This window comes from Durio zibethinus, chromosome 9 (genome assembly GCF_047325235.1).
Source record: "Durio zibethinus cultivar Kanyao isolate XHJ-2024 chromosome 9, ASM4732523v1, whole genome shotgun sequence".
NCBI classification, from domain to species: Eukaryota; Viridiplantae; Streptophyta; class Magnoliopsida; order Malvales; family Malvaceae; genus Durio; species Durio zibethinus.
This window is the reverse complement of record NC_143170.1, coordinates 24,615,431-24,687,519: the sequence shown is the minus strand read 5'-3', so window position 1 is coordinate 24,687,519 and position 72,089 is coordinate 24,615,431. Positions and strand designations below refer to the sequence as shown.

Below are 72,089 nucleotides of genomic sequence, written 5' to 3'. Positions count from 1 at the left end.
CCAAATATAATATAAAATGAGTATTATCTTATCATATCAATCATCTTATATATCAAATATAACCTAAAAATATTTAATATTGAGTTTTTTTTTCTTTTTTCTAATTTTTTATCATATCTAATCAAGTTTAATACATATTTTGATGCATTCCAAGGGTTCAACGTGTTCGTGCTTCATAAACCATAACCTTTTTTAAGCACATTTTCAAACCCACAATTAATTAAGAGTAATTAGTTATATAAGCAAGTTAGTCATTCTCAAAATAAAACTGTTAGTTGCATAAAAAAAAAAAAAACCTTAGCCAAACTTTGCTGAAGCAAGTTCACTTAGCACTTGGTGCCTGAACCTATCTTAGGCATAGTAAAAAGTAGATATGACAATTTAAAATATTATATGGTAATACGACATTAATATAATATGAATATAGAATATGAAGGTGATACAATTTAAAATTTTAGCAAAAATTATATACAGATCTAACAAAATTTTAATAATATATTTCTTATTTTTTATCGACACGAATTGTGTCATGTAATTTCGTATAAAATATGATACAAATATCAAATTTTAATATTTTACATAATATAAATATATGAATCACCAAATCTATTTAAAAAAAAACTTTTAAATGGTGTTTAGTTTGAGAAAATCCATAAATTTTTCTCTGAAATCTAGATGGTGGATATTTGATTTTCACGTTTAGTTCAGAGTAATCCTATTACGGGAGAAAGTGACAAATTTCTAACTGAACCCAAAATCCCAAAATAAGAAATCCACCTCTCTTTATGGTATTCTAGGATTTCGAAAGAGAAAATTACCTTATTTTTAAATTTAACCTGAATAAAAAATTATGAAATAGCCGTTACCGTTTTGAAAAGCATGTCTAGAAGTGAATAGAACTTAATTATAAGTTTTTGTACAAAAAAATTTTTATATCGCAATCAAGGCGCTTGGCATGAAAAAACGCCTTAAATAATCTTTTTTTTTAATTTTTTTAAATAGATTATTTAAGTTGTTTCTGTATAGAAAATGCCTTATTGTGTTTTTCATACACAAATACCTTAAATAATTTTTTTATATTTTAGGATTTAGGGTTAAGGGTTAATTTTTTTATAAAATGATTATTTAAGGTGTTTCTGTATAGAAAACGCCTTAAATAATCTTTTTATACTTTTATAAATAGATTATTTAAGGCATTTATGTACAAAAAACTTCTTAAATAATCCTTTATAATTTATAAAAGGATTATTTAAGGTATTTTCTATACAAAATGCCTTAAATAATCGTTTTATATTTTAGGGTATAGGATTAATATTTTTATAAAAGAATTATTTAAGATATTTTTTGTACAGAAACGTCATAAATAATCTTTTTATATTTTTATAAATAGATTTTTTAAAGCATTTTTCATACAAAAATACCTTAAATAATCCTTTTGTATCTTAGGGTTTAAGGTTTAAAAAAATATAAAAGGATTATATACAAAAAATCCTTAAATAATTCTTTTATATTTTATAAATAGATTATTTAAAGCATTTCTGTACAAAAAAATGCCTTAAATAATCTTTTTATTTTTATAAAAATATTGTTTAAGCCATTTTCTATATAAAAGTATTATTTAAGGTGTTTTATGTACAAAAAGCCTTAAATAATCATTTTATATTTTTATAAATAGATTATTTAAGTCCTTTTATATTTTAGGGTTTAAGGTTTAAGATTAATATTTTTATAAAAGAATTATTTAAGGCATATTCTGTACAAAAATGCCTTAAATAATCTTTTTATATTTTAAAAGATAATTATTAAATGATCCATAATATAAATAAATAAAATAATTATTTAAGACATTTCTATACAAAAAATACCTTAAATAATCATTTTATATGCACATAAAAGGATTATTTAACAATCCTTTTATAAATAAATTAAAAGAACATTTTTAAATTTTTTCCATGAGATAAAAAAATGGCAAATGCATTAATTGATCTTTTATTCTAACAATTTTTCCTTTCAACTTTTGTTACTCAAAAAAATGCCAAATTCCTTAATTCATAATATTTTATTAATAAAAATAACAATCAAATAAAAATGTCTTATTTTGCTACTAAGGGCATTATTTGTCGTTTGGGTATTTATTATTAATAAAACAAAATGAAAAGTTACCATTATATATGTTAAGGAGATTATAATAATTGTACAAGAATTAAAATATGTGGATTTCCTTCAACTAAATGAATGAATCTGAATACAAAATGTCTTGAAAATCTCAGGTATTGTATTTTTTCAAAAATCATATTTTCTCTCGAAATATAAGATTTTATGAACCAAGCACCCTTTTAATGGATTCATTACAAATGCATATCAAAGTAATAAGATTTTTTGCTAAGCCAGTTTGGTAAGGCACAAGTGGCGTGGGGGCAACTATATTGGTTTAAGTAAATCTTGTGACAATTAAAGGGAAGGAAGATGAAAACGTGTGGGAAATAAATGGGTTAGATAACGATGGTTATGCTGCTCGAAGGTTCTCTCGTCTGTTTGTAAAACCATTGACAAAAACAAGTCTATGTATTTATTTAAGCTAAAATAATTAAAAACTTTTTTTGAATTTTTTCATATTATTTAGGTAAATTTATATATTTTTATTACACCCAAATAAATCTTTGAACTTTAATTTACATTCAAATAAGTTTTTGACTTTTAATTTGTATCTAAATAAGTCTTTAATATAAATTAATCTTTTATTTGAAATAATAAGTTATTTGATACTAATAAAAAAACAAAAATTTATTTACATATAATAAAAATATATAAACTTATTTAAAAAATAAAATAATTTAAAAACTTTTTTCATATTTTAACTATTTATTTATTACTTGGCCCAAACCCTTTATATCCAAAACCAAAATGGCAAGTGCAATTGTACCATGCATTTGTAATCTTTTTACAATATTTTTATTTTTATTCATATTATTTAAAATTTAATTTTTAAATCCATAATTTTTTATAAATATTTCGAATTCATTAGTTCTATTCATGCATTTGTAATCTTTTTACAATATTTTATTTTTATTCACATTATTTAAAATTTAACTTTTAAATCCATAATCTTTTATAAATATTTCAAATTCATTAGCTCTATTCATCGTTATTAAAATTTGATAAATCCTATAAATATCAATAAAGTCCCTATGGATGTCTATATGAAAAGAAAAAATTTAGTGAATAAACACTTTGATGTTCACGTGACAAAAAGGTGTTACACGTTTGATTTTTGGATTGAGATTTATGAAGATGTCTATGTGACTTTGAACACATATTTCTTTGATTTTTAACAATGATTGAAAAAGTAGATGAATTTAAAATATTTTTTAAAAAATAAAAAATAAAATATTGCAAAAAAAATCGCCAACTATTTTTGTTCCCCCTCGGTCTCAAACAAATAACTTTAATGTTTAGGTATAAAAAAACTCCTAAACAAAATTTAATAATTATTTAAATTTTTATCATTTTATTGAAATCAATTTAATTATCAAATATTTATTTTCATTCTATTGAATCATTAAATATTTATTTTCACCCAATTGAATTTTTAAACATTTATTTTTACTTAATTAAACCTTCGATTAAATGAAAATGAATGTCCACAATTAAACAATTTTCGTTTAATAATGGCTTAATTAATAAAAATAAATATTTGAATGCTCAATTGGATGTAATAAAATGACAAAAGTTTATATAGTTATTTATTTTTAATTCATGGGTTTTTTTTTTCTATACTTATGCCTAATATTAATATTAGTATATGACACCTTAACTTAGTGGCAAAAAAAAAGTTCTAGAATATTGAAATTCTAAATTGAGCTCCCATTATTTGTAGGTTTGATTGTTTAATTATTTTTTAATTTATTAATTAATTATTCAATAATTTATAAACATAATAATTGATTATAATTGTAATTTTTCTTATATTTGCAATTTTTTAAAAAACTAATAGTCTTTAATATCATATTAGTAGACAATTGTTTTTATTATTTTATGTTACATAATATACACTTATACATGAAAACTATCGTTAAGTTTTTTTAAAATTGTCTAAGTTACAAACATATCATTAAAAATACCATTTTGTCCCTTAGATAAATAAAAATAATCTAAAAACATAAATTATAATTATTTACAATTAAAATATAAAAAATATTTGAAAGGGTAAAAACATAACCAAAAAAAAAAAAAGATTTAGAAAAAACATAGTGACAAAAAGACAATTTTTGAGATGTCTTTCTAGGGTTTTGAGATTAAAAAAATAGAAAAAAAAAAAAAAAAGGAATAAGCAATTCATAAGCATCCAGAAAAGAGAATCACAAAAAAAAAAAAAGAGGAAACAGAGTTCTGAAAAGGTTTCGAACTTAGTTTTTCTTAGGATTTTTTTGGATCATGTAGATGGCAACAACAGTAACAAACAATCAACAACCCGACACGGAAGAACATAATATCAATCAACACAATTATACACAATAATAAACAATAACGTATGCAATTAACAACAACAACAAAAAAAGGTAGAAAAGAAATATGGATTTTTCCTTTGAGATTTACGAAGACTTGAGACTTGTTGATTAAGGAAAGGAGAATGAGAGGAAGGAATTTTCTGGAAGCTAAGATTTTTTCTGGCAGCAAAAATAAAAAGAAAAGATGGCGACATTTTTTAAACAAAAACTTAGATCTTGGGTTTTTTGTGAAAATTTTCAAAAATCTAATTTAGGCAAAGGAATGAAGTAGCTAAGAGGATTTGAAAAAGGTAGCCTGTGATGGAGGAGATGGCGGACAAAGGTGGTTTTTTTGTTTGGGATACTCTTGAAAAAGAAAAAATTGTAGAGATAAAGGAGAGGAATTTGATACAGAGAGAGCAAAGGGAAGTGAATAATGAAAAATATGACTCTATTTTGGAATTCTATCCAAGGCCAAAACGTTACCGTTTTGATATGTAGGGAAAAAAATCAGATGACCCGCTCCAGCAGCCAGACCTCATCCTAGTGGCCTATAACCCACTTGATTTGAACCAAGGTCAACTGAATTTCATCAACAACTTCATATTTGATTTTTTTTTTTTTATATTGGGTTAAAGCATAATTTTAATAATATATAATAAAAATATTTTATTTATACTATTATTTTATGATATCAAAAGAATAAATGAACTATTAAATTAATATGCTTAATTGAGATTAAATAATGTATTAAAAATATTTTTTATTTTATACATAAAAAACTCATCGTACAAGAAATAATATAATGCATGAAAACTATATTCATACTTAATTTTTTTAACTTAAAATTTGAAAGATGGATTGAAAACCAACTCTTTGATAGATATATTTATCATTAAATAAATATATATATATATAAATACTTATCTCCTCTTTTACTTTCATTTTCTAAAAATAAATTTTTGAGAAATTTAATTAATTATTTCAATTAAAAGATGAAAAATATAAGTATTTTTAAAAATTAAAAATATTTAAATAATTTTTTTTATCTTGAGAAACACGGGTAATATCAATGTTATTAATTTTGTTTCAATATCAATTGTACTGGGTGACATATGCTTTAGTTATACAAAAAGATAATACATTTAAGTGTAGGTTTTTTACCGCATTTGGTATTAAGTAATATCGATTGTTTTGATAAAATTCGGTGAATTAACTTGTTTCAACCGATACATGAATGTGATATATATTTTATAATTATTTATTTATTTTTTATTATTTAATTATTTTTAATCTAATAAAAATAAAATTAATGATCAAAATAACCCTTAAAGGATGTTTAGTTCACGAAATTTTAGAGTTTTAGAGGAAAAATGACACCTAGGAAAGTATTGATTATTGGCAAAGAGTGATTTTATTGATATGAGAATGTTATATTCTTATATTCGGTTTGAAAGAAAGTCAGATTACTTAATAAATTTTTTTACAATAGTATCCTTCATTGTATGTCAAATACTTTGTTTTTTGTTAAATATAACGTAGTATTTGATCAACAAAATTTGAATTCAAATATAATTTTTTATTAAAAAATTTTAAATAATAAAATATAATAAAAAAATTATGTTAATTTAATAAAAACGTCATGATTACCTTAAAAAAATAAAAATTAAACAAATATGACGTTTCTCAAAACCAAAACGTAGTATTTAATATAAATATGATATTTTCATCTTAAAAAATATTGTATGTAAGAAACAATTAAAAAATTTAAAAGTATAAACATAATGTTTATGTAATATAAATGTCGTATTTGCCTAACAAATCAAGAACCTATAAAGAGATATTGATCCCAAGGGCTTTTATGTGGGATCCCAAACATATATTGATTTTATTACATTAAATGCAAGTTCCCAAAAGGCCATTTAATGCAAAGAGATATTTGTCTAAAATGACATTTAAATGCGATTTTATTACATTATATTGCTACTTTTTATGTGGCATGAAACACTCTTTTCTATCAAATGTTGTGATGATACTCTAGCTAGTGCTTTAGCCACTGTATTTGTTGATAACAACTACAACGTTTTGTTCATGAAAAACATTATTGTTGTATTAAAAAAATTTTAAAAAAAAATTAATCAACTATTTCTGCATTTGGTTCCCTAAAAATGTCGTATTTGTTGATAGCAACTATGATGTTTTGTTCATGAAAAATGTCATTGTTGTATTAAAAATTTTCAAAAAAATTTAATCAACAATTACTTTGTTTAGTTCCCTAAAAACTTCATATTTGACACTAAAAAAAATATTACTCAAATACTACTTTAAGTTATCTTAAAATGAAGTATTTGTGTTATTTATTTTTCAATACTACGTTTGTAAATAAAAAACCAAAATTATGTTTCTTTCACACGTTGATTTTCAAAACAGTAAAATAAAATGAAATAATTTTTTATTCAAGTCAAATATGTTCAAAAAATAATTTTCCCTCTGAAATCTTAGAAAACTATAAGAAGAATTAAGTTTTTAATTCTGAGACATTTTGGTGCTATTATGAATCTAAGATTACCTCATAAATTAAATACCCATAAACAAAATGTGAAAATCACATTCTCACAAGAAAAATTATGAGAAAAAATCTCATATTCTCCCAACCCAAACGCTCATTTAAAAGTTTGGTTTCTTTATTTTTTTTAAGTAATTTGATTTCTATTACACTTTATTTTTTTAAATCAAAATTTATAAGTATTTTAATTTCTTTTAAAAAAGTTTTTCTACTCTCTCTAAAATTTAACAATCTTAAAACCAAAGTTGATTTTTTCTTTACCTCTTTGTTTTTTTTCTTAATATATTTTCACATGAAAAAAGAAATACTCATTTAAATATCAAGATAAATTGATGATATTATTTTTTATATTTTTAAATTTATTTATTTGGTTTTTAAAGATATTGCATATTTATTTGACAAATTATTAGTAGTATTACTATGTACAAATCTATATATATTTATAAATGTATTTATATTAAACCCAAAAATCTTAAATAATATATTAAAATAATTGATCTCAATTGTAAACACACATTTTGTCCAAAGTTTTTTCAAGATCAAAAATGAAATTTCAGCTTAGAATTGGGCCCGATTAGAAGCTTCGAACTAATTGGACCCAATAGAAAATTTTTAATTTTAATTTGATTTTTTTTGTTTTTGATTAATTTTACTTGTTTTAGAAAGTAATAAAGGAATGAAGGATTGTGATTTCAGATTTGATTATGCATGAATCAAATAAAATCATACACTTAATCGTAGAACAAAATCATGACCCTTTCTAGAATTAAAGAGATTTAATCTCTATAAAACAGGGAAATCACACAGACACGAAAAACACAGCAATTAAGACAAAAAAACACAAAGGAATTGAGTTAGACTTGACTCTAGCTCCATTTCCTAACTAGCTCACTAATACTCAAGTGCCTGATGCCATTGTGAACTACCTAGTTTCAGCCATCAAACCCGAAAACACCCACACCTAGCAGCCAATACAAACTCCAACCATAATAAAAAAAAAGGGAATCAAGAATCAAGAGGCAATCATCAAATTCCAACACCAACGTGCAGAGAAGCAAATAAAGAGGCCAAAATAGAAGCCAATTAGCAATTTAGCAAAGAAGGCAACAATTAGCAGCAAAATCGAGCACTAAGTGGTCTCAAGTTTCCATCGCAACAAACCAACGGAGACTAATCTTTCCACACCTGCACCAAGTCTGCAAAAAGCATCAAACTATAGCAATTCAAAGCCAATTGGCATACATCATCAAGTAATCAAGAACAAAGGCAAGCAACTTTCAATAAGCAACAATCCTAGTTTTTAAAAGCAATTTACAGAAATACAAGACAGACAATTGAACTCAGTAAAGACATAACTAATAATGTATGAAGGCAAAAATGAGAGACAAGTGATTAAATTTCCAACCAACCTACACAATCAAGTACAACCCAGAGCAAACTTTATCAAACCCAAAAGCAAACAACACAGGCAATCAAAAAATCAACAAACAAAAATAAAAAAACTCATTCGAGAAAAAGAAGGCTATCAGTGACAAATAGCTGAGTGTCCGGGGTGTTTGACAGTGCACAGCACTAGTAGAGGTTGTCCAAAGTCTAAAATTTTGAGAGGTTGTCTGAAGAAGCTTGACGGAGAGAATTAGGGTCTCAATCAGTAAAGAAAAAAAGAAAAAATCACTGAAAGCTTTTTGGGTTTCTGACAAAGACTAGTGATGGTTACTGATGACAGTAAAAAAAGGATAGATGGTTAGCAAAGGTAGTCACTAGAGACCCACAATGGCAACTTGTGACAGCCAGCCAACTTTTGGGATCTTGATTTAGGATGTGAAGAGAAGAACAAAAAATGAAAAAAAAAAAGGAAAGGGACAACATTTTGATGAATTTTTTGGGAGATTCAATTACAAAATTAAGACAAATCATAAGAGAATTTTCGGATTTGCAAAAAGGTTTAAATTTTTAGATTTTAAAGGGCTGTGGGCTTTTTGGCTTGTTATTCTGGTTGGTGAAGAAGAGAAAGGAAAGAGGTGGATAGTGGTTAAGAAGGACCTACGGTAGTGAATGGAAACATAGTCAGCAATGAGCTTTGAATACAACTATTTTTTTGATGGGATTTATCATCTGGTAAGGAAAAAAAGAGAGGCAGGAGATTAAAAATGAAGGCTAAATAATAGGTTTTAATGTTCATATAAACCGATGCCATTAGGGCTGAAGAAGTGCTGCTGATCATTACTTGCTTAGGACCCAGGTACGACCCAGGCTTTTGAATCGCTCTAAGCTAGTTGTAAGCTGCTGAGCCAAGCCAATCTTTTAAGCTACCCTAGCTCAGCCGTTGCAGCCAACTTTTGTACTTGAAGCAAAGACGCACCCTCAAGCCGAATCGAGTCGTATTTGGTAATTTTTTTTCATATTTAAATACAATATATTTCTGTTTATTCATCTTTTTACAAATTTAAAAAATATTTTTTTTAAAAAATAAAATAAAATAAATTATCAATCCTACCAAATTATTGAAAGATTTAAATTGTGAATTAAGTCTTACTAAACTAATGAAGAACTTAATGAATTTTCTTAAAAAATATTTTTAAAAATTTTTACCAACAGATTAAAAGATAATTTTTGATAAAAAATCTTATGATATTTTTGAAAATAATTTTTTTTAAATAGGCTTTGAATCTCTTATGATAAAATTACTAAAAGTGTTGCAAATAATAATCTTTATGTAAATTCTTAGGTGAGAGAATATTTTCTAAATTTTACCAACATATTGAAGAATTTGAATGAGAATTTTTTGAAACTAAGGTTCTAAACTTTATTTTCATAAATAAAATTTTTTACAAGAAAATCAAATGAATCCAATAATGAAGCCTCTTCAGAGTGGGATACTAATCTCTATGAATGCTCTTAAGATGAAAAAATTATCTTAATTTACTATCAAACTATTAGAGTAATTCTAAGATCAATTTTTAATAATTAAATTATTTGTAAAATTATAAAGAAACTTTATGGCTTGGATGATTTGAAATTAAACTGGTACTATCTTTTGGATGGACATTATGAAGGTGCTATAACATTTTTCACACGTAATTGCACTCCTAAACCTAAAATCTGATTTCATGGATTAGAATCTATTTAAAGATAGCTAAGTTAATCTTGAGACTTCTCTTTAAATTGAATAGATTCTGTCAGGTGACCAGTCACACCTAAATAAAAAAGATTGGTGGTGGCTCTTTAAGTCTATATCTAGCAATAAGTCCACAGATCTATACATTATGATAGTTTGGTGACACCACTGGGGACATCTAGAGTAGGCTAGTAAATAATTTCTTGTTATCCAAGCAATAATAACATAAGCTCATGATTTTATATATTTGTTATTTATCTGCACATACATAACATGAGCTCTACACCTAAGTTCTGTCCTTTATGAGTGAATAAAATATCTACGTCTTCGTGAGATTTTATGTCTTCGTATAGGCTAGTGAAAAACTCTCATTCAAATTGAACTATTTTCGTTCGTAGCCTATAATGGGTGAGAATTAGGATGTCTTACTAGTCTATAATAAACAATGATGGAAGGAATAATTTAAGAACTATTAGACCCTCAAACCTTTGAACTTAGCATGTAAATAAACTTTAAGGGTCTGAACCTAGGTTAGAGTCATGCCTTCCCTTTTGTTAGAAAATCCTAAATAAAACATATGATGAGATGTTTATTTTCCTTAGAAATTTATGTATTGATTTTTTTTTTTTGTATATATTATTTGCATACTAACCTTTTATTTAGTTCTTTGTATTTATATATTATTCCTTGTATATATTATATGCCCATTAACCCCTTTTCTTTTATTATACCTGCATTCACATCATTAGATCTATCATAAGGAGTAATTGTCACAAAATAATTTTAATAAGGAAAGTCTCAGTTACATCTATGGAAAACCTAGCAAAATCTTCTATTGGCCTGAAAAGGGAGTTTGAAAAATTGAAGCTTACAAACAAAAAGCTAAAAAGGAAAGTTCAAACACTTGAAAAAGAAAATGATGAATGAAAAAGTTTATTTGCTGACCTTAACATAACACGATCATCCATCAATTGAGAACTAGCCTAACATTTGAAAAAAAATGGACAATTGCATACAAAGCTAGAAAAAAAAGATGTGCGGCTCTCTGAAGCATAAAGGCACATCCAAATGTTGAATAGAGTGGTGGTGGAAATTAGAACGCAAATGGGAGTTGTAAATGAAGAATGTGAGCAATTAAAAGAGGCATATGTAAGAAAGCATAACTAGTTAGAGTCCCTACTTGACCAAATCACTGTGGCTGCTTACAAAGCCAATAAAATAGTAGAAAAGGTTTAAGAATGGAAGATAAAAATGCCATTAATGGGAGCACATGGCCAAGAATTGCTAAATTTCCTTAATGAAGTACAAAGCTAGTATCGATAAATTAGAGATTTTTTTTTCTCAGTAAATTCTAAATTTTTCATGGATGTAATATTGGATTTGGTTGAAATAACTTTTAATTCAATAAAGATTTTCTTTCATAACAATTATTATGTGGTAAATTCTCTTTATTGCATTCATAATTTGATGGTTCCATAAACATCATTTTGAATTTGCACCATAATTATGAAAAATCATAGTTCAAGGATAGCCCAACACTAATACAATATCCAAACTCAAGCTAGAAAAATAGACAAGATAATGCAAACCGTGTTAAAAAATTGGCCAAGGCCCAAGAGGAGATTAAGGAAAGCTGAGTAAAATCTTTAAAGCGTTGGGTAAGCTAAATAAAGGAAAAATAGTAGAAAAAGATGTTTAACCTGATGTTAATGATTTTCTGTATCCTCTAGGTTATGGCCCATATTAGGCTCAGCCCATTAAAGGTACTTCATTACAATAATTCTCATTCCCTGCAGAGTATAATTATACAAGAACACCATTTACACCAATTTAGAGGTAATTTTAAAGTTTTGTTAATCATAGAAAAGGCCACCAAACTAGTTAAAGTTCCTAACTTAGATGACTTCAAGGAGAATGAAAAGCTGAAATTGAAAGTCGTTAAGTCTTTGGAGGACTCTAAAGCTGATTACAAGATAAAAATGCTCGATGAGAGATTAGAGTTATGAAAGGTATTGATTTTTATGATTTTATGGACACCGTTGGGCTTTATCTAATTTCAAATGTGGTTAAACCTCTAAAATTTAAGATACCAGAGTTTGAGAAATATGATAGTATAAAATGTCCTAACACACATGTTACAATATACTATCATAAGATGATAGTTTATGCCAGCAATGAGAAACTACTTTGTGCATGTATTTCAAGATACTTTGATTGATTTTACTATAAGATGGTATGTTCGGTTGGACAAAACTCACACCCGATCATAGAAGGATTTGACTAATTTTTTTATCAATTAATATTGTCACATCATTGACTTACCCCCTGATCATTTTTCTTTACAAAGCATGAAGAAGAAGACAACAAAGTTCTTAAAAAGATATGCCTAACGGTGGAGGGATATGACTATTCAAGTTCAACCTCCTTTGACTAAGTAAAAAATAATTGTTTTGTTTGTAAGTACCTTGAAAGCACTCTATTATGAGAAGATAATAGGAAATGCAATAAAAAACTTTATTGATATGGTGATCTTATAGGAGATTATTAAAAATATCATAAAAAATGGCAAGCTTAAAAAAATAGAGGTTCATAGTGCCAAAAAATGTGAGATGCCTAAGAAGAAATAAAATAAAGCCTAAGCTATGAGTTTTGAGAGGCAACAATTCAAAGGTTATGCCCTATAATTACCACATGTTCATCATGCTTACTACTCTACAATCAATAATATTAGACAACTCTCTTACTAGCTTTATTATCCAACCATGAATAACATGTATCCACAAGCCCTTATCGTCTAACTTTTTAATCACCTGCATATGAGCCTAATCCTGTTATTACACCAGTTTTAAAGCCTAACAATCAAGCAAGTGATTTGAAAAGATCCAAGGATAACTAAGAGAAAGCTCGTATTGATCCTATCCTCATAACCTATATTGAGTTATTTTCAAAATTGATCAAGAATGACTAGTATCCCCCGTTCTTTTGGAATCATTAAAGCTACCTTATGGTATAATTTAATACCACATATGACTACTATAATGAGAATGTAGGTTACTCTATAGAAACTTACCATGTTTTCAAGCATAAGATGCAAAGTTTAATCCTAGCAAGCTCAGAGCTTTAACGAATTAGGGAAGCTGAATGTCCATAAAAGCTCTTTGTTTGATCATCTAGAGGTATAATTTTTAGAAGGTTGATTGAAACTACTTATCATCTTTGGATTTTTTCAAAATAGTGTTTTTTTATGTATTGGGATTTTATCTTTTTTTTTTTATCATTTTAATAAAAATGGTGGATATGATGTATTTTCATGACATTTTCTCTTTCATGTGAATTACCTTTATATATTTTTACCTTCTCACACATTTTCCCTATATCCATTCTTTGATTCTAAATAATGAATGTTCAGACAATTATGACAATAATTCATGATTCAATTGAAAACATCATTCATGATGATATGATTGATAAATTGAGATTGTTGATTCAATACAATTGTTGAATAAAAAAAGATAAATCTAGTAAAGAATTTCGCTCATTGAAAGGTAAAAGTGATGCAATATATGATCTTTATAATGATTCATTCACAAGTTTGCTCTTAGTCAATAAGTGTTTTTCATTGAGAATATTCATGTTTGAAATGATAAATGGCCATTTTTCTTATACCTTTCATAAAATGAGTAAAATTATCCTTTGCTACACCATTTATGCTTGTTAAAATTTTTTTTTTAGGAACCCTAGCCAAAGATCACCCCATACTAAGGCAAAAATTGACAAACGTTGTTTACAAAAAAAAAAAAAAGTAAAAATGCTTAATGATTTTAGGGGTAAAAACTTTTTGTACTCAAATTTTTAAAAAAAATGATGGAAAAAAAAAAGAAGAAAAAAGAAAAAGAAATTGATAGGTCAAAATGTCAAGATGCCATACATGGAAAGAAATGATCCTTGGTTTTGATTCCCCTTTAAATATAGTTTGAGCTTATTTTATCCATTTCTTTCATAATCTTTCACTCTAGCCTACGTTACATCTCTTAAAAATTTATTTTGATCGAATGTGAATACCCGAATTAGAAAACTATGAATTCAAGTAAGGTAGGTTTGCCATTAGATTATTTGAGATTTCGATCAAGGTGTCAATGATGGATAAAGAAGAAAAAGAAATAAGAAGAAAAGATGTGTAAAAAAAAGTAAAAAAAAAACAAAAATTAAAATTAAAAAATAAAAAAAGACTTAAACTAAAAATCCAAAAGGGCAATTTAAGTAAAAATAAAGATTCAAAAAAATAATTTCATTTAAAGATTAGAGGAATATGGATGATGATTGGCTCAAAAATTGAAAATATCGATGGAATGTGTTTTGAGAAAAATTCTAAATTAGAGTTCAGAATTGTTTGAACAATCATTATTTTGGATGTTAATACCTCATTTCCAATGTATTTTGCTTTTGTTTACCTTTAATTTGCTATTGGCTAGACTTTCTTTTGATAATGAATACCCATTTTTCTTGTTTACATCCCCTGAATGAATTGAAAAAATGTATCATTTGTATTATAAATTGGAATGATGATAAATAAATGAATGACATGTTGGTAAAAGATTTTTCATTCTTTTGAAAGAAATCCAAGATGAAAAAAGTTAAAAAAAAAGCTTGAGAAGATGATTTAAAAAAGGTAAATAAAATGATTTAGTGATGAACATAGCGATGAATTTGTCGATGTAACTTGTGAGCTAAGACCATATGAGGAAAATAACAAGGATCAATTGATCAAATTTGTTCTAAAATTGTTAGTACTAAAAAGCTAAGAAGGAATGGTAGAGTCTTAAGAACCTTGTTACCATAATTAGAATTTTATGACATTGATTTAGTGACATCTATATTACATATATTGTGTTCACATTGTATTTAAATCATTGATATTTGCATTTCCATCATGGTTAATGTATGATCTGCATCATGTAAGGAACATTTGAATCATATTATGACATTTACAATATTGTTTATGATATGCATTTACATTGTTAAGTGAGAATTTGGATTGTTACATTTGCAACATGTGGAAGACATTTGCATTGACATTTATTGCATACAAAATTTGACTTTGATTGGAGAAAATTTTTTAGTTTTGAATCCTCAAATGAGAAAGATTTTTCATGATAAGATTTTTTGTTAAGAAACTTTCCAAACTTTTAAAATTATAAAGCCTTTGTTTAAAGGAGCTTTTCAAATGAGAATTTTTAAATTTTGGATGCAAAATGCTAAAATTTTTCAAATGTGAATCTTTGAAACTTCAAATGTGAATCTTTAATTTTTTGAATGTGAATCTTTAAAACTTTGGATGTGAATCTCTAATTTTTCAAATATGAATCTTTGAAACATTGAATGTAAATCTCTAAAATTTTTCGAATGTGAATTTTTTAAACTTTGGTTGTGAGTCCTAAAATTTTTCAAATGAGAATTTTTGAAATTTTGGATGTGAATCCCAAAATTTTTTAAATGAAAATCTTTAATTTTTGGATGTGAAACCTTGAAATTTTTTGAACAAGAACTTTTGAACTTTGAAATCTTTGATATGAATCTCTGAAATTTTCAAACATAAAGCTTTAAATTTTAGATGTGAATCACTAACAAAAATCTTGTGAATGTGAATCTTTGTATCTTGCATGTGAATTATAGTTTGTGATTTCTTGCGAATCTTAAATTCTTACGAACATGAAATTCTTGCAAAACTAAAAGTTTTATGAATTTGAATTCTTATGAATCTGAAGATTGTTTGAACATTTGAGTTTTTTTGAATCTAGAACCTTTGTGAAATTTAGAATCTTTGTGAATCTAAAATTTTTGTGAATCTAAAATTTTTGTGATTATAAAACTTCTGAAAATCTTAAATCATTTACAAATTTTAAAATCTTTGCGAAACTTGAAATTCTTGCAAACCTTTGCAAATCCTAACTTTTGGTGAGTTTTGAAATCATTATGAATCTTTTACACATCTTAGAGTCTTAAAATCTTTCAATTCTTGTTATAGAGCTTTACGAATCTTTAAAATTTTGTAAACCCTACCAAATTGTGAATTTTTTAATTTTAAATTTTTGATACTTGAACAAAATAAATGTCTTTTATCTTTGCACAATTCCTGTTTCATAGAAACTATGCAAAGAGGAGCAATTGTAAATGCCCCATTTTGTTTGAGATTTTTCTCAGATCAAAAAGAGGCTTTCAACTATGAATTGAGTTCGATTGGAAAGCTTCAAGCCTAAGAGAAAATTTTTACTTTTAATTTTAATTTGATATTTTTTTGTGTTTGTTTAATTTTACTTGTTTTAGAAAATAAAAAAAGGAAGGAAATAAAAAAAATAAAAAAATGAAGGATATGATTTCAAACTTGATTATGGATGAATCAAATAAAATCATACACTTAATCACCAAATAAAATCATGATCCTTTCTAGAATTAAAGAGATTTAATCTCTATAAAACAGGGAAATCATATAGATATGAAAAACACAACAATTGAGAGAAAAAAAAAAAAGAATCGAGTGAGACATGACTCCAACTCTATTTCCTAACTAGCTCACTAATACCTGAGAGCCTGATACCATTGTGAACTACCCAGTTTCAGCCATCAAACCCGAAAACACCCACACCTAGTAGCCAATATAAACCCTAATTATAGTAAAAAAAAAGAATCAAGAATTAAGAGGCAATCACCAGATTCCAACACCAACGTGTAGAGAAGCAAATATAGAGGCTAAGATATAAGCCAATTAGCAATTCAAAAAGGGAGGTAACAATTTGTAGTAAAACCAAGCACTAAATGGTCCCAAGTTTCCATCGTAAGGAGCCAATAGGGACCAATCTTTCTACACCCTCACCAAGTCTGCAAGAAGCATCAAACTAGAGCAATTCAAAGCCAATTGGCACATACCATCAAGCAATCAAGAACAAAGGCAAGCAACTTTAAGTAAGTAACAATCCCAATTTTCAAAAGTAATTTACAGAGATACAAGACAAACAATTGAACTTAGCAAAGACAAAACCAATAGTTCATGAAGGCAAAATAAAAAGATAAGTGATTCAATTTTCAGCCAACTTGTACAATTAATTGTAACCCAAAACAAACTTTATCAAACGTAGAAGTGAACAACATTGGCAATAAAAAAATTAGTAAATAGAAATAGAAAAACCCATTCGTAAGGAAAAAGGTTGTTAGTGATAAATGGCTGAAAGTTCGTAGTGTTCGACGACACATGGCACTAATAGAGGTTGGCCAAAGTTTGAAAATTTAAAAGGCTGTCTGAAAAAGCTTGAAGGAGAGAATTGGGGTCTCAATCAATAAAAAAAAAAAAGGAATCAATAGAAGCATTTTAGGTTTCTAACAAAGAATAACGATGGTTACCGGCGACAACATAGGGGGATAAATGGTTGACAAATGTGGTCACTAAATACTAGGGTTATAAATGATATGTTAATACTTGTAAGCTATTCAGATTTGACATGAATAAAACTCAAATTTGGCTTGGTTATTATTGAATTGAGCTCAAGCTCGAGTAACTCGACTTATCGATCTAGTCCAGTTTGAATATTCTTATATTGGCTTGAGTAGTTTAAGAGCCTAATTGAGTTTTTATATTTTAATATATTTTAATTAATAAAATATATTGAACTTGAGCTTGAGCATAAATAATCGAGCTTTTATCGAATATAAGAATTGAGCTTATTTTTACATGTTAATCAAGCCTAATCGATCAAGCTCAAATAACTCGATTTTTATCTTGAGTCAACTAAAACTTGATCAAGTTGAAATCGAGTTTCGAGCCTCGAATTTCAAGTCAAGCTCAAGTTTAATACTATATTGACTCGAACACGATCTATTACACCCTTATTGGAGACCCACAATGGTAACTTGCGACAGCCAGCTAATTTTTGAAATCTTGATTTAGGGTTTAGAAGGAAGAACAAAGAAAGAAAAAAAGGGAAGGGGATAACTTTTTGGTGAGTTTTTAGGGAGATTTAATTACAAAATTGGGATAAATCATAAGGGAATTTTCAGATTTGCAAAAAGGTTTAAATTTTTGGATTTTAAAGGGCTATGGGTTTTTGAGCTTATGGGTTTTTTTGGGTTGTTTATCTGGTTAGTGAAGAAGAAAGAGGAAGAGATGGACGGTGGTTTTGAAAAACCTATGGTGGTGAGTGGAAACAACAGCAAGCTTTGACTGCAACTATTTTTTTACTGGGATTTGTCATCTAGTAAGGAAGAAGAAAGAGTTTGATTGAAGAGAGAGGTAGGGGATTAAAAATGAAGGCTAAATCATAAGGTTTAATGCTCATATAAAACGATGCCATTGGGCCTGAAAAAAGGCTACTGATCATTCCTTATTGAAGACCCACGTAAGACCCAGGCTTTCAACCTATTCCAAGCTAGTTCTAAGTTGCTGAGCCAAGCCAATCTTTTGAGCCTCCCTAACCTAGCCATTACAACCAACTTTTGTACCTGAAGCCAAGCCGCACTCCTAAGCCGAGTCAAACATCATTTGGTAAAATTTTTTTGTATTTAAATTCTGTTTATCTCTTTTTATTTATCTTTTCTCAAATTAAAAAAAATGTTTTCTTATAAAAAAAATAAAATAAAATTTTAATCCTACCAAACTATCGGAGGATTTAAATCTTAATTAAGTTTTACCAAACTATTAGAAGACTTAATGAATTTTCTTAAAAAATATTTTTATAAAAAAAAATCTTACCAACAGATTATAATATAATTTTTGACAAAAAAATCTTACCAATATATTAGAGGATATTTCTAAAAATAAATTATTATTATTTTTTGAATTAGATTCTGAATCTCTGATAATAAAATTACTAAAAGCATTATAAATAGCAATCTTTATATAATTTCTTAGGTAAGAAAATCTTTTCTAAATTTTATTAACATATTGGATAATTTTTCAACACTAAGATTCTAAACCTTGTTTTCATAAATAAAATTTTTTATGAGAAAATCAAATGAATATAATGATGGAACCTCTTTAAAGTGGGACACTAATTTTTTTGAATACTCCTAAGGTAAAAAAAAATAATCTTAAATTGCTACCAAACTATTCAAGTAATTTTAATTTCAATTTTCAATAATTAAATTATTTGATAAAATTATAAAAAAAACTTTATAGCTTTGATGATTTAAATCTAATTTGTATCATCTTTTGGATAGACGTTATGAGGGTGTTATAATTTTTTTCACATGTAATCATACTCTCAAACCTAAAATCTGATTTCATGGATTAAAATTTACAATTTAAAGATATCTAAGTCAATTTTAAGACTTTTTTAAAAATTGAACAGATTCTGTCAAATGATAAATCGTACCTAAATAAAAAAGATTGATAATAATTCTTTAAATCTATATATAATGTTAGATCTATGGATCTATCTGTTATGACACCGATATATATAATTTTTTAAAAAAAATCAAAATATTATCGATATTAACAATATTGGTAATATACTAACAATAAAAGAATTAAAAGGTAATTCGTTTCTTTTGTGGGTGATTATTTTATATTTAAAGTTAATAAAATTGTTAACAGAAAGTACATGGACCAACATAGAGCTCACTACTCTTCACTTTTAGTTATTCAATCCAAACGAAGGCCCGACACAACTCTTCTATGCATCTCCATCTCTATCTCTTTCTTTCGCTCTCTCATAATCAGCTGTTGAAGTTTCTCTTCTTCTCTTTCTCTCTTTCTGTTTCCCTTTTACTTCTTCACTCTTTAAACAGTGTACTATTGTAGACACCGAATTTTGTTCGGGTCTACATTTTTATAATTAAAAAAATTAATTAAAAAAATTAAAAGAAATTAAAAAAAAGAGAAAGAAAAAGAAAGAAAGAAAGACAAACAAAAAAATCCGAACAGAAAAAGAAACAAAATGGAAAGGGCTGGTGCCAGCGGGTGCCGTGCACAGCACCACTGGCCACCCACGCCCTACCAAGTTGTCCTAGTCATCATGCCACTACCTCAGCCATCATACCACCCCCTCGTCCAGTCCCTTCACTCCATCAGCACACGCTACCACCATTTCTAACCATATAAAACACTCGATCTCTTTCATTTTAGATCTAGCTAGAACTCTCGAAAATCCCCTCACCAGAACACTAAAAAACACACACCCCTACCAACAACCTCTCAGACGAAAAAAAAAAACCAAATAACCCCCTAAATACCCAAATAAATCTACAAAAATATAAAAAAAATAAAAAAATAAAACACAATCATCCCCGTAAGGAGGAACCCAACACCGAGTCACATGTACCAAAAAAGAAGGGTATCAGTTAGTTTTTTTAAAAAAAAGGAAAAGAATATCGAAAACTTCAAAACATGATCTATGCAAATCAAGGTCATTTCCGATGAAAGAAGCACTAAATATAAGATCAGGAGGTTGAACGGAACCTTTTGGTCAGTTTTGAAGTTTTCGACCACCGACGACCACCTCCGACGGTGAACCAGGCGATGGTTGGCTCGACGTTCCAACGGCAGGACGGCGAAAGTGCGAAACCTTTTTCGAGAGCTCTCTCTTTCTTTTTTTTCTTCAAAAACAAAAAAAATGAACTGAAAAAAAAGGCTGACTTTTATAAAGAAAACATAAAAGCAAAACGACGTCGTTTTGTGCATAAGACCAAAACGACGTCGTTTCAAGGGTAAGAGGATCCGCGCATGAACCAAACCCAACCCGAGATCCGCACAAACTGACCCATCAACCCACCTCAGCCAACCTCTAACCGGTTCAAACGAACTGCCAGTGAATCGATCGAACTGGTCGAACTGTTGGATCGTTCGAATTGCTGGTTAAACTGTTGAACCGGTCAAATCAGTCTAGACCAGCATTGATTATACCAGCATTGATCGGACCATTGACTGGTTCGATTCAGGTAAAAAAAATTTTTTTTAAATTTTTTAATTTTTTTATATATTATTATTTTTGTTATTTTAAGTATTTTTTTATATATTTATGCATGATAAGTTCTGAAATTTGTTAAGATAAAATTTTAATTGTTTTAATAATAATAAAAATGAAAGTAAGTAAGATAATAATTAAAAATATATATTAAAAATGCTTAAGATAATAATAATAATAATAGAATAATTATTATTATTTTTTCTGCCTAGATGTTGGAGGGAATAAAAAACATTTTTCTAAAGAAATTATTTCGCCTAGATGTTGGAGAATTATTATTAATAAATTTTCATAAAAAAAAATATATAAGAAATTTTTAATTAGTTTTCAAAAATTATAAAAATTGAACTTGCTTCGAAAGTTCGCCTAGATGTTGGAGATTTTTAGAGATGTTCGCGTTTTAATTAAACCCCAAACCTTCAAACCTTAAACTTAAACCCTAAACTTTTACCCTAAATTTATTTCAAAACTTTAAGGATACGTGTGAAAATCTCACATGAAATGGTTCGTTCCCGAATGCTGCCTAAACGATGAGGTATTTAGGAAACTCCATTTCATTAAGTTTTTCACACAAGTTCTTAATTCACATTAATAATAACTTTAATAAACAAAAAATATAGCAGAAAATTGGGATCTTAAATATAAACAGTCGCACCTAAGCTCTGCCTAGATGTTGGAGAGTCGGGGTGGTCTCATTATACTTAAGGATCCAACTTTAAAATTGCATTTCATTTTACATAACACTTATTGGCATACATACATTAGCATTAGTAATTATTTGCATTATTTTGTCTTTGATTTTTATTTACTACTCGGTGATAAAATATTTTACAATAAAAAAATATGTTTTAAAAAAAATTATGATATTACAAAATAAAATAAAAATAACATTTCAAAAAAAAATTCTTGGTACTCTGCCTAGATGTTGAAGAGTCACTAACAATTATCTTCTATAAAGACTGCTATTTCATTTTAAGGATTATCGTGTTAAATCTTAAGCGAAAAGAATTATTTTAAATTTTACCTAGATGTTGGAAAATTTTAAGATAATTCTTTAACTTTAAGATTTTTCTCAATATTCCTAAATAAAGAGCTTTAGCAAAATTTTATTTTTTCAAATGAAGGGCATTAGTGTTAAATTTCAAATTGAAACCATTTTTATCTAATATCAAAATGACGATAATTAAGTGGTACCAATTTATAGGCATTGTGGGGGTGCTAATCTTTTCCTACACATAACCGACTTTCGGACCCAATCTGATTTTTTCGTGGATCAAAATTTATCTTTTTGATAAACTTTAAATTTGCTTTTATAATTTTATTAAAAAGGTAAACTTTTAGGTGGCCAATCACACCCTAACAAAGATTGGTAGCAACTCCCTCTTTTGATTTTTCTCAATTTTAAAATAATTTATGTCTGGCTGTCTCAAAACCGTTACGACAGCTTGGCGACTCTACTGGAGACTTTAATTTGAGAGTCAAGCTAAAACTTTTAATTACGTGCCATTAAGAATTGTTGGATTTAATTGGTTTTATTTGACATTTCATTTAATCTCCTTTATTTTGATTTAAAAAAAAAATGTATGCATTAACGAATAAGATAAATTGTATGTTAGTTATTATTTTATTTTAATTTTGTGTTTATGGTATTTTGATTAATACATTATTTTGCACACACTTTTCATATTCATGTATGAGCTCTAGACCCGGGCTCTATCCCTTTTAGGAGGAAGTGAAGTAGTTACACTCTCGTGACGTGATAACCTCTGTATTTGCTAGTGAAACACTTCTACTCAGATTGAACCATTCTGTTAATAGCCTGTAATAGGTGAGGATCAGAGAGCCTTACTAGTCTATAATAGACGATGATTTGAGAAATAGTTTGGGAACCTTTAGACACATAAATCTTAACCCGGCATATAGTGAGCCGTAAGGACCAACTTTAAGATAGAGCCATGCTGTCCCTTTTACAAAAAAATTACCTAAATTAGAATACTATGTATATTCTGTTATGACACATGTTATACTTGTCATTCATTTACTCATTTTTATTAATTTGTTTTATTTACATTATTGGTTTGTTTAATTCTTTTGTTATCTTCAATTTTGTTGCATGCATCATATAGGTACCATATTTCTAGAGGGTATTATTTTGGACCAATCTTCAGCAAGAAAAACTTTCAAAAAATCTAAAGGATGTCATCCGTGTGTAAGAGCTACTTAGAGGTCAAAAGCCATTCAAAAAGTACTCAAGAAAAAGAAGAAGATTGCTTAGTAGATGGTCACATATCGGTGCTACCACGGTCAGTGCATATGGATCTCAGTCAGAATAATAATCAGAATTGAAAGCTATTTAGAAACAGTGGAGAACAGAAAGAAAAGAATCTTTTTCCAAGAAAAACGAAGATGTGGCACTGCTTATATTAGTGAAGGTTGATGAACAGCTAATGAGAGACGCAATACAATTCTGGGAACCATCTTATCGATGCTTTGCATTCAACTAAGAAGACCTGACCCCCACGATCGAAGAATATTCTCTTTTACTCAGGATAGAGTCTACCAATCAAGATAATATATATTGGAAAGAACATAAGACTACCAGATATAGAAAAAAGTTAGCCAAGATCATGCAAGTAGAGGTTGAAGAGATAGATAAGCACAAAAAGAAAAAAAAATAAGGGTTGAGACCATTCCATCAGTTTTTTTGGTTGAGTACATAAAGAAGTATATTTAAACTGATCAGGGATTGGATGTATTTGCTTTGACTATGTATGGATTGATGATATTTTCTAAGGTGTTAAGACATATAGACGCATCAGTGATTGATTTTTTTTAGCAATTAGATAAAAGAATAAATCCCTCACCAACTATTTTGGCAGAGACTATTAGATCACGTAATTTTTGTCAAAGAAAAGGTGAAGAATGATTTATAAGGTGTGCTCAATTACTTTTTTTTTTATTCAGAAGCTATTTTTTAGGAAAAAAAAGACATCATTTCAGCCATTCTCCATTCATTTCAGTTCTATCAAGGAGTTTGTGGCTAAAGAATAGAGAAAAGATTAGATAAAAGGTCAATGGTTGGCATTCTTTCTGAAGCTCACTAGCGAAGATGTAATATGGAAAGCACCATGGATGCTTTCGATGGCCATATTATATAGTTGTGGAGATGAGTCATGGATACCTTTGTTAGAAATATGAGGAGCGGTGAGTTATGCGCCCCTTATGGTTCAAAGACAATATGACTTACTACAGTTTATCCCTATGACTCATGGACTCAATTCACTCGAGTTTGATTATGGGACACCCGGTTACGTGAAAAGGGTTCGTGAAATCATCAAAGCATGGAAGCAAGTCAATCGAATGAGTCCAGCTAGATTTACAGATAATGTTGCAAAAGGTTACCTTACTCGAATGATGAAAAAGGTTAACGAAATTAAGCCTCTACTAGTCAATGTTTCAAAGAAGTTACCAGCTCCTATTTCAGTATCGGTATTGTCAACTTTTGAGATCACTCAATGAGAGTTTGATATTAAAAAAAAAGGTTAGAGAAAGAGAATATGGTTATGATGGATCAAGTTAACCAATTGAGATATGATTTAATGATGTGAGATGATACAGTATAAAAATTGACTAAAGAATGAAAAGTATTAAAAAAAGATCTGTAAAATCTACATCAAGAAAATAAGAAACTGAGGTTGGATAGTAAACCTTTAAAAAGATTCAAAAAAGATGTGAAAGAACTATGAGATATGGTAGAATATTGAAAGAATAGAACTCGAGAGAATAAAAAAATGATCTCTGCACTCACCAAAAAATAACATGAATGGAAAGAAAAACTTTCAGGAGCTTTTGAAAAGGTAGCAAGGCATCAAAGAGAAAGTGAGAAGCTAAAAGCTAAACTAAGGAGGGAACAAAATAGGAACTTCGATTTGCAAAGTGAGAAAAAAGCCTTAGAGCATGAATTAATGAGCTTGGAGCTTCAATTAACAAGCAATCAGAGTCACATAGATAAGATTTTGACTGAGTGGCAAGAGAGAAAGAATTATTGGGCTCGCACTTGTAAAATGGAGGTGGATGCTAGAGAGATGTGGAGAGTGAAAAGTTTAGAGAGGTAACAATACATCGAACATCTGACTGCTCAAATCTATAAGGCTGTTCGAAAAGTAAGCAACATGGTTGAAAAGGCGAAAGCATTAAAACGGGAGATGGTACCAACCCCAGGCCACGGTCAAAGATTATTATACTTTTTGTATGAAGCTAGAGAGCAATATGCTCAAATCAAATGTTTTTATTACTTTAATGCAAGAATGATCAAATGATGTATAAAGACTCACATGGTTAATGAAAGTTTCTTTTTATTTTGATCGATCCAAGATAATGCCCCAATTTGCATTTCATTTATTTCATGTATGCATTTTCATAATTGTAAATACTAACAACAATATCAACGACATTATATCATGCGATCTAATTCATGGTTAATAAACTAAGGTTCAAGGATAGCAAAACTGAGGAATCAAAATCTATCAATTTCACATAAATATAATACTCATTCTCAGACTCGAGCCATGGAAGAAGAGAATACAGCCAGATTTGAAAACGTCCAAAGGGCATAGGGAGAGATACGAGAAAGAGTGATGAAAATACAATAAAGCATCAAAGCACAAATGGTTGAATTAAGACAACTGTTGCTTGGTTCAATGAAAGGAAAAAAAGTCGCTAGCACGTCAAAGATAGAAGATGAGGTTAATATGAAAGAGTCATTATACCTTCTGAGATTCACTCCGCCTTAGACTTAGTTCAAGTCCCTCGGGGTATACACATACAGCCACCAAGTGCACAGCATTCTGTAAGTCAACAACTAACCCACTTGAATACTAATTCAGGACCTATCCCAGTCGATCCCATTATGGTACCAAATCTTGATGACCCTGTTGAACAAGAAAAGTCTCACGAAATGTCAAAACCTGTTATAAATTCAAAAATTCAGAACAAATATGACTAACTTGAGGAGAGGCTCAAAGCAGTTGAAGGTAATGATATTTATGAGTTTGTTGATGCCAATGAGCTGAGCCTACTGCCTGACTTGGTTATCCTACCAAAATTTAAGACCTCAAATTTTAAGAAATACGATGGAACAAAGTATCCCTTCGCTCATATTACCATGTTCTGTAGAAAGATGACAGGTCATACTCATAATGACAAACTATTGATACACTGTTTCCAAGATAGTTTAACTAGTTTAGTAACAAAATGGTACGTGGAATTAGATCGAAGTAAGATTCACTCGTGAAAAGACTTAGCCAAAATTTTTCTTACTCAGTATAAGCATGTCTTGGATACAGCCCCAAATAGGCTATCATTACAAAATATGAAAAAAAATCAATGAAAACCTTCAAAGAATATGTGTATCAGTGGAGAGATACGATAGCCTAAGTCCAACTACCACTGACTGAAAAAAAATTGTACTATTTGTCAACACGCTGAAAGCCCCGTATTATGACAGATTGGTGGGGAATGTCACGAAAAATTTCTCTGACATGTTAATCTCAGGAAAGATTATAGAAAATGTTATCAAAAGTGGTAAAATTGAAAGGCTAAAAAAGAAGACAGTAACTTTAAAGAAGAAAGAGTAAAAGACATATATTGTCACTCATAAAAATCTCTCACACCATCTTTTTGTCCCATATAATCCATACCATTTTATTACCCTGCCACAAGCTAAATTTTTCAACAACTATATCATTACCGAACACCCCAACAATCGCTACCCAGACCAAGCTTTAGTCCTCAACCATCTAATTACACCTTTGCACCTTTAACTCGATCATTTACCTGACCAACCTACCCAAACAACAATAAAAGAAACTCACAAAATAATAACAATCGAAAAAGACTTCATTTTGACTTAATTCTCATATCTTACATCGATTTGTACTTTTAATTAGTGAGAGACCACCTTGTCGCTCTTTCTTATGCAAAACTATTAAAACCACCTTATCCAAGTTGGTATGACCTTAACGTCAAGTGTGATTATCATTACAAAGTTACGGGACACTACTAAAAATTATACGACACTTAAACACAAGATACAAGGTTTGATAAATGATGGGCTTTTGTCTTTTGATACCAAATTCAAGCCAAGTGTCAATAGAAACCTTTTGTCAGATCACAGCGAAGGGAAAATCAATATGATGGGTAAGAAAAAAATATGTGAAGATCAAAAGATGCACGGATGAAGTGAAGACCCTTTTTGAACAGGTGTACAACTGTTTGTATGAGACGGGCATGATTCAACCATTATTTTTGGATAACAAAAGTCATGAAGACCCTGACCATTTTTATAAATACCATGAAAAAATAATTGGACATTCGATCCAAAGTTGTGATGTCTTTAAGTGAACATTACAGAGCTTGATGGATGAAGCCATCGTTGAGTTTTATGATAAATGTGATAAAAATAATGTGAATACAGTGGGTGACGAGTGTTTTGATAAGTCTTTTATCCCTAAATCTCTCACTGTCTACTATGATGAAAAATCAGAGCCTCTTATTAAAAAAACCATCACCTCTTTCAGGATACCAATGACTATTTATGTCCTTAGTTCATTCCTTTATTAGATCGACAAAGTAGTTTCATAGAGATATGATTATGATGTAGTGATGCGAGGACCTAATATGACTTCAAATAATCCAAGTACAGAGAATACTGCTAACATAGTGAGAATAGAAAAAATGACCCGAAGTGGTCGAATTTACACTTCTGAAATATCATAAAGGGCAAAAAAAAAAAGAGGTAAGATATGAGAAGAAGACATAAGGGAAAACTAAGATTCTCAATCGGTGGTAAGCTCGAAAGTGCAAGTTAACAAATCGATGCAAAAAAAAAAAGCTTGTGAGTTTCTAAAGATTATCAAACATAGTGAGTACAGTGTGGTTGACCAGTTAAATAAACTACTAGCTCGTATTTCCTTACTGTCGCTACTATTAAATTTTGAACTGCATAAGAATGCTTTGCTGAAAGTGCTCAACCAAGCTTATGTCGAGCATAACATTTCTATTGAGAAGGTAGATCACATGATTAGAAATATTATAATCTCAAATTTTGTCACCTTTAATGATAATGAAATACCTCCGGAAGAACGTGATAGTGTTAAAGCTTTACATGTTATATCAAGTGCAAGTCTTATACTATGGCCAAAGTGCTGATTGATAATGGATCGTCCATTAATGTTATGCCTCTGATGACATTGTTAAAGCTTTCAGTAGATCCCTCTCACATGCGAAATAGCCATATAATTGTAAGAGCATTTGACAGGACACAAAGAGAGGAAATTGGCGATATAGATATCTCATTGTATATCAATTTTTGTACCTTTAACATCATATTTCAAGTAATAGACATAACTTTTGCATATAGTTATCTACTTGAAAGACCTTAGATTCATATGATCAGAGTCATACCTTTATCTTTACATCAAAAAGTAAAATTCATCATGAAAGAAAAACAAGTCTGTGTGGATGGTGATGAGGATTTATTAGTAATAAAGACCTTAATAACTCCCTTCGTTAATGCAGCAGAAGAAGCAATTGAATGTTCTTTCAGAGCTTTTGAAGTAGCAAACACTACTTATATAAAAGAAGGGTCAAGGATACCTATCCTTCAATTGTCAAAAGCTACGAATATAGTGATCAAACAGACTACTGACAAGGGTTGGTGAGCCAGGTAAGGCTTAGGAAAAGCTCTACAAGGAATCGCAAGAGCACCATGCTTGGTTAAAAATAAAAAAAGAATGTAATGTTGGAGAAAAAAAAAGAATGGCACGCCTTAAAGGAAAAAATTCGATTGATGGAAAAATGGTGTTCCCTTATTTGTATGAAACCTTTCGTTCAGCCAGGCATGTCTATCTTGGGTCGACAGAAGTTGAACAAGGAAGACTTGTAATGGGATTAGAGGAAGCTTTCTCGTGATTTCAAGTTGAAGCAGATGAAAGAGTCATATAAGATGAAGAGATCTTTTTTTTTAGGAGACTCGAAAAATGGTGTATTATTTTTGTTATCTTTGAACCCTTTAAATCAAAAATTTTAACTGCTTTTATCCAAGAGCATGCGGAGGTTAAGTGTATGGGCTTATTTTCATTGTCTTAATAAAATGATAAATGCAATGCATTTCACTTATACCATGTTCTTTATTTTTCATTTCTTTCTTTTTTCATTGCTATCATTTTTGCCTTGCCAAAATCAATATATATTTTTTGTGATTACACCCATTTTTAGGTTTTCTAATAATAAACATTATGGATGACCAAGGCAATAACACCGGCTTTGATTTTGAAAATTCGACTCACATTAACGAGCTTGATAACGATGTTAATTCATAAGACTATGATTTACCTCATGATCTATTAAAATGGATGAAATAAGAGAAAAGAATTATAAAACCCCACCAGGAATCAACTGACCTATTAAATTTGAGAGATGGTGACAATAAGAAAAAAGTTAAAATCGATACTTCACTATCACCGATTAAGAAGTAAAAGTTAGTGAATCTACTGCAAGAGTACATGGATGTATTTGCATGATCTTACTAGGATATATCAAGACTTAGCACAAAAGTGGTTGAGCATAAGTTACCTTTAAAACCAAAATGTCGACCATTACAGTAGAAGTTGAGATGCATGAAGCCAAAAATATTATTGAAGATAAAAAAAAAAAGTAAAAAAGTAATTTGACGCTGGTTTCTTAGAAGTAGCGAAGTACTCTGAATGGGTAACCAATATAGTTTCAGTTCCCAAGAAAGATGAAAAAGTTAGAATATGTGTGGACTATCGAGATTTAAATAAGGCTAACCCAAAAGATAATTTTTCATTGCCACATATTGATACCCTTGTGGATAACACTACTAAACACTTCATTTTTTCATTCATGGCCAGGTTCTTTGTCTATAATTAGATCGAAATGGCTCATGAAGATATGGAGAAAACTACATTTGTGACAATGTGGGACATGTTTTGCTATAAAATTATACCTTTTGAGCTAAAGAATGCCGGTGCCACATATCAAAGGGTGATGATAACTTTCTTTCATAATATGATGCATAAGGAGATAAAGGTATATGTTGATGATATGATAGCTAACTCTCAGGAAGGGGAAGATCATATTGTTAATCTCATAAAGCTTTTTAAAAGATTACAGAGACACCAACTCAAGTTGAATCTAATCAAATGCACCTTTACTGTTAAATCTAAAAAATTGTTAGGGTTTATAGTTAGTGAAAGAGATATAAAAGTAGACCTTGATAAAATTTGAGTCACTCAAAGATTATCAGTACCACACACACAAAAGGAGGTGAGAGGCTTTTTGGGGTGATTGAATTATATTTCTCACTTCATATCCTAACTTACCTCAAAATGTAATCCAATCTTCAGGTTGTTTTGTAAAAATAATCTTGGTGAATGGGATGAAGAATGCCAAAATGCATTTGAAAAGATTAAAAAGTATTTGATAAACCCACTAGTGTTGGTTCCACCAGTTGTAGAAAAACCATTAATTTTATATTTAATGATTCAAGAAAAATTGATGGGATGTATATTGGGACAAAGAGATGAAACTGGCAAAAAAGAGAATGCTATATACTATTTGAGTAAAAAGTTTACAGAATACAAGGCCAAGTATCCCTAAATAGAAAAATATGTTGTGCCCTGACTTAGACTACCCGTAGACTCAGGCAATACATACTCTACCATACGACGTGGCTAATATCAAAATTGGATCCCTTTAAGTACATTTTTGAAAAATCATCTTTATCAAGCAGGCTAGCGAGATGGCATGTCACGCTCTCAGAATATGATATTGTGTATGTGACACAAAATTCATAAAAGGGAGTGCAATTGCTATTTTTCTTGGTGATCAAACTACAGAAGATTATGAACTTATAAAGTTTGAGTTTTCATATGAAGATAAAAAGCCTGTACGAGAAGTATAGAAAATATTTTTTGATGGGACATCCAATATAATGGAGCATGGCATTGGGGCAGTGCTAATATCCCCAAAAAAGAATTATTACCCCTGTATTGCAAGGTTAGATTTCAACTGTACAAACAATGTTGCTGAATATGAAGCATGTGTTATGGGGTTACAGATGGTCATTGAAAAGAATATTGAAACCCTAGAAGTATATAGAGATTCAACCTTAGTGATTTATCAATTGAAATGTGAATGGGAGATCAGAGACCCAAAATTAATGTTATATCAAAAGCACATAACTAGCTTGATGAAACATTTTAAAGAGATCCAATTTCAACATGTTCCCCGAAAAGAAAACCAGATTGCTAACGCCTTGGCTACTTTGGCAACAATGTTCAGGTTAAATAATAGTACGAGAATTCAGCCCATTAAATTATAAATGAAAATTTTACCGACCCACTGTTCAAATGTGAAAGAAGAGGTAGATCGACAATCATGGTACTATGACATTGTACAATATATCAAGTGTCAAAATTACCTAGAGTAGGCTTCAAAAAATGATAAAATGATCATTCAAAGATTAGTAACAGGTTTTGTGCTTGATGGAGAAATCTTGTATAAAAAGAGTCGAGATCAAATTTTGCTAAGGTTCGTCGATGCTGTGAAAACAAGAAGGATATTTGAAGAAGTACATGAAAGAATTTGTGAAACACACGCTAACGGGCATATGATGGCCAAACAGATTATGAAAACTAGTTACTACTGGTCTACAATGGAAAATGATTGCATTAGTTATCCTAGGAAGTGTCACAAATATCAAATTTATGTAGATAAAATTCATTCCCCTCCAGTTCCGCTACATGTCTTGGCACCACCATGGCTTTTTTTCATATGAAGAATGGATGTGATCGAACCCATAACCCCAAAAGCTTCAAATGGGCATTATTTTATCTTCGTGATAATCGATTACTTTACAAAATGGGTAGAAGCAGTTTCGTATGCTAGTATTACGCAATCAATGGCGTGTAGATTTATAAAGAGAGAGATAATATATCGGTATGGGCTCTCGAAAAGGATCATCTCAGATAATGCTAGCAATTTGAACAATAAAATGGTGAAAGAATTATGTGCACAGTTTAAGATCAAGCATAATCATTCAGCACCATATCGCCCAAAAATGAATGGTGTAGTGAAAACTGCAAATAAGAACATCAAGAGAATATTAAGGAAAATGATTGACACATATAAGGATTGACATGAAAAGTTACCTTTTGCTTTGCTTGCCTATAGAACATCAATCTGAACCTCCACAGGGGCCACCCCGTTTTCACTAGTGTATGAGATGAAAGCTATACTATTGATTGAAGTGAAAATTTATTCTCTGAAGGTGTTGATGGAGATAAAATTAGATGAGGCAAAATGGGTTCAGGATCATTTTGAGCAACTGAATCTTATTAAAGAAAAAAAGCTCTCAACACTCAGTTATGGACAAATGTATCAAAGAAGAGTTATGCGAGCACATGACAAAAAGATATGACCTCGATGCTTTCGCGAGGGTGAATTGGTTTTGAAAAGGACTTTACCATGTCAGCATGACAATAAAAAAAAATGGACACCCAATTGGAAAGGTCCATATGCGCTAAAAAAGGCTTTTTCTGGTGGAACTCTGATCCTTATAGAAATAGACGGAGGTAAATTACCAAACCCTGTAAATTCAAACACTGTTAAAAAATATTTTGCTTAAAAAAAATAAACAAAAAAAAAGTGATTCAGATTAAAAACTTAAAAAGGACGGTTTGAATCAAATATGAGTCATTTGAGCTGAAAACCTGAAAAGACGACTTGAATGAAGGCAAAGCTTGGAAAAAGTTTTTCAGAGAATGAAAGAGTGGCATCAAATGGATGAATTGTCACCAGAATTAAAAGAGATGACTTTTAGAGGATGAGTTCTCATTAGTCACAGATATAGGGCAAGGATTGGTCATATGAAATCACAAGCGACAAGATCACAAATGTAACGAGTTTTTAAAAAAGACTTAGTCCGAGTAGGTCGAGGTTGTCCAAATGTTCATTATTTAGAGAATTGCTATTTGATTCTTAAAATACTATTGAGTAAACAGTTCTTCATGTCTTGAAAGGCTTATCTTTTTAAACCCGGCATACCCCATTAATGATCGTGTTTAACTTTGAATCGAAAATCATTGTATTTGTCATTTAAAATTAAGATAATGATTGATAAAGTTCATAATAGATCAATGCATCGCTCAAAAAGAGAATGCAATATAAGGATAACAGAAATAATAATATAGGGACAGAAAGAATGAAATGAAATTAATTGATCACTGAAAACAAAGAAAAAATTCAAAGAAGATTTTTAGAACAATTAAAAGCCAAATGGGTCTACTAGAAGACGAAGATTTTTAGAGGAAAATTGAAAGACTTAGAAGGGTAGGACTACTGAAAGTTGCTTTTAAAGTTTGAAAAAATTGAACCAAAAGTTGAATTAACTTGGATGAAAATGCATGATATAATTTGTTGACGGCATCTTTGTTTTTTCATTCATCATAATCATTACACCATTACATACCTCTTGATAAGTTGCATAAAAGGTTTCTTTATGAGACATCAGGAAGAATCAATGTTTTTTTTTCGAAACAAAGATGATGGCCTTGAAAATGGTATGTTAGCACATTCTCTAAAATTGAAACTGTCGATCTATAGGGTACCTAATCCTCTTTAACTCATAACTCAGTCTTATGTAGTCCCCTAGCTTACGATTCAGTCCCAGTCGTTTTTAATATTTGGCTTGTGATTTAATCCCGATCATTTCATTTTTTGACTGACGGTTTAATCCCAATCTTTTTATCCTTTGATTCATAGTTTAATCCCAATCTCTTTAATTTAAAATCACAGTTTAATCTCGATTGTTGTTAACCTTTGATTCGTGGTTTTATGCTCGGTCTTTTTATTTTCTAACTTGTGATTCAATCCAAGTTAACATCATTTTCTGACTCACGATTTAATCTCGGTCTCTTTATTCTCTAATTCATGGTTCAATCTTGATCTCTTTAATTTAAAATCGCAGTTTAATCTTGATTGTTGTTAACATCTGACACGTGATTTATTTCTGTCTTTTTATTTTCTGACCTGTGATTCAATCCAAGTTAATGTCATTTTTTGACTCGCGATTTAATCCTGATCTCTTTATTCTCCGATTCACTGTTCAATCCCAATCTCTTTAGTTTAAAATAGCAGTTTAGTCTCGATTGTTGTTAACCTCTGATTCGTGGTTTATTCTCGATCTTTTTATTTTTTGACTTGTGATTCAATCCAAGTTAACATCGTTTTCTGACTCGTAGTTTAATCCCGGTCTCTTTATTCTTTAATTCGTGATTCAATTTCAATCTCTTTAATTTAAAATCGTAGTTTAACCTCGATTATTGTTAACCTCTGATTCGTTGTTTATTCTCGATCTTTTTATTTTTTGACTTGTAATTCAATCTAAGTTAACATCATTTTTTGACTCGTGATTTAATCTCGGTCTCTTTATCTCCAATACACAGTTCAATCCCAATCTCTTTAATTTAAAATCGTAGTTTAATCTCGATTGTTGTTAACCTTTTACTCGTGATTTATTCTCGATCTTTTTATTTTTTGACTTGTGATTCAATCCAAGTTAACATCATTTTTTGACTCGCGGTTTAATCTTGATCTCTTTATTCTCTGATTGATGGTTCAATCTCGATCTCTTTAATTTAAAATCATAATTTAGTCTCGATTGTTGTTAACCTCTGATTCATGGTTTATTCTCGATCTTTTTATTTTCTGACTTGTGATTCAATCCAAGTTAACGTCATTTTTTGACTCGTAGTTTAATCCTAGTCTCTTTATTCTTCAATTCACAGTTCAATTTCGATCTCTTTAATTTAAAATCGTAGTTTTACCTCGATTGTTGTTAACCTATGACTCGTGGTTTATTTTTAGTCTTTTTATTTTTTGACTTGTGATTCAATCCTTGTTAACGTCATTTTCTGACTCACGGTTTAATCCCGATCTCTTTATTCTTCAATTCACGATTCAATATCGATTTCTTTAATTTAAAATCACAGTTTAACCTCGATTGTTGTTAACCTCTGACTCGTGATTTATTCTTGGTTTTTTTATTTTCTGACTTGTGATTCAATCCAAGTTAACATCATTTTTTGATTCGCGGTTTAATCCAATTTCTTTATTCTCTAATTCACAGTTCAATCCCGATCTCTTTAATTTAAAATCATAATTTAATCTCGATTGTTGTTAAAATAATTCTTTAACTCGTGGTTTATTTCCGGTCTCTTTATTCTGTGATTCGCGATTTAATCTCGATCTATTTATTCTCTGATTCACGATTTAATCATGATCCTTAGTATTTCTCTTACTCATGGTTTAATCCTGCTCTCTTCATTTTTGACTGATGATTTAATCCAAGTTCAATCCTGATCTTGTTATTCCTTGATTCGTGATTTTGACTTACGGTGTTGTCCCAATTGATTCTTTATTTCTTAACTTACGGTGTTGTCTCGGTCGATTCTTTACTTCTTGACTCACAGTGTTGTTTCAATTGATTCTTTACTTCTTGACTCGCGGTGTTGTCCCGAGCTATTTTTTACTTCTTGACTTACGATTTAACCCCAGTCATTCCATAGTTTCTCAACTTGCGATTTAATTCCAATCACTTTTATCTCTTCGACTTGCGATTTAATCTCAGTCATTTTTTTTTATTTCTCTGACTTGCGATTCAATCCCAATTATCGTTAATCTTTGACTTATGGTTTAATCCCGACCATTCATATGTTCCTGACTTACGATTTAATCCCAATCGCTTTTATTTAGTTAGTTAGTTTCAGACAAAATTGTTGTCTTTATCTTTGCCTTATTACTGATTTTCAGTAATGTGCAAAGAGGGACAGCTGTAGACACTGGATTTTGTCCAAGTCTATATTTTTATAATTAAAAAAATTAATTAATTAAAAAAATTAAAAAAAGAAAGAAAGACAAATAAAAAAATCCAAACAAAAGAAGAAACAAAATGAAAAGGGCTGGTGCCAACAGGTGCCGTGCATGGCACCGCTGGCCACCCACGCCCTGCCAAGCTGGCCTAGCCATCATGCCACTACCCCAGCCATCATACCACCCTCTCGTTTAGTTCCTTCACTCCATCAGCACACACTACCACTGTTTCTAATGATATAAAATACTCGATCTCCCTCCTTTTAGATCTGGCTAGAACTCTTAGAGATCTTTTCACCAGAACACCAAAAAACACAAACTACTACCAACAACCTCTCAGACGAAAAAAAAAACCAAACAACCCCCCAAATACCCAAACAGATTTATGAAAATACAAAAAAAAATAAAACACAATCCTCCCCGCAGGGAGGAACCCAACACCGAGTCACATGTACCAAAAAAGAAGGGTATCAATTAGTTTTTGAAAAAAAAAGAGAAAGAAAAGAATACCGAAAACTTAAAAACCCGATCTAGGTAAATCAAGGCCGTTTCTAATGAAAGAAGCATCAGATCTGAGCTCAGGAGGTTGAACAAAACCTTCTAGTCGGTTTTGAAGTTTTTGGCTACCGACGACCACCGTCAATGATGGACCAGGCGACGACCGACACGACGCTCTGACGATCAGACGACGAGAGCGTCAGACCTTTTCCCAGAGCTCTCTCTTTTTTTTTTTTTCCTGAAAAATAGAAAAATAAACTGAAAAAAAAAGGTTGACTTTTATAAAGAAAACATAAAAGCAAAACGACGTCGTTTTGAGCATAGGGCCAAAATGATGTCGTTTTAAGCGTAAGAGAATCCACACATAGACCCGACCCGACCCGAGATTCGCGTAAACTGACCCGCCAACCCGTCTTAGCCAACCTTTAGCCAGTTCAGACGAGCTGTCAGTGAACCGGTTGAACCGGTCAGAATCGCTGGATCGTTCGAACCGCTTGTTGAACCGTCGAACCGATCAGACCGATCCAGACCAACGTTGATCGGATCGTTGATCGGTTTTGTTCAGGTAAAAAATTTTTTTTTTATTTTTTTATTTTTTTTTATATTATTATTTTTGTTATTTTAAGTATTTTTTTTATATATTTATGCATGATAAATTTTTAAATTTGTTAGGATAAATTTTTAATTGTTTTAATAATAATAAAAATGAAAGTAAGTAAGACAATAATTAAAAATATATATTAAAAATGCTTAAGATAATAATAATAATAATATAATCATTATTATTATTATTATTTTTCCTGTCTAGATGTTAAAGAGAATAAAAAATATTTTTTTAAAGAAATAATTTCGTCTAGATGTTGAGGAATTATTATTAATAAATTTTCATAAAAAGAAATATATAAGAAATTTTTAATTAGTTTTCAAAAATTATAAAAATTGAACTCGCTTTAAAGTTCGCCTAGATGTTGAGGATTTTTAGAGATATTTACGTTTTAATTAAACCCCAAACCTTCAAACCCTAAACTTAAACTCTAAACTTTTACCTTAAATCTATTTCAAAACTTTAAGGATACGTGTGAAAATCTCACATGAAATGATTTGTTTTCGAATGCTGTCTAAACGATGGGGTATTTAGGAAACTCTATTTCATTAAATTTTTCACACGAGTTCTTAATTCACATTAATAATAACTTAATAAATAAAAAAGTAAAGCAAAAAATTGGGATCTTAAATATAAACAGTCGCACATGAGCTTTACCTAGATGTTGGAGAGTCGGGATGATCTCATTATACTTAAGGATCCAACTTTAAAATTACATTTCATTTTACATAACACTCGTTGGCATACATACATTAACATTAATAATTATTTGCATGATTCTGTTTTTTATTTTTATTTACTACTCGATGATAAAACATTTTACAATAAAAAGAATAATACGTTTTTAAAAAAATTTATGATATTACAAAATAAAATAAAAATAACATTTCAAAAAAAAAATTCTTGGTACTCTGCCTAAATGTTAGAGAGTCATTAATAATTATCTTCTATAAAGACTGTTATTTCATTTTAAGAATTATCGTGTTAAATTTTAAACGAAAAGAGTTATTTTAAATTCTACCTAGATGTTAAAGAATTTTAATATAATTCTTTAACTTCAAGATTTTTTTCAATATTCCTAAATAAAGAACTTTAGCAAAATTTTATTTTTCTAAATGAAAGAGATTAGTGTTAAATTTCAAATTGAAACCATTTTTATCTAACACTAAAATGACGCGTAATTAAGTGGTATCAATTTATGGGCGTTATGAGGGTGTTAATCATTTCTCACACGTAACCGACTTTCAAACCCAACTTAATATTTTCATAGATCAAAATTTATCTTTTTGATAAACTTTAAATTTGCTTTTATAATTTTATTAAAAAGATAAATTTTTAAGTGATCAATCATACCTTAACAAAAATTGATGAGAACTCTCTTTTTTATTTCTTTTAATTTTAAAATAATTTACATCTAACGATCCCAAAACTATTACGACAACTATCAACCCGCTTAAAAACTTAAACCCTTCACTCGACTCTCCCACCCCATCAAACCCAAACTTTAATAATAAAAAAAAAAAAGAAAACCCAAGATTTGGATCCAAATCCCAAATGCAAACTCACCCCATTTTTCATGAAACGGGTCCTTCAAAAATGGATCTTCCATTAATCAATGAATCATCTTTTTCAGCAGCCAATCCTTCAGCTTACAGCCTTGCTGAGATTTGGCCTTTCCCAATCAACTCTGCCTCTGACCCAAATGTTGCAACCGCAGATGGATTGGGGCTCCGAATGGTAATTTGGGCGGGGTTGGGAGACTTCGGGTCATGGAGATGGTTCATGGAGGAATCTACTGTGATTGAGCAAAGTGTTGGATGTGGAGGTGGGAGAAAAAGGAAGGATTTGAGCTCTGAAGATGAGTTTTCGAAGATTGTTTCTGTTACTGCAAGTGCAAATTGGTGGGGATTTTTTTTTTTTGTTGGTTTTAATGTATGGATTCTTTGGCTTTTTTTTTTTTTTTAATTTATTTGCTAGATATGGAGTTGCTTGGTAAATTAGACAATGGTAGGAAAAATTTTGAAATTTAAGTTAATGAAGAAATTTTAGTTTTTTTTTTCTTTAATTGAAGGTTTTTGGATTGAATTTGATGTGGGTTCTGTTCTATTGTTAACTTGTTTTACTCAAATTCAGTTCTTCCTTTGATTGTACTCCTTGTAGCTTAAGCCAAGTTGTGGGCTTCGCTTGGTTTTAATTCAGTGATGATGAAAAGAAATATTCTAAAGATTCAAAATTTTGCGTGCATTTTGATTTGTAGAAGTTTTAATTCAAAAGAAAACTAAGTTTTATTTGGTTATGAACTAGGATAAATGGTTTACATTGAAGCTGGTTTATATTCATACGAGTTAATGTTGGTTTATATTTTGTTATCATGATGGCTTATAGTTTAGTTTTTAACAGAATGATTCAAATGGAAAACGGATAAAAACTTTGGGGGCCAAAAAATGAAAATGCGGGTTTTAAAGCTGAGGTGGAAGCAAGTTCTGCAGCTGGTAGCAAGCTAGAACAGATTAGTTAACCTGCTGAACCGCCTAAGCAAGACTATATTCATGTCAGAGCCAGAAGGGGTCAAGCTACTGATAGTCATAGCCTGGCTGAGAGAGTAATTCACTTTAATCCTATTGAATTTGCAATTGTTAACTTGAAAACTGAGAAATGTTACTTTCATACTGTTAAACAAACTGTGGATCCAGATTTATGGGTCTTGCTAGATCATGTCATAATGTGAGTGCTCAAGCGGAATGGTTTGGGACCGTTTTGGAACATGTTCTTAGAATAAGTTTTTCCTCTGCAGACCAGGAGAGAAAAGATTAGTGAGAGGATGAGAATTCTTCAAGATTTGGTCCCTGAATGAATTAAGGTATATATTTTTTAATTTTGTAGTTATGTTGTATTAGTCCTATATCCTTGGCATATTTCGGACTTCTGCACCACTCAGCCTGGGGAGAAATTGGGATGGTTTCAGTGTTTCTTCATTGTTATTAATATTTTCTTATTGCATTATTATATTAAACCTTAATACAAACTTGTCAATCAGGTTGGTGGAAAAGCACTTGTCCTTGATGAGATAATTAATTATGTCCAGTCACTGCAGCAGCAGATTGAGGTATGACTCTTACACATCTTGCTGTTGTACCGTGTCAATTTCTGAGTTTTTAGGGTATCCCTTCAAGCCTGAACCTGTGACTTGAATGCAAGTTTGTAGTTTCTGTCAATGAAACTAGAAGCAGTTAATTCAAGGATCAACATGAATCCTGGCATTTAAGGCTTTCATTCAAAGAATGTAAGTCTGCTTATGTTGATCAATCACTTATATTTGTGTCATTGTATAAGCTATTAGCATGAATAGCATCGAATTGAAGTCTGATGCGAGATTAAAAACAGCTGCTTCAGGTTGAGTAAATAGAAATGCTCTCAATAGTTATTTTAGTGCCTCATGACATAAAATTCAGATGGAAATTTTTGACCAAATTTGGTTGATGCTTATGACCATGAGTTCAACTTTGCACTGTAGTTAAGTTACTTTTACTACTCTAGATTGAATAACTGAGATCCTTTATCTACTGGTTTTAGGCATATATTCTGAAACACCAGATCTGATTTTTTTTTTTTTTTGGGGGGGGGTTAAAAGATCTGAATACTTCAATGTGAAGAAAATTTTAACTAATTCTGATAGCTGATATTCTTTTAAAACGTAATGCTCATTTGTTATCTGGAAAAGTTATATCCAAAAGTTATCCTTAGTGAATTTTCTCCTTTGCTTTCAGCCACATAAGTACCAACCATTATGTGAAGGATCTTCCCTCTTCTGTATCCTACCATTTTAAGAAATATAGAGGAAACTAGTAAGCTTAAATTAGGCACATACTTTTGATGGTTTGTTTTGGAATTTGGACTCTTCAACTTCAAAAAGGGAAGACTTTAAGGGTCATGTTCATCTAGCATGGTCACCAGACTGGAATATTCTGAAAGTAATAGCTTCTTTTAATGCGATGATCTCTTTTGAATTTGATCATAGTTTTTCAACCTACAAATCAGTTATGGTTCCCAAAATTCATGTTGTATATATCAAAACGTTCAACACATTTCTATCTATTTTTCCCACTTGATTGGTGGATTAGTTATGAGGACAGTTTATCACAAAATTGGTTGAAAGTAAAGGACATGCTCATGCCTTGCAATATTTATTTATTTATTTCTTAGATGCTCTTATAAGTGCAACTCTGATGGGCTATTACACATGGACTCTCCTCTGGCACACATTCGCCTTTGCTCTGATATTACTAGATAGATTTTGTCCTAGAATTTGATCATAGAACTGCCAGGAGGAAAGACTTTTTTATGCACTCTCAGACAATGAATCATCCCAAAAGCTTTAGCTATGAAGAAATGGCCTAAAATAGTAAGCCAATCGTAATACATTTTGGCCATATGATGGTTGATCTTGTTTGCCTTTTATTTCTCTTGGTTTCTAGAAATTGAATGACTTCCATGACCTTCTTACGCTAACATCAACCAAATCTATCATACCAACAAGGAAACCTGTTCAGTTGGTATGTGAGATTATTCCTTTACCAAATAGTTTGGATCCTGGAGTTTTTTGTTAGGTCTCAAATTATGCTTTGATGCAAACTTAGCCTAAGACAATGTACACAAATATATTATATTACCTAGAACACTGTATTAAGCTATGAAAATTATTCAATTTGCTTCATGATAACATTTGAGTTCTTAAAATTTTGGTTGAAGTCTTAATTTGAACCCGCTATAATCTCAATTTGGCAGTTTTAGTCCCTCTATCTCAATTTTAATGAATTTAATCCATACACTTCTATTTCAGTCACATGACTTTTTATTCTTGATGTGGCATGCCAAGCTGACTTTTTTTTTATTGGCAAAAAAAAAACCTGACTTTTTTTTTTCCACATGGTACATTTTAGTACAAAAGAAAACTTTGCTCTTAATAAAAATACTAATTGATTTTTAGAATCTAAAAAAAAAATTATGCATCATTTAATTAAAATAAAATTTTTTATTGATATGTGCCTTGTTGCCAAAAATAATCCACCTAACATGCCATGTCATCACCAAAATGCCATGCCATCCCAATTAACAGGAAAATGTAAACCATGTTAGTCTTTAAATTGACTTTTAATTAAAGTGTAGGGATTAAGTTCACAACAACTGGGATAAAAGGACCAAAGTGGCTGAGCTGAACTAAGATAGTAGGACTAAATTCAAACTTCAATCCAAATTTTCTTTATGCTTTTCCTTTATGCAAGCCTTGTTCAAATTTCGAATCCTGTGTTGTATGAACTTTCTGCATCTTTTGTTTTTAAATGTAAATGTGCTACCAGTCATTCATCAATAATATCCCCATGTCATAAACACATCCAGTTCGACATTTTGATTATTTCCTTTAGAATAATACGTTTTGACTCTGCAGGATTTGGCCGAATGAGATGTTAAATGTCCTTTAATTTACTTTCTCATGAAAAAAATGCATCTTTAGGATCAATACCAATGTCTAGATGTGAGACTCATTCTAGTGCTTTATAAAGAAGTTAATTTTAGCACATATACGATCTTTTGCCTATAAAAAGGTAAAATTATTGGAGCTGCGGCATGATATCTTCGTTAGGGATTTAAATTGTGGTTATGGTCGTATTTTCGATTACGTCGCGTTTACGAATATAATGGAAACCATCATAGTTATTATAGTCATTACAGTCATAAATTTTTTTAAAAATTTTGTATAATTTGATATAAAATGTAATAATAATAATTATAATAATAAAAATTTTTATTTTTTAATTTTTAAAGTAGTTTATGATATTTTATGTTTTTTATTTTCTTAAAAAAATTATTTACAAATTTTTTTAGATTATAACAAATCATTCATATTTGGTTTAGCAACAAATTTTTACTTGATTCAAATTCATATTCAATATTAACTTCAGACAAATCGAATATTAATAAAACATAATATGTTAAATGTTAAGCATTTATTTTTAATGATTTTACAAACTTAAAAATATAATAATTTTAAATTTCATCAACTATAGTTATTGATATATACTTCAAATTTTACCACATGATAAAATGACGAGGAGGATCAAATTCTTTGTTTTCATTTTGAGAGCCAAGTTGATGCCATTTTCATCCTTGTGCCTTTTGTTCTTGATATATTTGAGGTAAAGAATATATTTGAAAATGATACATTTGTGGTGGGGATACATATGTGGTAGAGGATACATTAGAGGTGGATCATATATTAAAGGTGGATGATAACCATGTGGAGATAGATAACTATGAGAAGGTTAAAAATTAGGTGGTTCCAGTGGATACTAACATTTTTGAGTTTAGCAAGTGATTCACTATACCCAAAGTTACTATAATTTGATCTCCTATCTGAAGATAAAAAATTGTAGAACTATTATAGTAGCACTTATTAGCTTTTCCTTTTGATTGAGCTATACGTGCACTTTTACCCCTACTAGATTCAACGGATGGATTTACTTTATATTCTGTCATGTTACTGAAAAGTCCACCAGTAACAACAAGTTTAAATTGTCATCCAAATGGGCTGTAAGATCGATTTGCACCCATATATTATCAAAATTTGCATCATCACCATCATGTGACTTAAACACTCACCATCATCATTTTGATTTGGTGTTGGACTTGAACTTTGAATGAGACGCATTCTTATCTTTAGAATGGTGTGATTGTTCAAAATTTATTTCATTATCAGAATTATCTACAGGCAATTAATCTGAGTTTTGACCATTTAACAAAGTATTTTCTTTCTTTTGCAGTTATTTTATTAGTGGATCATCAGTTTCAAAAATATGTTTTAGGCTAATAATATTAAAACTATTATTTATCTCATTAATGCTTATTTTTTTTCTAATATGTCATCCTTAGCCTCATGTTGTAAAAGGTATATACTAGTTTCTGAAGTCTTTCAAACTTCAATCTATTTCTTGCTTTGGTGTAAATATAACTAAATGCGCTCCAATTTCATATACAATTTGATACAAATGTTGTTTGACCAAGCACTTAGACTACTAGTTTTTGTAATTTAGGAACACAAGTATAATATATCATTCACCACTCAGTTGTATAAAATTATTGAAATTAAATTTGAATGTGTTATACAATTAAATAATATAAAATAAATTATAAGTATGTAATTTACTATTTACCTGAATTTATTTGCTTCTAACTTTTTGTGCCTATAGAATATCAAATGTTTCATGTTTATCTCGAAATAATAGTAACTACATTAATAAAAAATACAATAATAAATAATAAATATATTTTTAATACATAAAATAAATGTTAATGTTATAATAATATTAAATGCTAACTTGATTAATAATTTTGATTTGATTATCTATAAAAGATTATAATCTTTCAATAACTATTTTTGTACCTTTTAATGTTTCTTTAGATACATTTGCAGAATGCTTTACACTAAATTAAAATTGCAGATTGAGAAAATAACCTAAATATAATTTATAGCAATATTATCTTAAAATAAAAAATAAATATATAAGCAATTTAAGCTTAAAAATAAATGTGTTTTTTAAAAACAAATTACATTCTTGGTTTACTTACCAGCTGAATATAAGTCAGAATGCATGAAACTTAATTTATTGTCAATAATATTTTCATATTCAGCATAACAATGATAATTTTGTCGAATTGCTTGTTTAGCTCTATCCACAACCTCATAAATAAAGTCCGTTGTTGATTTATCATCATCATCCATAAGACATTACACTTTTACCAAAACCTCATAAACTTTTATTATATCGTTTGTTTTTTTTTTTTTTTTAATTTTTCTCAAGATAATTTTTTTGGCTTTATAAGTAGGTCTTGATTTTTGTTATCCTCATTTTGATTTTTTAAATTTTTATATTTTCATCAATGAATTTTTAGAATAATATATTTCAAATTAATATTTTAAACAATGATATCATAAAAAAAATGTTAGATTTAAATAGTTGTACTAATTACTAAATACTAACATTTGAATTGAATATCTCTTTCAAAACTTGCTTTTGTTTTGTCATTTCTTCTAATTGTATGAAATGAGTGGCAAATTGGGAAAGAGGAGGATCAAATATTTGCTCCATTTGTATATACTTTATCAAATCAATAGTATAAATGTGATTGTATATAAATAAGTCACTTTTTTTGCATCATCCAAACCCTTTGCCACATTTTGTTTGCCAATATCCTTAAAACACAAGTCCAAACAATGAGCTAAATATGTTGTCCAATACAAATGTATTTTCTTCATTAGTTTTTTTTTTTAGCAATCTTAAGTCTGCCTCATTATCAATGACTATTTGAACAATGTATTTTTTCTTAATTTCTTTCATAACATCATCCAATAATCTATAATAAAAGTTTGCATCTCTAGTACGAACATGTAAGACATCTATAAATTTCAAAAAAATGATCTTTTTACTACAACAGACAAATTAATAATGTGCATTTAATTCAAATTATTGATCTAATCATCATACATCAAAGTGGCATCAAATTCATTCAAATGTGTTTTTAATCTATTAACCCATTCATGGATTTGTTGATACTCAAATCTAAATACACATATGAGACGTCATAAAGTATTCAAAGTTTTACATGTTGGTCAACTTTTACTGTCACAGAAAGTAAATTATGCACCCATGGGGAGTTTGTTAACTAAAAAGGAAGTCAATCATATATAAAAAAAAATTTATTCTGATTCACCTATCTTTTTTCTTAGTATCTTTAAAAATAAATTACTTATCTTTGATTGCTTTGAACTTTTCTAACCAATTCAGGTATAGCTCCTCCTAATGAAAATTCAAACTCACTTGGAGTTGATTTCTTTGTTCTTTCTTCATAATATTCAACAATTGAGCTATGAAATCTTCTTCCTTCTTTATATATGTTACTCCAACCACCAGTTCTCTGTTAAAACTCTTGTCTTTTGTGCTATTCATATTGTAATTTGATACTATCTCGCATGCTTGTCTAGTAGTTGCGTCTTCATCAATAAATCTTTTATAATCATACTCATCATCTTTTAATTGAGGATAAGAGTTCATATTTTATCCTTTTGTCGTCAACTTTTTTGATTTATTTTCTTGAAGTAGTTTCATCATATTTTTTTTATCACACATATTTATATAGTTAAGAAATGGAAAAAAATTAGTTACACATGCTTATGTAATTTTATAATTTTTATTAAGAAAAGAATTATAAAAACATAACATATCAGTAACGTTAAGGCATGTTGCAACATTGTTAGTTTTATGAGCAATATGTTCCTTAAAGCGTGTTATTTTTCTTTTTACAATTTTGCCATAATGTTTACATGAAACATTTTCTTTTGTATTTGGTACAGGTATTCCAAAATACTAACTTATATAATCATTTGGCATGCCGTTCACTAATTCCGAGTAAAGGAGTAAAGGATGCACCAAGTGATGATATAGGTTGACATTTTAGAATACTTGCATCAAATACAACAGGAAATGTTTAATATAAATTTTGTGGCAAAGTTGTAAAATGAGGAATAATACATTTCAAGGAACATATTGCTCATAAAAATGACAATGTTGCACCATGTATCAATGTTACTAGTATGTTATGCTTTTATAATTCCTTTGAAAATATTTTTGTTAGTTTCTCAATAAAAATTATAAAATTATATAAGCATGTGCAACAATTTTTTTTTCTTTTTCTTAACTATATTATTAATAAGTGTGATAAGAGAAAGTATCATGAAACTTTTTCAAGAAAACAATTCAAAGAAAGTTGACAAAAAAAGAAGAAAAAATGAATTCTTATCTTAATTAAGAGAGAAAGACTATGATTATAAAGGATTTATTGAAAAAGATACTGCTATTAGATAAGTCATACGAGATAATATCCAATCATAGCATAAGTGGCATAAAAGACAAGAATTTAGACAAAAAATCGGTGGTTAGAGCAACATAAATAAAAAGGAACGAAACTTTCATGGCTTAGTTGTTGAATATTACGAAGAAAGAACAAGAAAATCAACTCCAAGTAAATCTGAATTTTTATTAAGGGAGCTGTACCTGAATTAATTAGGAATAAGAGTTCAAAGCAACCAACGACAAGTGATTCATTTTTAAAGACATTATGAAGAAGATGGGTAAATTAATATCAAAATTTTTAATATATAATCTACTTCTTTTTTCATTAGTAAACTTTTCATTGTTGCATAATTTATTTTTTGTGATAGCAAAAGTTGGTCAACGTGTAAAACTTTCAACACCTTATAATGTCTCAGATGTATATTTAAAGTCTGAGTATCAACAATTTCAATCAAATGCACATCATTAATTTCAATCAATTAGATGTGTTAATCTATTAAAAGTACATTGGAATGCATTGGGTGTCACAACAATTTTAATCAAATACACATCATTAGTTTCTTTATCTATTACAGTAAAGGAATCTTTTTTTAAAGATCTATAAATGTCTCAAATGTTTGTATTAGAGATGCAAACTTTTATTACAGATTATTGGAGGAAATTGTGAAAAAAATTGGAAACAATTACATTTTTTAAATAGTCATTGATAATGATGTAGCATTTAAAGTTGCAGAAAGAAAATAATGGAGAAAAGATAACATTTGTATTTAACAGTATGTTCAACTCATTGTTTGGACTTACGCCTTGAGGATTTTGACAAAAAGTAAAAAAGTGGCAACGATTTTGGATGATGCGAATAAAGTCACTTGTTTTGTGTATAATCACATTTAGATTATTGATTTGATGAAGTACACATAAAGAAAGCAAATATATTTTCTTACTCTTATCCAATTTGTCACTCATTTCATATAATTAAAAGAAATGACGAGGTAAAAGTAAGGTTTGAGAGAGATGTTCAATTCAAAGGTTAATACATAGTAATTATTACAACTATTTAAATCAAGCATCTTTTTATGCTAACATTGTTTAAAATATTAATTTAAAATATATTATTCTAAAAATTCATTGATAAACATATAAGAATTTAAAAAATAAAAAAGAAGACAACAAAAATCAGGTTTGCTTATGAAGCCAAAAAAATTATTTTGAAAAAAGATTTTTGAAAAAAAGCTAGCGATATAATAAAAGTTTATGAGCTTTTGGTAAAAGTATTGCGCTTTATAGATGGTGATGAGAAACCCATAATAGGTTTTATTTATGATGCTGTGAATAGAGCTAAATAAGCAATTCATCAAAATTGTTGTTATTATGCTATACATGAAAAGATTATTGAAATTAGGTGAAATTTCATACATTTTGACTTGCATCTAGCTAGTAAGTAAACCAAAAATGTGAGTCATATTTAAAAAAATATATTTATTTTTACGCTTAAATTGCTTATATATTTATTTTTATTACTTTAAGATAATATTATTATAAATTATGTTAAGGTTATTATCTTAATTTACAATTTCAATTTAGTGTGCAGCAATATGCAAATGTATCTAAAGAAACAATTGAAGATACAATAGCAGTGATTGAAAGATTAGAATCTTTTATAAATACTCGAATCAGAATAATTAATCAGGTTAGCATTTAATACTATTATAACTTTGACATTTATTTTATATATTAAAAATATAATTATTTTTTATTTATTCATTTATTGTTGTGTTTTGTATCGATATAGTTGCTATTATTTCGAGATAAACATGAAATATTTGGACTCCACAACCACAAAAAACTAAGAGGCATATGAATTCAGGTAAATAGTAAATCAAATAATTATAATTTATTTTATGTTATTTAATTGTATATCACGTTTAAATTTAATTTAAATAATTTTATACAATTAAGTGATGGATGATATATGACACTCATATTCTTGAATTGCAAAAATGAGCAGTTTAAATGCTTAGTTAAACAAGCTTTACATCAAATTGTGAACGAAATTAAAGCATATTTAGCTATATTCACACTAAGGCAAAAAATATATTGAAGTTTGAAGGACTTTAGAAACTAGTATATACCAATTACAACATGAGGCTAAGGATGAGACATCAAAAAAAAATAATGAGCGTTGACAAGATAAATGATAGTTTTAATCCTATTAGTCTAAACCTTATTTTTAAGATGATGATCTACTAATAGAATGATTGCTAAAAAAAGAAAATCCTTTGTTAGATGGTTAAAACTCTAATTGGTTGCCTGCGGATAATTGTGATATTGAAATGAATATTGAACAATCACGTCAATTTTCAAGAAAGAAATTTGTCTCATTCAAGTTCAAGTTTAACACTAAGTCAAAGTAATGATGGTGAGGTTTAAGTTCACCTGATTGTGATGGTGATTGTGTGGATTTTAATGATGATATGAGTGCAAATTGGCCTTATAGCCCATTTAGAGAACTTGGGCTTGCTATTACTGGTGATCTTTTCATTAATAGGAATATGGAGTAAATCCATCAGCTTAATTTAGGTAACTTGCACATATAGCTCGATTAAAAGGAAAAACCAATAAGCACTACTATGATATATCTAGATGTTATTCATTTTCAGGTAGAATATCAAATTCTAGTAACTTCGAGTATAATATCATTTGCTTGTACTCAATAATGTTATTATTGGTAATCTACCTCCACATAATTATTATCTATCTCTAATTTAAATGTATCCTCTCACCATAAATATCTCATCTTCAAATATATTTTTCACTTTAAATGTATCAAAAACAAAGGTCACAAGGATGGGAATGGTTCAACGTGGCTCTCAAAGTGAAGATAGAGAATTTGATTCTTTTCGTCATTTTACCATGTAATAAAATTTAAAATATATATCAATAATAATAGTTGATGAAATTTAAAAGTATTATAGTTTTAGGTTTGTAATATTATTAAATATAGATGCTTGGTATTTAATATATTATATGTTGTTATATTTGATTTGTCTGGAATTAATATTGAATATGAACTTAGTTCAAGCAAAAATTTGCTACTAAACCAAATATGAATGTTTTGTTATAATGTAAAACAAATTGTAAATAATTTTTTAAGATAATAAAAAACATAAAGTGTCATAAATTATTTTAAATATCATAAAATAAAAATTTTTATGATTATATTTATTATATTTTATAATAAATTGTGCAAAATTTAAAAAAAAAAAACACACAACTGCAATAATTGCAATTATATTTGCTATATTTGCAAATGCAATAAATACGGCGTGACAAAAAATCTCAATTTAAACCCTTGGCCGCATATGCATGTTGGTGGAACTTTTGGAAGGGCTACATAATTTGGAGATCCTTGTTGGCATTCAAAGCAGCAAGAGTGATCTGTTTGTCGTCTTTAGATCAAAGGGCAAATTTGTTATTTGTTAAATCTGTTGCAGAAATGGGTTTCGTAAATGTCTTACTATTCTTAAATTAGTAATATCATATTATCTTGTAGAAAATGCATCTGATCATTTATGCATGTTCATCTGACTAGCTACAGAGAACTCCATTGTATCAGTTACTAAAAGTTTTCTATGCCATCTTTTTCTTAGGGTTGTGCTGTCTATATATATCTATTTAGAAATCTTATTCTGGTCCTCCTGCTCGGACTGTTGCCAATCCCTCTCTGAAGATACATCTTTATTTTGGCTATATTTGCTTAATGAAAATTCTGATGAAGGACCTGGTAATTATGATGGTAAGGGAACTTATTCATCAGTATGAAGCCAAATCAAATGGATCCTGACCCGAGCCATTAGAATGACCTTTAATGGTATTGCACCTTAGGCTCTATTTGGATGGACAGTGAGATTGACTGCGATAAGATTGAAAAAAATAATTAAAAATACTGTAGCTGTGATTGAAAAAAAAAGTTATTTTAGCTGTGATTAAAAAAATTTTAATGAAAAATTTATGCTGACTTAATCTCATTAGAGTTGATATTTAGATTCAATTGAAAATGCAATGAGTTTAATCAGTGTGGTGAAATCCAAATAGGATCTTAGTTTTTGTACTTTTTTATATAAAATAGATCACAATTTGAAGATGGAAGAAGGGATTATAGATATTAAAATTTGATTTTCAGTTAGATATTTTTTAAAGGTAATTATGATTATGATTATACAAATTAATTGAATTAAATTTTAGATTTTTAATATTTGTACTTTAACATGTTTCAGTTTCATTGACTCATTCAATCATCACTATAAAAAAACATAACAAAAAATAATAAAAAGAAAAAACAGAAAATAAATGACAGATAAATGGCATATGGTAACAGATACATATCTAGGCAAATTCAAGTGGCAGGGCAGGATCTTCCAATTTCTTACGATTTGAACTTGGATTTTATGGTATTGACAACACCCGCATCCACTTGGAAGGTCTTGGTCAAGACTTCATTTGGTATCGAAGAAGCAAAGAGATTTATGGGAACGACCACAGCACCGGGCAAGTGGCTGTTGAAAGCCGTGAAAGCCAGTGCCTTTCCTTCTCCAACATTAAGTTGGAAATGCACAAGTCCCTGAGGGATGACAAACATCTGCCCGGCAGTCAAGACTTTGGAGTAAAAAACATTGTTACTTGTCACAAAACCTACCAGGAGCTTGCCTTTAATCACCACACCCGTCTCGCTTGCACGAGGGTGCAAATGAGGCGGATTGAGTCCACCAGGGGCAAAGTCTACCCGGTTCATCGAAATTCCGAGAGTATTCAGCCCTGGGAATGTGAGGACATTTCCAGGTGTGAGGGCGGATGCGAAGATACTTGTTGTGTTACCTTCCTTGGTGAAGCCGTCAAAGAAAAAGTCATCAGAAGTTACTTCGGATGCTTGTTTGCAAGGGAAACCATTAACAGATATAGAGGCAGTCACGTTTGCTACACAGAAGTCCTGTAATGGAGCGGGGTCAGCTGAATGGGAAGGTAGAAGTAGAAGCCAGAAAACATGAAGGCAACATAGAAGGTAGAATGGCAAGCTCGATAAGGAACCCATGGCAGACATGGATTTCTCTTCTTTAAAGTACAGGTAGTGAAGGTTAACAATGGATCAATTTATGTATCTCTTAATAGTCTTAACTCTTAAAAGGTCAACAGTAAAATAATGCCATAAAAACAAAATTGGTGGATGTTAGTTAGGGGCATGTTTACACCTAGCTACAATTAAGACATGGTCACACGGCAGAGGTAACGAAACGAGTAGACCAAAGAGAGAGATTTGAACAAAGAGAGTGACCCATGGAGAAAATCAACACCTAATCTAAATGTAAATGACTAAAAGGGGCAGGGAAGACAAAGTCTTTGAGCTGCGACTTTCTGATGATGCTAAGAGCTTCGTGGTATTTGCGGGCAACAAGTGGACAAATTTCAGCTTGACTCTGTCAAACTGAATGCAATTGTATATTTTTTTGTTCGGACACTAATATCAGTTAACCAATCACGCAATAACGCGTTGTTGAAATAGTTGTTGATGTTGGAGAAGCGATTGAGAGATGAATTCTTCTAGGCTTGATTTAGGAGTTACTTTCCTTTAACAAGAATAATCAAAATTGTCAAAGAGATACAATGAAAACCTTGTTAGAATTCGTTAGTGTGAAAGCTCTCCTTCGCACGGGATCAATATTTATATAGCAAAAATTAATTAGAGTAATATAATATTAAATGAAATGTAATGATCATACTTAGCACTTGAAATTTAAATACATTATTTTTATAATTTGTATTTATTTTTTTATTATCTCTTTATTTTGTATGTTGATATTTGTTGATTTTATTTAATAAAAATAAAATATTTTTAAATTCACTCCGAACATTGATAGAATTTTTCAAATATCTCTTAACTTAAGAATTTTTATTTTTAAAAAAGTTGTCATTTGCATTTTTTTAAATTATTTCATATCATTTGTATTATCGTCTTTTTAACTTTTTGTATATTTTATCTTATTTAATATTTTTATTTTTACTTTTTCGATATTTTGCTTTATTAATATTTTAAAATTGACTAATGTGTTGGAACAATTCTTAGGCCTCTTCCAATTGTATTATTTCTCATTTTAATTTCTTTTTAAAAAACTTCCCAACTAATTTTTTAAAAATTTATATTATTAAGAAATTTTCAAAGTTATTGTTTTTTGTTAATTTCCACTTTTATTTGGTAAATCTAATAAAATTTAAATTATAAAATCCAATGAGATATAATAAATAATAATCAAATAAAACTAAAAATAAAAAATTATACCTTTAAAATGATCTAACTCTCTTTAAAAAAATGAGCATTGCTCTACTGGGAAAAATAAAAAATCTTACTTGGATATGAATTTTTTTTTTTTTTCTATCCACAATCCAAAACAAATTATTTCTTGGACTTGACTCAAAATTTTAAGCCAAAACCCAAATCTAATCGAGAATGTCATTATATTATTTAATATTTAATATAAAAATAGTTTTATTATTTTAATTATAAAATATCATTTTATTAGACAGAACAACTCATGATATCCTACCTTATTTGCCTTATTTACCTTTTCAATGTAGAAAAAGAAAAATATTGAATGAGCTTAATCTTACTCTTCTTTTTATTTTTTCCTCTAATCGTTCCTCTCTCTAAAATTTATCATAGACACCACATCTGACCAACGGCTAAAAAAAAACACCGCATCTGATCACAACTTGCGACGTGAATTAGTTGATGGTTGTTTTTTTTATCCTTCTTTCTTTACTCTCTTTTTTACCTTATTTTATTTTTTTATTATCTTTTACTAAAAATTTCACATTTTGTAAAAAACCAAAAACCTCAACTTTACCACCACCTCCACCTGCATCAGTCATTAGCCGCTAGAGGTTTCTTGTTGTTTTATGGTTTCATATTTTTTGTTTGATTTTTTTAAAAATCAAAATATATTATAAAAATTTTCAAATCTAAGTTCTCTATTTTTTTTGGGTTGATTTTTAGTGTTTATTAGTTGATTGTGTCGATGGGGTTGTTGCATGTGTGAGAAATTTTTTTGATTCTTTTATATATAAATATAAAATTCCAAAAATTTCAGATCTAAAATTGTTTTTGGGATTTTCTTTTATTGTTACTTGTGTTTATTGATTTTGTTGCTAGTAGCTTGTATTGCTTAAATTTTTAAAAATTAATTTTTTTGAATTAAAAGAAATCAGATGTTGTCTTTTATTTTTAATGTTCTTTTTCTTTTTTTAGGTGGCATGTTCCTCCTGATGAAGAAAATTCTAGATTTTTTTAGAAATTTTAAATATGAAATTTGTGGAGTAAAAAAGTTTTTTTAAAAAAACTTTACTACTTCATAGACAATGAAAAAGCTACTTATCTAAAAAAAAATCTTTGCATTTTTTATTGATGTTATTGAGTTTTTTATTTTTATTTTTAAAGTAATTTTTTATCAAAATTTGTGTTTTTTAATTTAATATGCTTTTTATTTTTATTTTTTTCATGTAATTTTTAAATTTTTATATAAATTTTAATTTAAAAATATTTAATATACCAACATTAATCACTAACAGTGTGTTTAGATTGAAAGGAAATAAAGAAAAAGAAAGTAAAGAAAAATAAAGGAAACAAAACACCTCTTTTCTTGTTTGGATAAATATTTAATTTAAAGAAAAGAAAAGAGCTGAAAACCAAATAACCTTTGGCTTTTCTTGTAAATCTAATTTTTTTTAATATCCCAATTTGGAGGAAAAGCTAGGGAAAGAAAAGTTGAAAAAAAATTTTTTATAAAAAACTATTATGTCCATCTTTTTATTAATACTAAAAACTTAATTAAAAAAATCTAAACAGATTACAATCATCTTATAATTTTTTTCAAAACCATTTTTTTTTAAGTAAGTTTCTTATATATCTTCCAATACAAAAATTTTTCATAATTTTTTGATGATTCGATTTTGATGAATGGTTGAATATAAATAAATATATTTTTTAGGTTTATGGGATGTTAGACTAGTTCAAAATTCATCAATGCATATTTATAAAACATATTCCTGTTTCACTTGATTAAAAACCATTGATATAACAACAATTGTGAGGTCAGAAGAAATAACAAACATATCATGATCCAAAAGTGCTCTAAAATCATAGACAATGAAAGATTATAATTGAAAAAAATTATTATAATGAATCATTTTTTTTTCACTCTTTATTTAAACAATGGTTGTTAGAATTCCTTTACTTTCCTTTCCTTTATTAATTTTAATTATCCAAACAAAAATTACATGTATCATTTTCTTTCCTTTAAAAAACTTTCTTTTCCTTTCATTTCCTTTTTTTTATTAATATTTATCAAAACATAACGTAAACTACCAATGATATTCTAAAACCTACATGGATTCAATGTAATAACTAGACTAATTAATGGGTAAAATAATAAATTTAAAATATTAACAGGTGTCAAATAACTAATTTTTTAGGGATACTTTTAAATTTTAATATATAATTATAGATTATAGATTTTGTATTAATGAAATTCTATCACTAAACAACTTTAGAGAGGACCGAAAGTATTAGCTTTAGGCTAAATTTTTTGCAGCAAACTAAATTTAAATGATTTTTTTCTAATTTGAGACTGAGATAGAAGAATTATTAAGATATGAATTGTATTTCAAATGTGTTCTATACTTCTCTATTTATAGAGATTTAATTCAAGTGATTATGTCTCTTTAATTGTGTTGTTTAATCCACGAATCATGTTACTTTATTAGGAATACACCCCTATGTATGAATACAGACAATTATTCAAATGAATAATTAATTGGTGAATGATCACATATCATTTGAAATGAAACATTGAAAGATATTTTTTTTTTGGTTTCAAACATTGAAAGATATAACTATTAGTTTAGGGCAGTCGACCCCACATCTTGGGCAATCAACTGCTCTGCTGCTTTGTAAATGTTAGTTCCGGTAGGCTTCCTTCATCACGGTAGGCTTCGTTCATCACGGCAGTCGACTTTCTTGAATTTCAGAATGCTTCCGATTTGGGAGCAGTCGATTTTTATGAGAATAAAAAATGTTTCAGTCTTAAGAGCAGTCATTCTAGCTTATAGCAATCGACTGCCATTGTGTCTTCTAAAAAACCTCCATGTATCAAGCAATCGATTGTCTTTAGGTTAAGTAGTTAATTGACTTGATTTTCAATCATAACAGTCGATTGTCTTAAAGATAAAAAATTAACTGTTTCTTTTTAACTTTAAAACCAAAACATATTGAGACTTTGGTACATATTTGAAGTGCGTGACAGTCGACTGCTTTAGCATTGGCAATTGACTGCTCATTATGGCCAGCTTATAGCAATCAATTCCACTAAGCATAGCAACCGAGAGCTATTAATACAAGTCTTCTTTCTCAAGTTCTTTGTTATCATGAAACTTTACTTGAGTTATTTTATAGCTTATTTAATTATTCTCACTTATTTTGAAAATTGTTCAAAGTTATTTTTTCACTTATTTTGAAAATAATTCTAACATAATGTATTCGGGTGCCTATGTATTCATTCTCATAATGGTTTTGGCATCGTATCAAGATAGCAACTCATAACCAAACTTCAATCTTTGTGCGACTTCAAAAGCTAAACTTACGTGAAAAAAAACGCAAACTAGCCCCTTCGAGAAGTCTACAACCCTATTTGAGCAAAAAGAAACTAGTATCAACGAATCACACTGACTCTCAATTCGTCACATAGGCATATCATTTTCAAGTTAGGTTCCAAGGTATAACCAGGGACACATGGAACTGAACAAGTCAATTGATTCTCGTATTATGACAAGGGTTAAGAACTACGGGTTTGGTAGCACCCAATGAGAACACACTATTTTAAATCAAATATATGTCGTAAGAAGCTTACAATATGGTACTATCAAATGATGCAGAAAAAATATTAGAAATTCCAATATTTTATTTTTAAGCAAAATCTAAGAATCCCAGAACAAACTGGGGTAAAGAATTTATTTCAATAAGAATTTGCAACATTTTTTCGTATATCAATCCCAGTCAAATATAATATTACAAATTTATCTAGAATCCATACCAATTATAGCTTTGCTTGCGGTAGGCAAAGGTCAAGACTATTGACCGGTGGACAAGAAGTCATGGCCTCTGAAAATTGGCACAGGAGAAGTATCCCGTTCTTCAATAACACAAGCCCCTTGCATTTCAAACATCGTGGAAGAGACAAGCCTCTCAAAATCCAAACTGCATTTTTTGGAGATGCCTACTGGAGAAAGCACTCATGAGGTGCAACATTAAAGCTTCGTTCTGCAAGGGTTATATTAGTTAAATGACAGGAGAAATTACAAAAACTCATGTCAGAGAGAGACAAAAACAATACCTCTCCAAGGCAGCTGAGTTCATGGGAATCACACCAGATGGAGAAACTAGAGCATCCACCAGTACATCATTTGGAGTGACTGGTATAACTTTTCATCCATTATCTGCACGGAATAAGACAGTGAAATGCAAAAACAGAGAAATTGTTGAAGAGAAGAATCAGAAAAACTAAATGAGCTGATCAGAATGACCAAGAAACAAAACTAGCATATGGCAAAAAGTCGTTGCTTTCAGTTCCTTTCCTTAGCAAGTTCTTTGTAGTTCTTCAAGAAAGTATCATAATATCCTTTTAATTTCGATCGCATATGTCAACAAGAACAAAGCAGAAATTAGCAAGAGAGAGTTTGAGTGAGGACTCTTGCTATGATATTGCATTACACTGACAAACCAATGCAATGACAAGGGTGCAACCCCACACATAAGCACATACAACACATACCTGTCTCGGAACTAGTTGGTCCAGAATTGTTTACGAACAACATAAATTTCCACAAAAAGTAATTCCTATAGATATTAGATGATGGGTTTATTAACCAAGATAAGCCATGCATCATTGCATCAAGAAATATTCAATTTTAGAAAAAGTAAATATAAAAGCAAAAATAGAAACAAACAGCATCCAACTAATTTACAATCCTGAAGAACATATCAAATGCACGACCTAAAATCAGATGAAAAACATACAAAATTAACATCAATAATTGTTTTATCTAAAATCGAGAGAATGATTTGGTGAAACCTAGATTAGAGAAAAGGGAGAAAGGAAGTTATCTCACAATTTTTACTACTGTTTTTGTAGCAAAAAAGACATTACAAAAGAACTAGAGAATTCTTCAATGATCGCAGGTGTTGGTGCTGAGCTTCAAGTTGAGGGATAAAATTCTAATAATACAAGACAAAGAAAAAGAGTGGTTAAAAGCAAAGGCTAAGAGAGTTTTTAGTGTTTGCGCTCTGACACTCAAGTCAAAGGTCGGTCAAGGAAGAAAATAGGAAGGAAAGAGTAAAAAGTAAAAGAGTGTATGATATATCTAGATAATACCTTGATGACCCTATTTGTAGTTGAAGGTTAGGGGTTTTGAGCCAATTTAGGCTACCTATGGTCAGTCCTATAGCCAAGATGATCTAGTAGGTTGAGTTGACTTAGACGCTGATCACCCACTCAAGGAGTGACAATTAGCATAAAAGGGGGATCATTTGGGCAAGTTGTTGAGGTGCCAAGCTAACATGGCAATGCAAATGTCAAGTCAATCGGACAAGTTAGGTTAGCCTAAAAGTAATAAATACCCCTAGTTGTCTGTTGGCTACCTCTAATGGGAAAAAGACAAATTTGTCCTTTGGACCTAAAAATGCTTCTAACATTCTATCCCCTCACTTAGCAGTCTAAGTGTCAGCTGTCGAGTATAGTTTAGCTTTCTTTGTTTTGTACTGACTTGAAGTGTGCTTGATAGTACTGAGCTTAACTTTGAACGAGGGCTTTGAAATTTGCATCTTGTCAACCCAAGCTAAAGTCATCAAGGTGAGTGATCATGGGAGCTGAAGTGGATAAGGGTCACACCAAGCCAATTTATGTATGATTGCCATTGTGATTGATGCATCAAGAGGTACTATATTCAATCATGACCTAGTGATCCATTGTTGTTTAGGTCGATGTGAGACTTATACCTTTTTTTTGTTTTGAAATTTAGTTCTTTAACTTGACACACAGTTGACTTGATGTGTCTCAAGTGTTTGGTCGATGTGACTAGGTGAAATGATCGATTTGTCCTTTCGTTATTTGAAAATGACATTTAATAAGGAGAAAAAAAATTAGGCAACAAAACTCAAAGCTAGGAATGCCAAGAGTCTTTATCAGTAACCACTTTGGACACATGGCACGATCTAAGCCATTCATCTAATCCATCTATTAACTATATAAAGGGCCTTTTAACTGAATTTATAGCCTTTTTACTCTTATGTCAACCCATTTTTTACCGATCTCCAAACTTTCTGATTTTCTTTCAACTAACCTTTTTATCTTCACTTAGTTTGATACGTTTTTTTTTCTTTAATTATGTCTTCTAATTCAAGTTTAAAGAGTTTTAAGGTAGAGCTAAGAGGAAGTTAGGCTTGGTCACCAGGGTTTAAATGATGAAATCCCTTATGCAATTACAGAAATAGATTATATCTAAGCTTTTTTTTTGTTGAATCCAATGGCAGTTACTGATCAACAATGAATTGAAAACAATGTTCTTGCCAGAAGAAAGAAGGTATTTCATAGAGTGGATAAGCTTCTTACTGTAAAGACCACAATCTTCAAAATCCCTCAACCTTAATGTTGGAGGTCAATCTGGCTCATCCGTTTCACCTTTTTTCTTTAGTTCCACCTCATTCTTACCCTCACATTTATTCTTCTATCCTTCATCTTTCTTCTTCTATTGCATCTTCTCATCTTTAAGTTTTTGTTTTGATCTTTTTTCGACATCTATCTAGGACAATCTTAGGTTCTTATCCTAGTTTGGCTTCTAAGTTCGAGGAGTTTTCTATCTCTTGTTCATTTTTTTTCTTCTTCTTTTTTTAAATGAAGAAGATTCATGTCTTTATTTCTATTCAAAAGTTGGCATCTCCACCTCTTCGAAAGATGAGTCATCCGACAATAAAACTTTTAAGGATAAGTAAGTTGTAGATGAATAGGCTAAAAGGGCCAATCAGGTTGAGAAGAGGGGAAGTGAAAGCGAGAAAGAGGTCACCTCAAGTGGTGATGCTTCTGACTTGTCTCTTTTTACATCCTTTACAACTTAGGCATAACTTCAAAGGACGTGATGCAAAGCTCAAAAGGCAGGGCTAATCTCAAGGACTATCCTAATATGTGTTTAGTGCATCATTCTCATGGTTTGAACGTCAAATTTGATCTTTCTAAAATGGCGTATAATATAATACCACTAACTACCAATGATCAAGTCATTACTCTTTTGAACATCAACAAGATTTGGGTGTACTGGGAGTTCATAATGGTCGGTCTAAGGTTTCATTGACATTTTTTCGTTGTTTACTTTCTTCTTTTTTATAATTTATCTATCACTTAGCATGCCCCAAATTCTTTTTGGTACATTATAGGTTTTATAATTCTTTAACGAGTTTAAAGTTATATCCTACAATTCCTTTGTTTAAAGAATTTTTTATAGTTAAAAAGCATCCCCGTGATAATAGTTGATTCTATGTAATAGCTCAACTCACAAAAAAATCTTTGTTGATTATTGAAGCTCAATAAAAGGCTAAAAGCTGCTCTTTCTATATATAGAAAGGAAGGATGACTAGGGAAAGCCCGATGTGTAGGAAATAAACAATGAACCTAAGATTTTTTTAGACAACCAAGTTGGTTTTTTTATGGCCACGTAATTGAAAGCTCGGGATGCAATAATAAACCTATTCTAGAGGGAGCAATGGGCTCTAAATGCAAAAAAGTTGACCTCCTTTTTTGTTATCAAGAAGGTCAGTATTGGGCTAGGTCTAAGGTAACTTCACACGATGTATGTTCTAAAAAAATTTTCTAACACTTGGTTCAATTTTCTTACAAACTTTTATCTCAAGTAGGAGATTTCGAGTTCACATGCCTCCTTCACACCTCAAAGTCCAAGAAGGGAGGTAAAGCTCACATTCAACTTAGGGCTCTGTAGACACCCCAATCTGTCTGAGGGTCTATAAGATCAACTCTGGAAATTAAAAATTAAAAAGTAATAAAAATGAAAAATGAAAAAAGGTGTTTGAGTTTGCATAAAACTGGGCTGGTAGAGTTTGGATTGGATTCAAAGATTGAATCTCAATCACAAGAAGGAATTGGGATTGATCAGAAACTCCTCTGATCAATCCCTATAAATAAATGGTGGAACAAACACAAAAAAAAAAAAAAAAGAGAGAACAAAAAAAGAGAAACACAAAAAATGGAGGAAAAAACACACAAAAAATTAGGGATAGGAGCAGATTGCTGCACAACCAAAATCGAGGCTAGTGATTCCAAATCCGAATATACTAATGTCTCCCCAAAGGGTCCCAACTCCGGGAAATCACTCCAGTTTGAAAGCCTGATGTCAATGGAGATGTTCTATCATGTCCTCTTCCTACCACGTACAAATCGAAATCATTGTAAATAGAAGTTATGGTCGATATAATCTGGTCTCCACTGTTAACTTGTTTCTCGATGTAAGCTATGGATTGGTCGTGCATTGTCCTGAACCTGAACTCGTTTAAATAATCATCATCAAGCTGCTTCTGCTTCTCTCTCAAACATGGCTGTGAAAATCCCTGATTCATCATCTTCTTCAACGCTCTCGGTCAACTCAGAAACGTCTTTTCCTTGAAGAAATCGCACTGCGATTAGTTTTAGGCGTGGAGTGCCTGTCATTCTCCAGGCATAAGCTAATGCCTCTCGGTCATCAGGACCTTCAACGAACAGCATGGCAATGCAACATTCCCGCATGCCACGTTGTGATTCTCGGACAAGGTTGAAGTTAGGCCACGATCCACAAGTAAGCCAATGAAGCAAAGATGTCTCTAACAAGCAGATTCGACTTAAGATTTTCTCACCAAATGTTCTTGATATTACTCTTGTGGATCTTTCTGGAATCACAAAGGTTCATGTGGGTGACCAACCCTCTGATATTGAAGCTCAAATTAGAACAATGATTATGAAATGCTGATCCTGATGGTTATAGAACCATTGGTGTTATTATAAAGTTGGATATAATGGACAGAGGTACAGATGCTCGTAACTTGTTGCTTGGAAAAGTGATTCCTCTTCGACTTGGTTACATAGGTGTTGTGAATTGTAGTTAGAAGGATATTTTACTCAACTGAAGTATCAAGGATGCCATTGTGGCAGAGGAAAAGTTTCCCGCAGTCATCGAGTATATAATGGTCTAGCTGATCGTTGTGGTGTACCTCAATTGGCCAAGAAGCTAAACCAGTCTTTGTCTCAAGCCAAGCCGTTTCAGCCGCTAAGCCGAGCCGCGTCAAAATTTATTTATTTATTTATTATTATTATTTTTAAATTAGAATTATTTGATATTCTTTAATTTTTTTAATTTTAATTTTATTTTATTTTATTATTCTTTTAATGATTTTTCTAAAATAAAATTTCAAAAAAATATTTTTGAGGAAAAGTTGAAAATATCAATTTTCTTAGAAAATAAAATTTTAAAAAATATATTTTTGAAGAAAAGTTGAAAGTATCAATTTTCCTTAAAAATAAAAAGGTTTAAAAAATATATATTTTTAAGAAAAAGTTGAAAGTATTAATTTTTTAAAAAAATAAAATTTCTAAAATAAAAATTATCAAGAAAAGTATTTTTAGGAAAAATTGAAAGTATCAATTGTTCTTGAAATTAAAATTTTAGAAAAAAAAATATTTCAAGGAAAAGTTGAAAGTACCAATTTTTTTTAAAAATAAAAAAATTATCAAGAAAAACATTTTAAGAAAAAATTAAAAGTATCAATTTTTCTTAAAATAAAAATCTCCAAATGTTTTACGAAAAAGTTGAAAGTATCAATTTTTCTTAAAATAAAAATATCCAAATGCTTTAAGAAAAAGTTGAAAGTATCAATTTTCCTTGTACAAAAGCAATGAGTCTTTTAAAATGAAAAGAAAAGGATCTATATCGAAAGTCAAATCATCATTCCTTTCTCTTTTTGAAAAATTTTTAATGTTAAATCATCTGATGATGGAGCATCTGCAAATGAAACAGTAGTTTTCTTGCATACTCTTGAGGTGAGAAAACTTTCTTAATTTTCTGTCAAAAGTATACAAGTTAATTAAGAATAATTTTCAATAATTAATTACTTGATAAAATTTTTAAGGTTTATTGGATAACACGAAATTAAACTGGTACTATCTTTCGATGGGTGATGTGAGGTGCTATAACTCTCTTCACTCATAACCGAACTTTCGAACCCCATTCTGGTTAATAGATCTGAACTTACTCTTTTAGGGACCCTTAGTGAAGCTTAGATGTTCTTTGAAAAGATAGATTCCTTAGGTGGCCAATCGCACCTAAACAAAAAAGATTGGTGACGACTCCCTCAAGCCAATATCGAGCGATAGATCCTCAAATCTAGACGTTATGACAGGCTCCATTGAGGGGAGTAAAAATAATCAACCCTGCTCTTCCTTAGCCTCCTTTCAACCTGATTGTACATCAAAAAAGGCAAAAACAAACAACTAAAAAAAAAAGCCTTGAAGAAGCAAAGGATTGAGGCATATCTTACTGATCTGAGCACCAGATTGCAACCCATCTTGGAGCAAATGGCAATAAACATAGAGTTTGACTCTACTAAAAACACTTTTATGGATCTTAGGTGGTTAGAAAGACCACCAAGGTGACCCTTACTAAAAGAGGTCAGTATTTTTTAGTTCAATCTATTTTTTTCTTCATTTAGATATCTATTTTTTCCATAAATTTAAGCTTGGTTATTGTTTTATGCAACCTTTGAATAGCTCCCATCTACTGTATCTCACACCTCAAGACTAGGTCTATTCAATGTTTATCGAACCCTCGTGCATTACTATAAGACTAATCAAGATCTAAAAGATTATATTCAAGATCTACACAAGTCCCAAGAGGCCCATAAAAGGACTAAGTTAGCTTTAGGTGATGTCAAGAAAGATAAGGATTAAATCAGCAAGAAAATGAAAGACTTAATTGTTAAATTTAATGATGTTTATGTAAAATGCCACAGTTGAGTCACTTTAACAACAGGCTAACTTCAAACTTAATGATGCTCTAACCAAGGTGGCAAGGTTGAATTCAAAGTTGAAGGATGAGATGAAAAATAGGTAATAGATGGTGGAGAAGCTTGTGGAATCCCTCGAGTTCTATGACATGCATACAGAATTTGCTCAAGGTCAGGTTTTTTATGCTTTCAACTTGGTAAAAGAAGAGATTTAGTTTCATTTTTTTGAGCTGAACCTCAATTTTTTTATGTCAGGCTTGACAATATCAAGTCTCAACTAGCCCCTGCTACTAAAATCGTTGAAGATGAAAAGAATTTCGAGCTCGAGCCAAGGTTAATACTATTTTTAAAGAAAAAGCTAGAGCTATAAGGTTTAGACACCCACTGAAGAGCAGAGGAAGATGTTGAGGACATTTAAGAGAGTTCTCTCTCTTTATTTTTGTTTTGATATTTTTTTTAAAACTCGAGATTGGATTTTTTTTTATAAAGGTCTTATATCAGATTTTGTAAAAACCACTCTATGAAACTTTTATCAATGTAAAGGTTACTTAACAAAATCTTTGTCAACTTTTTAGTCATTAATGAAATAAACTTTTGTCCAAGTTTTAGCTCAACTTTTTGTTTCTTATTAAAACGTTAAGACAAACTGATCAATATAATTTAATAAATTAACTTAAGAATTTATTAAATTAACTTGAAAATCCATTACACATAATTCTTAAATCTATCCAAGTTTTAGCTCAGTGTAAGATGACGATCGAAGTTGTTACTTTATTTTTTAAATCTATCCGTCATAATCGATTTTGGACCTTAACATGCTATATAATCTTTTACTAATTTTAGGCTTAAAACTTCGGCTTCATACTTTGTTAATAGGTCATATGAAATTGTACCTAATTATCTTAGGCTTAGCTTTAGTTTATGCAAGTGTGAGCTCCGTTAATGTTCAAGCCTAGGTTTCATCATACACCAAGTATAGTCTGAGAGATCAAAACTTTTATTCAACTTTGAAATTTCATTGTATAAGTTAGAGCTCAGCTCTACTAAGCTAGGCTTTACATCCTTTTATTGATAGTAAATTTTAAGGTTATCCATATTTCATATCCTTGGTATGGGGTTACCATTCATATCCTATAACTTGTAGGTCCAGTCATGGATGACTTTCTTAACTACATAAGGGCTTTCATAATTTGGGCTCAGTTTTCTACCTCGGTCATCAACTTATAAGGCTTCTATATTTTTAAGTACCAAGTCGTCATTCTTGATATTCTTATGTCGGATCTTTTTATTGTAAAAATTAGATACTTTTCACTGATAAGCTACTATTTTGGTTAGGGCTACATCTTTTTTGTTATTTAGTGAAGTTTAAATTGGATTTAAGGGCCTCTTCGTTCTTTTCTTCATATTCGAGCTCAACTTGAAGGCTCAAAAAATTGATCTCCACAAATATCATGACCTCAAAAAGCTAAATTAAAAAGAATCTCTCTTGTAGAGACCTTAATAGTCATCCTAAGAGCTTATAGTACACTGAGCAATTCATCAACCTACTTGTCTTTAGTTTTGTTTAATCTTTTCTTAAAGGTTTCTAGTATAATCTTATTGACTGCTTCAACTTGGCCATTAGATTGAGGATGTGCAACTAAGGTAAACCTCGAGTTGATGTGAAGGTTGAAACACCATTCTTTGAATCTCAAATTATCGAACTATTTTTCATTATCTATTATTATGGACTGAAGTAGGCTAAATTTGCAAATTATGTTCCTCTAGATAAATTTTTCAACTTGAGATTTAATTATGGCAGCTAGAGCCTCAGCTTCGAGCCACTTCATAAAATAATCAACTGCTACTAAAACAAATCTTATCTGCCCCAAGTCAGGGTGAAAAAATTGAGTACATCCATTTTTCATTGCATAAAAAGCCAAGGATTAATAATAGAGGTCAGCTCAGTTGATAGGAGATGTTGTGTGTATGCAAATCTTTGGCATCTTTCACATCTCTTTACCAGGTCAGCTGCATCTTTCCTAATGGTAGGCTAGTAGTAACCTTGTCTGAAAACACTTTTATGCAAGTGGCTAAGATCTGATGTGATTGCCATAGATCTCCTCATAAATTTTTTTAAGTATATAATTTGCCTCTTTTTCGTCTAAGCATCTGAAGTAAAGCAAATTAAAAGATCTTTTGTATAATTTTTAATTGATCATGGTATATCGAAGAGTTTTTCTCATTAGAGCCTTAGCTTTAATTTTGTCATCAAACTATTCTTCATTCGTTAGATATGCTCAGATTAGTGTCATCCATGACTCTTTGTTTTTAATATGGTCAACCAGTTTTTTATCAATGTTTTTTCCTACTAGCTCTTCTACCAGAATGTTGGATGAGCTATCAGTTGCTATTCTAGAGGCTAGTTTGGATAGCAAATCAACCAAAGTGTTTTTCAACCTCGATATTTTTTTGACTTCAACCTTTGAAAACGCAACCAAGTGAGCCAATGTCTTATCTAGATACTTTTTTATTCCTTTTTTGGGGTTTTGAACTTTACATTTATCTGGTCGATCACAAGCTAAGAGTCATTATACACAATAATGTTTACATTTAACTTTGCTACTAATCTTAATTCAATAATTAGTGCCTCATATTCAGCTTCATTATTCAAAGCTTTAAGTTCAAACTTCAAAATGTATTAAAATTGTAAATCTTCTGGCTGATCAAGATTAGACCAACCCCATTTCTTTTATTAGTGGTGACCCTCAACAAAAAGCTTACACATTTTTTTTTCTTGACCTTATCAGCCATCTAAGGCTGTTCATCGATTTGAGCTAAAGTGTATTCAATGACAAAATCTACTCAGACCTGTGATTTCAAGGCTGACCTAGGGAGTATGTGTAGGTTGTAGTCATTAAGCTCTAACATTTATTCAATCAATCTTCCTAAGAATTTTTGCTTTTATAGAATTTGCCAAAGTGACTGGTCAATTAAAACATTTATCATGTGAGCTTGAAAGTATGGCCTAAGTTTTTTGGTTGACATGATAACTGCGTAAGCTAATTTCTCTATCCTGTTATAATTTATTTCAAACCATGTCAGAACCTTACTCATAAAATATACTAGCCTCTTTCTTTTTTTTTCTTCTTTAACCAATATTGAGCTGATTGTTTAGTCGATTGTGATAATATATAGATATATGATCTCGACAAGCCTTAGCTTAGATAGAATAGAATAAGAGAAAACAAACTTTATGAGCTATTCAAATGCCTTTTGGCATTAAAGTGTCCATCTAAATTTTGAGATGTTCTTAAAAATTTTTAAAAATGATAGGCATCGATCTATCGATCTGGACATAAATCTTCTCACCACATGGTTGTACACTATAATAGTGACTATAATTACAACATCATGCAAGTACTGAATCCCTTCCAAATCTTTCAAGCTAAAGAAAATTGACTCATCTTTTTAGCTTTTTTCTTTTTTAGCTGAAGAGTTAATAGCCATAATCATCCTTTAGTCGAACTTTCTTTTAGTTGAGGTTAATCTTTCATCAATTATCACATTAATGATACCTGCAATAGGCCAGTTATCTTAGCTCTACCTTCATCTTTCTCCTATTCATTTCTCAAGTTTTTTTCACATTGATTCCTTTTTTGTCTATTCTCTTTATCTCTTTTTGCCATTTCTCTTCGATTGTCTCTTTTATAATCTAACCTACTCTAACCCTATCTTGTTTGATCCATAAACCTGTCCAACTAACCTTTTTTAATCATACTCTCTGTTTAATTTTTCATATCAACACAGTTCTCTATATTATGGTCGATGTCTTGGTGAAAAGTGCACCTTTGGGTTAAATCTCTTTTTGTAATTTGCTTTAGTGACTTTAGTCATCTGAGCTCAAGGTTCTTTTTTATATGCATTAGGATCCTCTTTCTTAAGGTGCTCAATACTGCTTAGTTCTTTTGTTTACTCAAGAGTCTAGCCCTAAAGTACTTCAGTTGTCTTTCTATTGGGGAAAGATCATAGATTTCTCTTACTTTTTTTAAACCAATGAAAGAGGATGAGCTTTTCACCTCAGCCACTAAGGAAAGGGATAAGCCTTTCCACCTTGGTTTGTCATTGTAGCTTTAGCATTTATGTATTTTTTTGTGACAAATAACACATCAACAATGTCTTTGACAGTTCTAAGGAAAATGTAAGTTTCAAGTGATACTTTTTCTCATTGAATCCACTAGTCAGGGCGGCAATTACGGTGATTTATTCTAAATCTTTCACTTTGAGGGTTTTCGTGTTAAAATGTGTTACATAGTCTTTTAAAAACTCATTTTTGCCTTGGTAGATTGACATTAATTTCAAAGTAGTTTTCTTTATTCTTCTGCTACTCACAAATCAGAACAAAAAAGCATAAGTAAACTCTTTAAAGGTCATGATGGACCTCAGTTTTAAACTACAATATTAAGACTTAGCTAAGTATGGCAACTAGTCCTTTGCACATAAGAGCTTCGTTCGCCCCCTGCATCATAATGTTAGTTTGATAAAGCTTTAATGATTGAAAGGGTTAGAAGTACCATCATAAGTTTCATCGACATTTTGAATCCTTTTAAAGGAATTATTTTATCAAATTTCTCGATAAATGGTGAGGTCTCTAAGAACTTAAACTTGTTCTCAAATGTTATGACCTTTTCTTTTAACTTTTTCATGGTCTACATCCTAGCTTCCATGTCTCTATTTAGCTAAGGTTCTAGGTCAAGTTGTTTAGATTTTATGGTGGTGGCTTGTGTTGAGGTGTAAGTTCGATAATATCTAGCTGAAGTAGTGGGATCTTCTTTACGTGAGGCCACGAAGCTTTAACATTGTCGTAGCTCAGCTACTTTTCAACCAACAATCTTTTAAGGGTAATCAAGTTGGGTACCTTGAAGGTCTATGAAAGTTTGAGGTTTTGAATCCTCTCATTAAGGGATTGTAACTGTTGGGTCAAGGCTTGTAATTGCTCCATTGTAGGACCTACCTATGTAGGCATAGGTCAGTATGTTGGCAGGTATGAGTTTTGGTTTTTAGTTAGAGTAACTGGTTCTCCTTATTGAAGAACTCTCTTTTTGGGTGGCAAGAGTTTAGCTAGGCTAAATAATAGAAGTCTCTACCTAGCACACCAAATGTTGGTGCTGAGCTCCAAGCTAAAAGGTAAAACCTTGAAAATAAAAGGCAAAAAAAAAAAGTAGTTAAAGGCAATGGATGGGATTTTTTTCAACATTTACGCTCTAATGCTCAAGTCAGAAGTTGATCAAAGAAAGAAAAAGTAAAAAAATGTATAATTTATCTAGATAATACCTAGATTACCTTATTTATAGTTGAAGGTAATGAGTTTATGAACCTTGAAAATAAAAGGCAAAAAAAAAAGTAGTTAAAGGCAATGGATGGGATTTTTTTCAACATTTACGCTCTAATGCTCAAGTCAGAAGTTGATCAAAGAAAGAAAAAGTAAAAAAATGTATAATTTATCTAGATAATACCTAGATTACCTTATTTATAGTTGAAGGTAATGAGTTTATGGACAGTTTAGGCTACCCATGATCAATCATGTAATCAGGATAACCTGGCAAGCCAAGCTGACTTGGACACTGATCACCCACACAGAGTGACAAGTCAACATAAAAAGGAGATCCTTTGGGCAGGTTAATGAAGTGGTCAAACTGAAGTGGCAATGTAAATGTTAGGTCGATCTGACATGTAAGGTTAACCTAAAAGTCATAAATACCCCTAGTTGTCTGATGACTGCCTCTAATGGAAAAAAAGATACTTTTGCCACTTTGACCTAAAAATGCCCTTAACAACAGCAAAAGCTTCATAAGATGGGAAGATTAACAACTAAAGAATTATACAAAAGAATTACTAGTTAAAAAGCAACTTTTTTAGGAAGCATAAAGCAAGTAGTGAAAAATAGGGTGTAAATGATATACTAGTGCTTGCAACGCCTAATAGAGCTTTCAACGCCTAATAGAGCTTTTATATTTTAATATATATTTTTTATTTTAATTAAAATTATTATTTTACTCTTATATATATCAATTAGAGTTTGAATACAAATAATCAAGTTTAAAATTGAGCATGAGAATCCGTTTGTTTTTTATTCAAAAAGAAAATCTTAATCAAACAAGTTTGAGTAGTTCAATTTTTATCTCAAATTATACTCGAGTTTGAAAATTAAAAATCCATCAAGTTCAAGTTGAATTTCGAGTTACACTCGAGTTTCTCACTGTATTAATTTCACTCAACTCAATTACATTCTTTGCGAAAAACAACGTGGCAAAGAATTATTTAAACAAAGAGGCAAAAGGATGAATGAATGTGGAGATTAACAAGTACACCATCTTCACGTTCATTTCCATCAGCATCAACTGAAGCCGGTTCCAAAATGTTCATCGAATTTGCAACTAAATCAAATGCGTGAGATATTGAACATCCTCATGTTACTATTCTTGTCCTCTACACGCGGAACATAAAGTTTTTTTTGCAGTCTGCGGCATACTACCATCCAGCATGAAGTCGAAAAATAGATTACACAAAATGCCAAAAAAAAAAAGGTAAAATGCACAATTGCTGAAAATGCTGTTTACAAAGAAACCTGTGGATGGATTGTGTAGAATTTGAGACAACAATTTTGAGGTATCAACTTCTTGTTAAGAACTGCAGCTTATATAGGCAAATAATCTCTTACTTGATTTAAACCATGGAGCTTCCAAAACTCTACTCTGAAATATATTATCTAAAAAAAGCAGAAATTTGGGTTCAAAACGCAATATCCGTGCATTGATAAAATTGAAGTGCGGATGAAAACGATGGGTGTTACCCTGTTGTGATGGGAGGGAGGGGTCCATGGACTTGAGGGCTTGGCGGACTTTGGAGCGAAGGATCCGTTTTTGCTTGAAAATAGATTCAAGATGATCTTGTTCTTGATTGTTTTTGGACATAGCCACGGATGGAGGATGGCGTAGGTAACTGGGGTCAAGTCGAGTATGATCGTAGCGGATAAAAACAAGCTTTATTGCGGCTAATGTGTGCTGCTGCTGTTGCCAGCTGCTTCTGCTTTGCACGCTTGGGAGGTTCCATAAGTTCAATAGAATAAGGTGTAAATTTACATGGTCGGTTCAAATTTACCCAATTTTTTAGGTGGATGCAAGCACATCATCCTATTCTTTCCGTTCCCACTTTTTTTTTTAATATCTTTAGATAAAATTATTTAATTATTTTTTATTTCAATTTTAAAATTTTGGAATATATATTAGATATGAAAACTCAATAAATTATATATAAATTATATAATTTATCGAATTTTTATATCCAATAAATTAAAAAAATTACATTTAAAGTTTAAAAAAATTAGTTAAAAAATTTTTATATGCTTAAAAATTATCACAACATTGTAAAGAATAAACTCGAATTATTTCAAATAATCATAAGCTTATTTATAAATTGATAAAAAAAATTATGTATGTGGATTTTTAGTTTTTTTTTTTAATTTTATAGACAAAAACTTGCTTCCAAATATGCAAATTTGATTGCTTGCTTCCAAATATGCAAATTTGATTGTTTTTAAATGTCTGCAGATCTAAAAGCTTTCATACTTGCATATTCGAAAACTTAAAAGTTTCTGTCTCAAGTCTTTGAAATCAATAAAAAATCTAAAAGTTTATATGCAGTTTTTCTATTAATTTGTAAATGAGTTTATAATTATTTGAAACAATTCATATTTTTCCTTTACAATGTTCCCAATTCAAAAACTTAAAAATGGAAGGGATGTAACGAGGAAAGATAAAAGGTAATTAAATAATTTTATTTAGAAATAATTTTAAAAAAAAAAAAAAGAATGTAAAGGAAAAAAAATGAG

General features: G+C 29.9%; 1 protein-coding gene and 1 long non-coding RNA gene across 2 annotated transcripts; one reads left to right on the top strand and one right to left on the bottom strand.

Annotated features, from left to right (window-relative positions):
- The first annotated feature begins 38,552 nt into the window (after positions 1–38,552).
- On the top strand, positions 38,553–42,905 carry LOC111317277 (uncharacterized). Its single transcript, XR_016345203.1, has 4 exons — positions 38,553–39,081; positions 39,581–39,782; positions 39,975–40,040; positions 40,218–42,905. It is a non-coding gene; the product is annotated as an uncharacterized LOC111317277 (long non-coding RNA).
- Positions 42,906–51,311: 8,406 nt separating this feature from the next.
- LOC111317272 (germin-like protein subfamily T member 2) lies at positions 51,312–52,669 on the bottom strand. The gene has a single exon (XM_022919732.2). The coding sequence runs from the start codon at positions 52,178–52,180 to the stop codon at positions 51,509–51,511; it is 672 nt and encodes a 223-aa protein (XP_022775467.2). The 5' UTR covers positions 52,181–52,669; the 3' UTR covers positions 51,312–51,508.
- Positions 52,670–72,089: the final 19,420 nt, after the last annotated feature.

Bases quoted from the DNA above. Each gene is read 5' to 3' on its own strand.
- LOC111317272 (XM_022919732.2), bottom strand. From the start codon at position 52,180: ATGTCTGCCATGGGTTCCTTATCGAGCTTGCCATTCTACCTTCTATGT.